We start from the raw sequence: 72,089 nt of genomic DNA on the forward strand, positions 1-72,089 counted from the left end.
AATTCAAAAAGAGTTCAGTGACTATAATGCAGAATTAATAAAAATAAAGCTAATCTATACCTACATATAGGCAATAATAACATTTTTATGCTAGTATTTTATTTAAATGTAATACATATGGAAATTATGACAGAAATTATTAGGAGGAGACAAATATCATGCATGAGTATAATAGTTCAGTCTAAATAAACTGGGAAAAGTTAGTGTACACTAATATCTATGTCAACCATTAGGAAAATAGTGCAAAAATGTATTGTTAATATGTCCACAAATTATTAGAAAATCATTCTAAGAAAGTTTAAAATAGTCACAAAGACATAGGAAAGGATAAACAAAGAAAAATCTGCAAGGAACAAAGAGAAGACCGAGAATAAAATACTATAACTAAATCCAATCACAGCTGTAAGTATTTTAAGTGTTACAACATGAGCTGGGGATGTGGTGAGTGGTAGAACACTTGCCTAAATATACAAAATAAATTGCAAAGATTGTCACATTTGTCAAAAAGTGCCTGACTTATTCCCATGCAGTTTCCAAAAAAAAATCCTACATCTTAAATATAAAAAGAAATATAATTTGAGAGAAAACAATGGAAAGGAGACTCAGTATGCAGAGTAAGCACCCGGAATAGCTATACTGAAATCTGGTACGACTTACACAGAAGTTAGCTGATGGAGATGTACGGGCATATTTCATAATGAAAAGGTTAACTCAAGTAGAAGACATAAAATCTTATTTTTAAATCACATGAAGTGAAAATGGATGGAATTCCGAATAGGACTAAATAATTCTGCAGTCATTTTTGAAGATTTTAACTTCCTCTTTTGTTATTAGTTGGAAGAACAAGTAGGCAAAATATCAGCAAAGTCATAGATAATATGAAAGAAGAAAAGAAAACATAAAATGTCCAAAAATACATTTTCCTTACTCAAATGTTACCTAATTCTTTACATAGAGAAACCTAAGTTATCTACTAAACACTTACTTGAATTAGTAACTGAATTTAACAATCAAAGGAAAAAAAGGTACATATTTTTAAAATATGCTTATATACTAGCAGCAAAAAAGTAAAACATAAAATGTAACAATTTTCACTCTCTCCAGCTTGGTAGCAACATCTGTATTTCCATCACTCAGGAAACAGGAGGGTCATAAGTTGCAGGCTACCCCCAGCTATGTAACTTTACTTTTGTCTCAAAATCAAAAACTAAAACAAAAATTTCAGTTTCACCATTTATAAATAACTCTTGTAGTTCATTATATAAATGAACACCCCACTTAAACAACAGGCAAAATTTTTAAACAGAGAGAACAAGAGCAAGATCAATCAATAGCAAAAAAAGAAAGCCTTTTCAGTTTTGTTATAATTCATGGAAATACAGATTAAAACCACAGTGCAATTTACTTTACATCCATTAGACCACTTGAAGTGAAAAGGCTGACAATACCAAAGGACAGTGAAAATTTAGAGGACCCAGAGCACTCAGATTCTGCTGGTTGTAGTAAAAAGTGTGAGAAAACAACAGCTCATACATCAGCAAAGATACAAAAAGTACACCGCAGACTGGCAGATTTTAATGAAGATGTTGTGCTATGTGAGCTTGCCTGAGGGTTATCAGGTCTGCCATTTGGTAGAGTAGTTTAGAAAACTGGAGCTTAATGTACACATCTTCTGTGACCTATTGGTTTTCATCATAGGTATAGGCACTCATTACTAGGAAAAGATCTGCACAAACTGCAGGTGCTAGTATATGATAGCAAAAACTGTAAATAACAAAATGTATCAACAAGAGAAAGGACAGCACTGAGAAAACTATACAGCAATGAAAATTAATAAATTATAAATATACACAAATTCATGGATGAATCCTTAAAACATAATACCGGGTAGAATATGTTAGAAAACAAAAGAATACATACAGTGTAATTCCACTTACAAAAGCTTAAAAAGAGAATAAACTCATGTAACTTGTTAGAGTTTGGAGGTAGTCACACTTGAGGGCTGGTCACACCTAAGAGCAGGTAAGTAGGCATAAGGGGAAACTTTGGAGAGTAAGTAATAGTCTTCTTTTTAAGCTTTACTGAGGCACAAGTAATTGGATATATTTAATATCTACATTTTGATGAGGTTGGATACATGCACAGTACCCATGAAACCATCACAATAAAGGATACTAGTCATATCCATTACCTCCAAAAATTTCCTTTTATTTATTTATAATTTTTTTGAAAAATGAAATAAGATCTACTTTCTTTCTTTTTTTTGAGGTTTCAGCAAGAATTTTATTTTCGTTTAACCAGATAAAGTAGGGAGAAGCAGGGTAAAGAAAGGGTGAAATATCTCCTGTTCCCCAGGAAATGGGAGTAAAGACTCTAAGATGTTTCTTAAAACATTTTATGGTGAAAAACATCATATTTTAAACCCTAGGTACTATGTTGCTGGGTCTGGAACCTAAGGGACAGATGAGTGAGTCAGTATCCCATCCCCCACAGGGAGCACTATGAGCCCTGCACCCTGAGAAGAAGATACATGGTCTCAAATCTGCCCCACGGGGGGCTGATCAATAGCATGCTCTCAAGGTTGTTTCCGCCCATAAGGGGTAAACAGACCAGCTCATCAAAGAGAGCCTACATGTGCAAATCCACGACCAGTGGAAAGAACCCACCTAACCCTTACCCTAACCCTGAGTTAAAGCGTCCATAAAAAGCCCAGCCTTCATCTCACCTGGGAGCCATGGTTTCTGGGCTCCGCTGCTCCAGCTATGGCCTTTTCTTTCTCTAATAAATCTACCCGTGTGTGCACTATCTGTGTCTTGTGAGCTTATTCCTAAGCCCAGAGAAGACCAGAACCCCTGGAGCAGCCCCTCTGTACCCCACAAAATGTTATTAAACAGATCTCTCCTTTCATCTTTTATATTTTTGGCAGAACTAGGATTTCGAACTCAGGCCCTCTTATTAAGCAAGTGCTCTATCACTTGAGTCACACTCCAAACTATTTCTGCTTTAGATTTCTTTTTTTTTTTTTGTATGGGGACTCATGCATTTGACTGGGGCTGGCCTCAGACCACAGTGCCTGCCCAGTAGCTGCAATTACAGATATGCCATAATGCCTGGCCCTCGACTTCTTTCATGATCTGATTACTTGTTAAGCAGGTGTTCTCAGTGGAAAATCCAGCTCATACTCATGTTTTGTGTACTTTTCTGAAGGTATGCTTTGCCTCAATAAAAATATACTTTAAAACAGAACAATTAGTAGTAATTTCAAGAAAACTGTGGAATAGGCAGCCTTCGTGTCTCCTCCAGGAGAAGAAGAAATAAACAAACAGAAACTCAGAACCAATTTTGTCAGAATTCTGGGAAATAGTCAAATGTTTTCAGAAAGCAAGAAAATGGTAAGTCAAGGAAAAGGAAACCTGAACATGGTGGGAAAGCCTTGTAACCCACAGTGGTTAAACTTGCCCTTGCCTCATCCCCTCCCCAGTGTGGCAGATCTTGAAGCAAAAGTGGCCTGCTCCCTGGATCCAGAGGCAAACAGAGAATACCTAATTCTCAAATTATCACATTTGTCTGTTCTGACCCATCTGGAGGCTGCCTGGAAGTCTAATATAAAATGCCCACCTTTTTTTCACCTAATCTGGAATTCAGTTTGAAAAAAGTAAACATTGCTCAAAAACATTGCAAGGTGAGCTAACAACTTGGTAATGCTTAGGGCAAACAATTAGGGGTAGAGGGGGAGGGGAGACATCCTTGAGCAACTAGCATTTGAAAGAATCTATGCATATGATGGGTTTTACCAAGTCCTATGCACACCCGGGCAAGACACACACTCACAATAGATCTGGAAAAACTGAGACTTTCACCTCAGGGTGGTCCCTAGCTTCAGGTCTAGCCTGGTTGAGTGCTGGAGTACCACAGCACAGAGCCAATCTGCAAAGACCTTGCTGAATGCAAGTTAAAACAAGAGTTACTTTAGTAACCACACATGAAATGGTGCAAAATAATTTGTTGCAAAAATATCTGGACATATGTTAAACAGATGGAGAGCTATAGTTAATAAAATAGCAAAACCTAGGGCGAAGAAGAATTTGATCAACACTTACCATATAATATTCAAATTGTTAATTTTCAACTAAAAATTTCAGAAGATATAAAATAGATGACCCATTAAGCAGAACAAAGTAAACTGACAGAAACTATCCTTGAAGAAGCCCAGACATTGAACTTATTAGACAAAGACTTTAAATAAATCGTCTTAATATGCCCAAAGAGCTAAAAAAAAAAAAAAAAACTAGAGAAATTCAGGAAAAATTGTCTAAACAAAATGAAAATAAATGCAACTATTTTAAGTATAAATTAATTCTGAAACTGAAAAGTATGAAAAACTGTACTGGAAAACTTACTAGAAAATCTCAACCACAGACTGGAGTAGACATAAGACAAGGAAATTGGAAGATAGGACAGTAGAAACTATTGAGTCTGAGTAGCAGAAAGAAAAGAGAGTGAAAAAAGTGAACTGAGCTTAAGTGGCACACTGTGAAGTGGACCAACGTATGATATGGAATATTAGAGAAAGAAGTAGAATATTTGAAGAAATAATGGCTGAAAACATCATGAAAAATATGTATATATAAATCCAAGAAACTCCAAATAGGATAGCGTAAAACACACTCATGTCAAGACACATGGTCTTCGTCTGTTTTCTGGTGTTCTTACAGAGTACCATAGACTGAGTAACTTGTGCAGGATAGGCTCTTGCTCAGTTCACAGTTCAGGAGATTGGGAGGGCTAAGATCCAGGGATTTCTCTCATGAATGCCTTCTTGCTGCTTAATAACAAGATGAATGACATCATACAACCAGAGAGCACTGCATGAGCAGAGGGAATGAAGAAGAGAACACAAATGTGAGAGAGCTGACTTTTCCAAAAAGGCCACTCCTGTGATAACTAACCCAATTCCAGGACAATGGCATTGATCCATTCACAAGGATGAAGCCCTCATGATTGAGTCGTCTCTCTCTTTTTTTAAATGGTACTGAATTTTGAGCTCTTGCTAATCTAATATTGACCACTAGGCTCAAGTGGTCAATATTCACACTAAATGATGCTGAGCATCAGTGTTCATTAGACACTCATTCAAGTTTTTCACTTTCAGCAGTTAATAAATTCCATGAGATATTCAACTCTTGATTATAAAATGATAAAGAAATTTTACCCAACTCAGAAGTGTTCTGAGCATGTTTAAAGTGGGCTAACCTAAGCCATGATGCTCTGTAGGTTGGGAATATTAAATACTATGCTTTGTTTGTCGTGGTGCTGGGCGTTGAGCCCAAGCCCTAGCACATCTGTAGCATGTGCTCTATCACTGAGCTGAACAGCAAGCTCCCTAAATACATTTTTGGCTTATGATGTGTTTAACTTCCAATGAGTTTATGAGGAAGTAATTTCATCGTAAATGAGGAGCCTCTGTACTCCAAAATACTGAGAGACAAAAGAGGGTTTAATAAATACAAAACTTTATCATAATCTTATATAGATTGTTCAGCATTGTAGAGGTGGAAGTTTTCTGTTAATCCAAACTCTCAGTACGTTCCAAATTTTCTATAAATGAATGACAGATTAGTAAATATACAAATATACACTCACAAGAGTATAACTGTACATACCAACAATACTTTGCATATTGATCCCTATATATAACATTAAAAATAAATGATATATGATATATTACAATTGATAAATGGTGTCATATATATTAAACACAATACACATATACACAAAATAACATATCACTCATAATCATTACATGTAATACAAATATATGTTATTTTGTACATATTACATATTATATTTTGCTTAATGTAATACAAAAGGGATATATTGTGTTATTTGCATATGTTATATGTAGTATGTTTAATATTATATATGATATTATTTATATAATATCATATTTTTGCTTTTATAAAACAAGACAATCTAATCTTAAAGTCAGTGCCATAAAATGAAAAATAAACTGGGCACAGTGGTGCACACCTGAAATCACAGCTACTTAGAAGGCAGAAACAGAAGGATTGAGAGTTCCAGGCTAGCCAGGGCAAAGTTAGGGCAACAGTATCTTAGAAACAAAAACACAAATAAAAGGAGGGCTGGGACATGACTCAAAATGTGGGCTCTTGCCCAGCATACAGACCCCAAATTCAATCCACAGTACTAAACAAAACAAAACCGTGAAAGAGAGAGAAAAAAAAAGGAAAAGAAAACCTGAAAAATCAAGAATAATTGTGACAATCCCCAAACTAATGCCGTTAGTAAAACCAACCCTATCAGACACAAATAAAGAAAGGCACTTTGTCAGGAGCACATGAATAGAGGATAAGGAAAAAAATGCATAGAAACTCACTAGGGATTTTAGTGCATAATACAAGCTGCATTTCAAATCAGGAAGGAAAACATATTTGATGCATTTTGTTGGTAAAACTAGGTAGCCACCTGGAAAAGAAATGAATTGGATCATATCTCTCATACCTTGTAGGAAAGTAGATTTCAGTTAGAGGAAATATGTAAATGTAAAGAATATAGCCATAAGAAATAAAACAATGGGGGCTTAAAATATCTTTGAATGGAAAAGTCTTTCAAAGTATGCTAAAAAATTAAAATTTTTGTCTACATAGTACGCATAACCTAAATGTTCAAATAATATTGATGAAAACACGGTAAATGATTTTAGAACTACACAGCACCATAAAATATCAATAACCTGATAACAATTAGATTTAAATCATCTGTAGGAAAAGAAACATAATACACAAAGCTAAAATGGAAATGAAATATGTGCAAAATGTCTACAATGAAAGTCACAGTTCTAATTGTTTTTATATATGTAAAGAACCCCAGCAATTAATAAAATGAATTAAAGATATGAATAGAAAAAGAAATACCAATAAAAATAGTGTTTAGTTTCACTAATAGTATGAGAAATACACATTTTAAAAATTTCCTAAGATATCACTTTCTGATTCTCAGATTATCAGAGAATAAATCATCTGATAGACCACAACATTGTAGATTTTATCAGAAATGTACATTTCTACAAATATGAAACATTTAAAATCTAATTAGCCTAACTAAATCTAAACATATATCACTAAGTTCCTTATTTAATGCCTACATATACTAAAACCTAAAACTGAGAAAGTTATTTGATATAAAAAATCTTCAAGGTACATTTATTTTTTTAAATACAGAACAGTATGCATGAATGTAGAATCTTGGAGAGAGCCACGTAGATACACCACGTGGCATGTACGCACGAAGATTTACTTACATATCCACACCGTATCCCAGGTAGTTTGGTTTAGACAGTGTTGGCCTTTGAGAGTCTGCCCTTTCATATCATCCAGTAGCCATTCAAAGGTAGACTGTATATAGATGCTTAATCATGTATGACAGGTTTAAGTTCCACTAAAATCATTAGTCAAACTGTCACAAGGGATCATCTATACTGACTAGATTGTGGGAACAATTTGGTCGGTCCTTTGTCAGTATTCAGACTCTCTATAGTCTTAATAGCTTCTTTACTCTCTATAGATCATTCAGAAGGTCAATACCTTAAAATAATTTCATCATTGTTTGGCAACCATCTGTTCCCTCAACCGGAAAACCCTCTTTACCTTTTCCAGGGTGTCATCACCTACCTTGGAATGGGATATATGGTCTTAGATATCCAGAGACAAACATGGAATGAATATACCCCATCCCTGATTAAATTGATAATGTACAGATTAGGTCTCTTATTCTCACAAGCAAGAAGAATGCTGGAAAAGCCACCAATGCTGGTCATGCTCACAGCCTCCAATGAGAAAGTGTCAGCTGCCATCTTGGTGAAAACTTTCTATCACAAAGGGACTATAAAGTTGACCCTAAAGAACATACACTTTAAGTAACACAGTTAAGGGATAGTAAATCTGGACAACATCTCATTGGAGTCTGTTTTTTGTTTTAGATTTTTGTGGTGGTGGGGTTTGAACTCAGGGCCTCATACTTTCTAGGCAGCCAGTCATCTAGACCTCCTCATTGGGTTCTGAATTTCTTTTTGGCTGCAGTTTGACTGGTATAAGAGGCAGTAGCAAAAATAGTTTGGTTCATGACCATTTTATGACAGTGTTCTGAGATCATCACACTCTGGAAGTCATTTCTGCTTAATTCTCTGAATAATCTAATATGTAAAAGTAATATACTTTCTTTTTCTTTTATTGACAAGATTCTCTTTCTTATTAAGTTTGGCAAATCTACAAAAAAAGAAAGTCTCACGCAAGGGATAGAATGAGAAATGGTCAGTTAATAAATGTTAGTTGTAAATTATTACAGACAATGAAACCTGGGTTGTAAAGGGATTATAAAAACCCAAGGTTCTACTATCTCATGAGTCCTTTCCCTCTCCATTGCAAAGATCAATTGAAGCTATTATCATCTGGGGCCTGGAATACTGCCAACATCCTTCTGTTCTTTCTACTGCCTGGTTCACCTTTCTTCATTCAGTTCTTAACACTGTATCAGAAAGCATCTCTCTGAAAACCAAATTTGATCATTTTACTACCTGCTCCATACCCCCAGCTTTTAGGATGACAGAAAACACTTTAGGTGACCCAAAATATCTACAGAGTTGGTACTCAGTAAATAAAGACTCAATGAATAATCAGTGGTTTGTAGCGAAGGAAAAGAAAAGAAAAAGTAAGTACAGTGGTGGGAAATAAATTCCTTTTTATTTGCATGTGTTTTCTGAACATAATCTCTATAAGAGATTTAGAGAGGGAAAGGAGACTGTCAAACCCTGAATCCATGCTTTTCTACCATTTTTCTTGCTCCAACCTTAAAAGGACGTGAGAATCGAGCAGGAATTCTTCCACAGAAACTTCCATGTGGTTAGGACTTGATAAATGTGTTAAGAGTTTTCACTGAGAGGAGACTGCTTTCACCTTGGAGACTCAGAAAAGATTATAGATGTTTCATGTGGATCTTGATTAAGTAGTAGGGTGGGTGGGAAGAGTCAAATCTACAGAGTCCTCCAGTGTGGGAATTTCAGAAAGGGGCACGTGCTCTTTTGTTATTCGGCTATAATGTACTAACATTGATTAGTAAGGTTGGAACCCTAGGCTTTGGAAGACCTGATTTGTGAGTAAAAGAAGCTGTAAGTTGAGGCTTCTCTACAAAGACTTTAGGCTCCAGTAAATTCTCTACAAAGCTTGAGCCTTGGTTTGCTTTGTCTCCCAGCCACCCTCCCTACCTGTAATTCATTCAGGCTCACTTTCTGCTCTTTCTCCATGCTCCTGTCTCCAACCATATGACTTTAGACTGCTGCCAGCTTCTTGCTCTCAGAGGACATAGATTTCCCAAACCCTTCCTCATCTTCCTCCATACTTTCTGAAGCCTACTTTGCTGCCTCTCCAGAAGGTTAGCAAACAGAAGAAAAAGCAGATTTTCAATGTTATTATGATTCTTCTACTTGTAGACATGGGACCTTGGGCAAAAGCCTTCACCTTCCCTCTGTAAAATGGAGATAATAATTCTTACCTTAGAGAGATGCCATGAGGGTAAAATGAAATGTTTAAGCATCTAGTTCTCTTAGTTGCTTTATGAAGGACTAGTTGCTTTTCTATATCAGACTCCAGGCCCAATCATAAACACTCCTTCTCCTCCCCACCTTCAATTAGAGTGGCTTAGTAAATTCTCCCCTGTGATCATTGTTGACTCTCCTGGTTTCTTGCTCAGAGGCCAAAAGACAGCATTTCACAGCAAGGCTTAAATGTTCCTTTTGAAACTTAAGCTAGACTCATCGGGGAGGTTAAAAGCTAAAGATTTGACCTGTTCTGGCATGTGAACTGATTGACATTAAAACTGCCTTGTGTAACAACTGGAGGGGAAAGAAGAATGTTATAATCAGTCTAAGCAGGGAGAAAAAGTAATTGCAAATTTATGGAGACGAAACAGGTGTGTGAAATGGTGTGCGACAGAGCTTCTACAGTCTTCCAGGACATAGCTCCTGGGTGGGAGCCCTCAATGCTGAAAAAGAATTAGGATTATCTTGGCAAGCATGTGTCATAGGAAGTGTAATATTTATTCAGCACACAGGTAGCCAATGGATGCACTGACAATTGTAATCCAGGCTTTCCGATTTGATTTTGACTGGAGTGTTACTTAGAAACTTAATCGCATAATGTCTAGTGGCATCAGGAACCCATGTGTGTCTGATTGAAGTCTGCACTCTGGCTAGTTTCAGGGTGTAGATAACTGAGGGTAGCAGCAGAAGAGCTGCTGAGAAGTCAAGAAGATTCCCAGGTCTTGGATTCTGAGATTCAAACTACAAGGCAGTTTTCTCTATATCCTGGAATAGAAAGGTTCCTGAACTCTGTATGTCTCATCATCCTTTGTTGCAACTGAGTGTGGATCTGTGCAAGCTAGGATGACACCATTCTCTGTTGCCAAAATTTGCTTAGTACCTTTGAATCTACACTATATCATGGCTTCACAGAATACAAGAAATGAAGAAATGGGTCCTATCATCTCATTTCAAAGGCAAAAAAAAAAAAAGGAGATCAAAGGGGGTGTAACTTATTAAAATCATAGAGAAAGCTCTAAGGAAAAATTTCATGAGCACAAAGGTCTCCTGATTCCCAAACTGTTACTTTTTAAATGATAGTTACTACAATATGGTAGACAGCAATGCTAACTTACTCATTTTTCTGCCATTGAAACAGTAGGACTATCTGTCTATTTTCTTTCCAAACATTAAGCTGAGTGTGTATTGTCATATTTTCATTTTCTAAATTTTGCCTACACTTTAAAGTTTTAGTCCTTTAACAGCTAGCTGGTACCAAGTTCTTTACAGTTTCACTTTAATAAAGTTAGCAAGAAATTAAGGACATGTGAGGGCTTTGATATTTATTGGAGAAATAAATGGGACTCTGTCATGGGCAGGCCTTCATTCAGAAAATGGTTAAGAACAGGTCCAAAATATGACTAAAGTCCCAGCACAATAAAATATTTATGAACAAATCAATTTTAATTATTTTTCAAGTAATTGGAATCCAAAGACTTTGGATAAATCCTTGATCTTTATTTCCAGGCTATATTCAAAGTTTCAAAAATGGAGGGGCTCTTCTGGGTCCATTCAAATGGGCAGACAATTGTTCCTAATTATTCTTAGGTCAGATAACTCCTTCATTTTACATTCATCAAGATTCTTCTTACTTGCCTGGGCTTATCTTTACTCAAATTACTTTTTAGAACGGCCAAAGAAAAATCATCAGATGTGAAAATGCTTAGGGATAAAGATTAAGATATTAAAATCCTCAGAGATAAGTAGAAAGCTTGGAGGCAGGGTGAGGAGAATAGGGACAGCGGCATTACATTGTTCTCCTTCACCCTTGAGTCCTGCACATTAACCTTACACCTGCCACTGTTTATCCATTTACTTATGATCTACTGACCTTGCTATTATATCTCTATCTAAGAAGAAACCATAAACAGACAAGGGGAAATGGCGAATTTCCCACACTCATGTCCATAAAGGTTCCCAAGGAAGAATATTTCCAAATAGCACACACCTGCCTTTGGTGTGAATTCAATATAGAAGCTATTTTAACACCATTGTTTGGCTACTGCTCTGCTCCTTGTTCAACTGATTTCACAAGTCAGCTTTTGAGACAGATATTCATACATATTTCAAGCCCATTGGAGATGAGATAAGAATCCCATTCTCTGAGCAGTCTGTATTATCATGCTCTCCAGCTACTTTATTGCCTTACCCAGTATTACCTGAGAAGTCAGGAATAGAGAGAACAGCCAAGTTTCCTAGGCAGGCTAGTTTCAATTGGCATGATAATCAAGTTTCTTTAGTTTTAATCCTCACAAAAAAGTAACCTGATGTTAGCCAATCTATTATTTTTATGTTGTTCTCTGTCCCTATGCCTGATTTAGAAGGAAAGGAATATTGAAATGAACTTTGTCTTTTGTTTCTGCTTTTTTATTTTTAGCTCTTTTCTGCCATAAAATCAGTCTCATTCTGCTCAGCTCATTAGAACATTTATTCTATTTTATAGAATGAAGTGTTGCCTAATTCTAGAAAAATAAAGCCAATTAAAAAATTTTAAACTCAATTGTTGTAATTCTGTTCTTTGATAGAATAAATATGCCTTGTGTCTTTTTTGCTGTTCACCAAGTGGTAAGTGATCACTTCCTGAATGAACACTTGATATGTGTCACAATTCCCCATTTGCTTAATTGAGGCTACTGTAACAGAACTCAATAATTTTCTGTTATATCATTGATAACTTCTGATTATAATATCACTTTCTGTTTGATTCTTTTTCCTGAGGTTTTCCATATCTTTGGCCAACTCCTCTTTTATATTTTTTGTTTTCATCTTTAATTCATTTATCTCTCTTTTTATAGTGTCCTTTGTTTCACTTTGATGTTTTAGTCATCTCTGAGTTTATTTATTTGTTTCTGTGTCTTCTCATGTTCTTTATTTTTGGTGTCTTGAAATTTCTTGAGTGCATCTTGTACATTTTGGTTAACCATATCTTGTATTCTCTCTATAAATTTCTCAGTGATTTCTTGCAAGATTTCTTCTTTTGGGGTGTTTTTTTTTGGGTATTGCTGGGTTCCTTAGTGACATTTATCATTGTTTTGTTGGGGTCAGGAACTGGGTATCCATTTTCTTCATTTCCCACTGAATCCTGTATTGAATTATTTATTTTTATTTGAGAAGAGTGGTTTCCATCCCTTCTTCTTTGACTGAACTACTCTATATGCTCTTCCTGTACATTCCCATCCATGGCATGACTTTTGCTCTCATGACATGATTCTAAGTCATTACCTCCAGCCAAAACCTTGGTCTTCATCTCCATGTATATGTATCAAGTTTCCTACGGTAGATCTCTGCCTAAAGGAACCAAAGCTACCTCAGAACTAACATGTGGAAAGCTGAACCCACAACCTCTTACCATCTTCTTACTCCTCTCCAACACACACACACAAACACACACACACACACACACACACACACACACACACAACTGTGGTGTGTCTTTTGTGGTGTGTGTCACCATATCCATCAAAGTTTAAAAGCGAGAAATCAGAAAACTTGCTTAGCCTCCTTCTCTCTTTCAAAATCCCTTGAAACCCTTTCTCTCAGAGACCCCAAATTTGCCAAATTCCACCCAAAGCAGAGCTTGAAATTGTAAAGTTTTACTTCTCCTTAAGTTGAATGCTTTTTTTAGACATATGCTCCCACAAATGAATTCCATTTCCTTAACCAAAGAACTTCCCTTCATTTCTGTTTGCTTTCCACTCCCCAAGAGTTCTCCAGGGAACTTATCCTGTTAAGATTGAACCCAAATGTCATTTTCTCAATGACATTTCCCATGTTTCTTGCTCATATTTCTCCTGCAGCACTCCACCCATTGTGCTGTGATCACTCATTTTATTTTCCTCATTTTGCATGCATTGTAGGAGGTAGAACATACTTTTTCTTTCTTTTCTATTTCATTTCCAGCACTTCACATGTTTGTTGTAGGTGTTCAGTAAATATTTATTGTTAGGCAAATGAATAAATTATGTAAGGTGAGAACAAAGCCCTGGAAAAGACAAGTCTAGTGAGCACCAGTAGGGCAGAGAGTAGGGGAACCATCTTCCTGGATGGCAGCTCTCAAAGACTAAGGGTCAGAATTAGGAGGGCAGTAATAAACCTCAAGGGATGAATCAGTTCCTCAGTCCTCAAAGATAAAGTAGGGCAGCCCTGCTTGAGTAAAAAGTGCCTCTGTGATTCCAGCAAAATATGGACTAAAATACTATAACCAATAGGCAATAATTAATACTTTGCATCAAATATGTATTGAATCTACCATGAATGGATGGCTTGAAGACAAGCAAGCCTTTTCTTGAGGGCATATGGATGAAAAGTTAAGTGACAGATTCCTAGTGGCCTCATTCCCCTTAATATACCATCATACTAACATATATGAATTCATATAAATCTCTATTTTTAATTTTGTTGCTTAATTATCCTCAAGTACAATAGGTAATTCTTTCAAGTTTCAAAGCTGTGGTTTGCAAAGGGTGCTTACTAATTCTATTATTTTGAGATTCAGTGAATTGGGTGTACTGGTCACTATTCACCTCATCTATATAATTATGATTTTTGTGTGGCCCTTCCAATTAAATATTGGGCCCAATAGTTTCTCAATTTCATACCTAAATACCTTCCTAATTCTTGAATGGTTACAGGCTTCCTTTCCCCAAGTAATTTTTCTTTATTAGTTAGAACCAGATCTGTAATACTAGCATCAGGTTAGTTAGTATTACTTTAAAACAAAATTAGAGTAAAAAAATCTTACATATAAAAGATAGAGGTCATTCATTTAGTTCCTACTTATTCATTAATTATCTTTGCAAAATTTTTTTGTTTTCTGCTTTTGCTTAAGTTAAGGGTGCATGTGTTCTTATTTTTTTATTTTTATACTTTAAGAAATAGTTAAAGGTGCTGCAATTTTGGGAGGAAAATATGAGTAGAAAGGAAAAGGACGTTTCTAAAGGATTTAAAAGTAGGGTTCTTGACTTTATTATTTAACTCATTTGTACTTTCTGCAAAGAACAGTGCAAAAGTTGCAGAATCAGACATGGGCCCTTCCCTCATAAAAACACATTAATAAACATACACATAATTGTATAACTACTGATTATTTAAAAAATAATAAAAGAATAAAGCACTAAGTCAAAGATTTACGTGTGTGTCCTGACCTACTTGAAATAGGGTAGTCCAGGAAAACCACAGGAAAAGACACTGGGCTGGGAAAAAAAATCCTGTCACTTTGGGGGCTATCGCCCACCAGGGGGTCTATCCAAGTGATAGGAAGAGTTTGAATGCAGTTGACACATCATGACTAAAGAAGGAAGAGGCATGAGATTATATAAAATTACAAAGGTTTGCCAAAGGGCACAAATGCCTCCTAGTCATGGAAAGGAGTTTAACTTTGATTCTAAGTGCAATGAAAATGTAATGAGGGATTTAAACATGAGAATGGCATGACTAAGTTTATGTTTTAAAACATCTGTCCAGATGCTTCATATACTCATGTGTAAATAAGATAAAAAGAGAAAAGAGCAGTGAAAAGTCTACCTACCCCAAAAAGTAAAAAAAAAAGAAATTATGTCTTTAAAGCATTAAGAACAACAAATGGAAAGCATATGAATATTTATTGTTGTGATTATTATTATGATTATTATTACTCTTATTTGGAGCTACTTTTAGGAATGATGCTTGGAAGACAGTGAGAGAGATTAATTTGTTTAGTGTATTATAATTGGTCTTGAAAGTTTGATAGAAGTGTATTATGGGGTATTGCTGTAGGAAGCACTACTGAGTATGACAGCAGGTGATGTTTATTGAGTGTTGACAGAAAATGAAGCCATTGATTTTTTTTTAAAAAATCCAGTGATTAACTGGGCTAGGGACCAATGGTGAGTGCCTTATTGTCTTTTCCCTCCTCTCTCTTTTTTCAAGAAACTTCTTTAGTGTTTTTAAGCCACAAGGCCTGATTCTCTAAAAATAATGCAAAGATTACAAGTATGGTGCTACTTTTCTAGTGGTGTTAGAATCATCCTTTTCAAGAACATTTGTAACCTAATTTTCTTAGCTACAAATATACAGGCTGAGAGGAGAAAAAGAAGCACTATGACTCCTCAGAGTTATGAGATAGTGTGTTGAAAATGCCCTGGGCTGAGCATGGGAGTGAAATACTGTCCAGTTCAACAGCTATCATTTACTCACCATGAAATGCTGGGCAAATTGCTTAACCTTCCGAGGCCCTATTTCCTCATAGTAAAAGGAGAATAGGAATCTCTACCCTGCCTGGCTAGAGAAATGAAGAATAAATAAAATAATGTGTTTAAAAGCATGTGGTGAACTATAAAATGTACTTGCTATCATTCTTTTGCCATGTTTACAATCATTACAAAACAACAGATGGGACTCTTGATTCAGTTGCTTACATAGAAGGAGTTGTGCGGCTCATAGTTATGGGGCTGCAAGATTCCTGAGGTAAATTTATCAGGAGGCCATGTTCTGAGTACATGTGTAACTGATGTTGCCAGGCTGAAGATCTTCAAACACGTATTTCATGACTTATTAAGCTCTTTACACCTCAATCCAGCTTTGGGATATGATATTATTGTTTGTATTTTATTATAATATGTCCAGTTTAACTAACCAGAGTAATTAAAAAAAACAAAAACAGTACAAGGTCACACAGCCACTATACAGCAGAACCTGATTTAAAAGCTTGATCTGCTGTGTTCAAAAAGCAATAAAATTCTGTTAACAGGGAGTCTATGACACAGTTTCTGGGAAAAAAAAAAAAAAAAAAGAATCCTTAAATTGACCAAACTTGATTAGGAAACCAAAGGCACATTTTTGTTCTCTGGGATGTGTCAAAAGGCATCTGATGCAATTTTGCAGTTTTGAACAATTGGGTGTAAAAATCACTGGTAAAAACCACACTGCAGATGGCAATTAATTACCACACAGGCCCTGCTCCATTACACAGTGAAGATTGAAAAAGGTACTGCGACAAGACTGTACCAGGGAATGACAACATCCAGGGGAACCTGCCCTCTGCTGGTCAACTCAGTGTCCTGTCCTTGTTAAACAGGGACATTTTTCAAAGATGTAAATGAGGTATTTTGAGCACTTTTATATTTATGATTTTATTACTCTGAGATGGTTGGGAGTTTTAATTTTGTGGTTAGCACACCTGCTGTTTCTTTATTTAAATCTTAGTTCTGATTAATCAAAAATGTACTTTGCAGTCAGGTCACATAGATTCTATAAAACAGGATGCACTAGTTCACCCTGGATTTGGTGTGAGATTTATCTTTTAACGATGTGAACTGATTTATATGTGTGCTGACAAGTGTGGCAGTGAATTAAAATATGATAGCGAGTGGGAAAGTTCACGGCTTTCAGAATGTGATCATAAATAAGGGATTTCATAACCAAGTTGCTCTGTTTAATATCCACGTTACTCCTCATCTGTGGGCATATTGGGGTCACTCCAATGGTGGCAACCCTGGTAAACTACTGTTGAGTTTGCATAGCCTCATAAAATTGGCATTGCAAATTCACAATTCAGTAGGCTGCCACAGTATTTTATACACACTGCACTGGAGAATGTGCATCCTTTGAAGCAATTGAAATGATGATTATTCTTCCATCAATATCTGGATTTTAGTACACCACCAATGGCAAAGAGAACTGACTTTGGATTCTCTCCTATAGCTCTTTCAAGCAGGGACAGAACCTCAATATAAAATCTGGAAATCTGAAATTATATATTAATTATATATAATTATATAATAATTATATAATATATATTACATGTATACATCATATACATATACATACATAATATGTTGATTCTAGTTTACCATAAAACATTTTTAAAACCATGTGGAAAGTATATCCTCTTAGAGATATGACACACCAATTCAATACCCAAGCATTTTGGGGCAACTTCTATTATTCCATTTCCCCCCAACAGAAACCAATAATATTATTTCAGGCATACAGATATGAAATATAATTTAATAGCTAGAACTATGAAACAGATGAGACAGCCCAAATCATAAGAGTTATGCTATTTGAATGTAAGAATTTCCTTGGGAGATAACCTTCATTACCAAGGTATAAGGAGGCTTTCTTCTTAGGGAAGGGACTTCCATAATTACAGAAAAAAATCAAGGCAGAGGAGATGAAGGCAAAGGAGACAAGCATTGCTCTGGAACTACATTTCTGTCTGTCAGGATCATTGGGAGAGCTTCTCGCCTTTGAGCAAATGGCTTGGCATTCTGGAAAAGTCAAAACTATAGACAGGGTAAAAAGAGTGGTTGACAGGAGTTGAGTGGGGGTCTGGAAATGAAAGAAGGCAGCACAAGGGACTTTTAAGGCAGTGAAACTACCCTGTATGATGCTATTATTAGGGCATACATGGCATTACATATTTGGCCAAATATACAAAATTGTACAGCACAAAAACTGACCCCAAATGTAAATGGATTATGGTTAATAATAATGTATCATTATTGGTTCAACAATTGCAACAAATGTTATCAGTCATGTTCAATTTTAATAATATGGGGAACTTGCAGTGGCATTAGGAAAGGGAGTGTGAGGGAGGACTTATATGGGAACTCAGACTTTTTTACTCAATTTTTGTATCAACCTAAACCTGCTCTAATAATAAAGTATTTAAAACAGAAATTATATTATCACAGGTGATCTTCTGAATATCTCTGGTAAATAAGTTTTATTCATATTATTATACTTGACAACACTGAAATGAAGCTCAAATATTAGACAGTAATAGAAGAAAGCAGTGAACTGCTGACATACTAAAGTACCCATTTGAGCTATTACATCTCAGACAGGGTTATCCAGTAATTGATAAAAGCCTAGTGGTAAATGGACAAGCATGTACCCAGACGTGAGAGTGGTTCTGTCTAATGCAGTAGCTGCTGGCCACATCTTTATGGCCTGCCAAATATGGTATCAGCATGCAGAGGTTAGAGAGGTCTCTTAGGGACATAGTTGGGAGGAAGAAACTAAGAGACAAGAGCCTAGATAAAAGACACTAGCTACAAAGTTTTGAAGATTAAGGGTATTTGTATTTTTCCTATTATGATATTTCTGTTGCCCTACTAATTGCAGTGTTTCTCAGGTCTGAAAATAACGTGAATTACAATATTGTACAGGATTTGTTAAAGATACACATTCCTGGATCCCAAATGAAGACTGATGGAGTCTTATTCTCTGTAGGCAGAGTCCAGTAATCCACATTCTTATTAAGTTCCTTGGGTGATTATTACATACAAGGTCTTAATTTTCACCATTTGCCTGGGGGAAAACAGTATTAAATATCAAGTGTATATTTATCTGTTTTCAAAGTCATTTTGGTGAGGGGAAGGGTGACCAGGCCACTAATTATAGTAGATTATGGAGGAGTTAATCAAAAGAGAAAATTTTAGGTCTTTAGGATCTGCTATAATAAGAGAACATTCCATTGTGTGGTTGTGGGGATGTGTGGAGATACATAAAACAAAGATGTGAAACTGGGGGTAAGAGCTTTTTGGAGCAATATAATGATACACAGTACAATAATGAATCTAATCATGGATGGAATATCCATTAACATAGTAATAAACATGGAATATATTCTACCAAATTACCCAAGAGCATTTCTTTGTGTATTTTTTCATGCTGACTTCTAAGATCATCATAATATAGAACAAAAAAAAAAAAAGGAAGAGGTTGTGTTTTAATTACTACTGTACCTCTTCAAGTTAAGTAACATGGTCCAATCATTTGACATCACTTCCTCAAATGTCAGCTTCCTCAAATGTAAAATGGACGTGGGATGAACTTCCCTTCCTCATGGGTTAGACTGTTGTCATGCTTACCATAGGTAACCAGTGAAATATGATATGAGAAACGTAAGTGATGCCTGAATATAACCTCTCATGATATTATCAGTGTGAAAATGATGACTAGGGTTGGGAAATGGCAGACAGCAGCAAAATTTGAAAAAGGGTAGAGAGTAATTTCCAGCATTTTCTCCATCTTTCCATACTAGCATCCTGAGTGTTGTTGATGACTTCTTACTTAATAGCCATATTAGAGGGAATCAAATTATGTCTCTAATTGCATCAGACGTAATAACAAAATCAAATCATCTGCCTCCATTCCTAATTACCATTTGTTTCTAAAGCATCACAATGCCTTTGGTACAGTGGGATAAATGAAGCCTAGCTTTTCAACCACTCTGCCTATGCGTCTGGAGCTTTCTAAGAAGACTTAAATAGAAAGCATCCATTCAGCACTTCTCGGTGACAAAAATGTGGATTTCATCTAAATGGTCCGTGAAGCTGTTTCCACATAAAAGGCTCTCTTGTGTAGAATCTTTATTAGAGGAAACATTACGGAACCATTTACACAGCAATTATTTATAGTCAGGTATAAATGATAACCTGCTGTCTATCTTAGAGAACTAGTATAAATTTCATTTTATTCTCCAAACAACCCTCTAATGTCATCCCACTTCTTCAACATGAATTTTGCCTAGAAGAAAACAATGTCTCAAAACCTTGTGTAGAAAAACATGGAGACCACAGCTTTTTTGAAGAAGAAAACAAAACTTCCCAGAGAGAAGTGTGTTAGAATTTCCATGTAGGACCTTGTTGATTGTGGATCAGATCGCATTGTAAAATACTTCACACATGCTCTGGCATTCATCCTTCCTGACGTTTATGTCAGATGCTGGGGATTTTCCATAGTTCCCATTTCTCCGGGATGGAGCATGTCCTCAGAATCATCCTTAAAACTGTACTCTACACAGAGTTGTTAAAAATCCACCAGAGTCAGCATAAGGGTGAACTTTTATTTTTTACCATTTCAGGTTGTGGAAATTTTACAAACTACAAAATCAGGCAAATCTCTTAAAACTGTGACTTTAAACAACTATGTATAACTCATTTCTAACATGTGATAACAATACCAACAATGTAAGACTTTTTGAAGAATTGATGAGTGAGTGCATACACAGACCCAAATACACAGAAGTATCTCCACAGTCAGATTCACAGACATTCAACCAAGAGTAATAGGAGAACTCAGATACTATTAATGCTAGTCCCAATAGATGGTCTCAACAGAATCATCTGCTGCCAGAGTCAGTGGCCTAACATGTCCTGTAAAAGTTCTCAACATACACAATAAAATCAGCCCCTGGTATCAGTAACTGACAGTTGCCAAAAACACTCAAAGATTTTAAGATATTACTCATTCTACTTAAAGATAAATAGACAATATCATTTTTAATGAATGTTTCCTTGGCAAATGACTAAACTGCTAGAGCTAAAATAAAAGCAAAAAATAACATAATAAATAAAAAAAAACCCTAAGATTTGCAGAAGATTCAATTATACAACACTGGGAGAAAATGAAACAAATCTAGAATGTGGGAGATTCAACAAGAAAACTGGTTGAAAGCTTCAAATAGTCAATGTTGTGAGACAAGAAAAAAGGTGTAGAAATTGTTCTGAATCAAAAGAGATTAAGGACATACAGCTCTAAAGTATGTGTAAACTTTGAATCTCAATTCAAAACTATTCTATAAAAATATATTTTGGGAGTCATTGGCAAAATTTGAATATGAACTTGTAACTAATTCTTAATTTTCTTGGGTAGAAATTGGCATCATCTATTTTGTGAAGCTGAATATGCTACATATAGAGGTGAAATGTCAATTTGCCTGAAGTATCTTCTCAAATTATTCATCAGAAATCCATATAAACAACTCATAGAATAACAAAGCAATGGAACACACAAAAGTACTACATTTTTATTAATAGGATAGCAAACAAATGAAAAGGTTAATAATGGTTGACTGCAAGTGGTAGTTACATGGATGTTTTTGTTCATTATTCTTTAAACTCTATATGTTTGAAATTTCCCATAATAATGAATTGAAAAAAAAAAACCCAGTTGTAATCTTGCTTTATTTCTTATGTACATGGTGTGGGCTGGTGATGTCACCATTTTGTACCTGAAATTCATTATGTGTTAATGGAAATAATAATAATGTCTTGCTCAGACAACTACTATCACTGCCAGTGATCTAATACATGCATAATTTTTAGAAGAACTCCATGCAGTGAGTGCTCCAGAAGGATTGGCACTTAGTACAACAGAGATCAGTAGTTGGATGTGCTGATTCAAAGATGAAAAGTCAAGAGCTTCATGAACACCTCGTTCCCCTTCCTCTCTAGCCTGTATACCCTAAACCTGAGGTAGTTATGACCTCCACCACAAGCCAGTTAAAACCTTCATAATTCTCAGTATTATCCCAGTTAGACTCAATTCCAGCCATGCTATACGAAGCATTTTCTCCTATGCTTACAGGGTGTGATCATTCAGTAGATAGGCAACCATTCACCCAGCCCAGAATATTCCATCCACCTCTTTATGTATCCTGCTTGCTTTTGATCACTGGAGTTTTTCATTTTATTGAAAATTCAACTGAGTTTAAAAATGTTGTTATAGTTTTTACAGTTTTTTTTTACCATGTTTGTAAAGGAAAGCATTTTCCAGATATCTTGTCTGCCATATTATCAGAAATGAAAACTAGTGAAAATGAAATGGCAGGAAACTTTTTCTATATCTCATTACTTAGGTCTGAAAGATAAAAACTGAGATTCATTTTGTATGTAACCAAATACATATCAGGTCCCCAAATGAGATAAACCAAAGAGCTTTTGCTCCCAATAGAATATGAACATTTAAGAAAAATGTCACAGGCACTGGGAAAATATCTATTAATTTAAAAGAAGTCTTGAGATAAAGATTGAAGGATTATCAGATTATAAAGCACAGACAGGGTCTTGAGAATGAATAAAATTATCATGGAAAAATCATCCTGAGTAGACAGGGAAGAAAATGTGATAAGGTCAGAAAATTCTGCTTAAGTGGCAAGAAAAGCAGCTACTGCAGAGGCAATGAAGGAATTATATACAGTAATCCCTCAGTATCCATGGGGAATTTGTTCGAGAATCCCCTGTAGATGCCAAAATCTGGGGATGTTCAAGTCCCTTATATAACCTACACACATCATACTGTATACTTGAAATCACCTCTAAATTACTTATGATACCTAATATGACTGGGTATTATACAAATAGTTGTTATATTATATTATTTAGGAAATAAAAAGAAGGAAAGAAGTCTTTATGTGTTCGGTACATTTGCAATTAAAAAATTTTTTTGATCTACAGTTAAGTCTATGGATATGTAACACATGGTTAAGGAGGGCTGACTGTATGACTGTATGTATATATGCGCACATAGTAGATACACATACAAATAGACACATATACATCTATGCATACACATGGATACACTCATGTATGTGCATGTGTTCACAAAAGTAAATATTTATATGAAACAGTAATTTGAATTTTTAAAGCTAAAAGAGAAATGTGTTTTGTGGAGGAGGGAGACTTCAAAATTTGCAGACAATAAGGACTGTATAACTAAGATAAAAGTTGGAAAGCAGTCATTGAATTTAATCAATAAGGATTAATAAGATAATTGATAAGAGGAACTTTAGCAGAGTGACAGGCAGAATGGAGAATGTAATGTACTGATGTAAGTATAAATACGTTATAGGAATTGTGGAGTTTACCTATTCTTTCCTATAGTCCAGAAATATGTATACAATCTTGCTGTATTTCACCTTTGGATTTCACATAAAGCATCTCAAAAATCATTGTATCCCAGTACTAGTAGAGTGGCTCAAGTGGTAAGAGTATCAACCTAGAAAGCCTAAGGCCTGAGTTTAAACCCCAGTACTGCCAAAAAACAATCAGTATATCCCAAGCTGAATTTACTCTGTATCTGTTTCTCTCCTACTCTCCCTCCAAATTGCCCTCCTCTAATAATGCAGATATGTTAATAATATCACTACTGTGCATTCTGTTTTCATATCAAACTGCTCAATTGAAGATGAGAGTATATGTGAGACTTTGACAGCCTCTAAAGCTGTCAATGGATGGTTGTTCCATTTTCTAGTTAGAACAAGCCCTCAGTTTCTGAGGATGAAACAACTAGTGGAGGCAGAAAGAAGAGATAAAATCATTTTTGCCATATTTTTCAAGCCACATACAGCTTGTGGAAGGCATTGGTTACAATCTCAGTCTCATAGCTTGTAAGAAGCAATACTCATCCCCAGATTCAGGGTAATGTTTGGACCGTACATTTGGGGGTTGTTTTATTTTTACCTTTGATGCTTCATAAATTTTGAAGAAGAGTAAATATCTGGAAACAATTAGCCAAATGTCATTTTACACCAGAAGCCATCTCTCTGATTTATTTCTTTTCCCCAAATTGTGTGTGTGTGTGTGTGTGTGTGTATGTGTGTGTGTGTGTGTGTGCACGCGTGTATTCACATGAATGAATTAGGATATTGACTGGGATCATACGTACCATAATTTAATATTAGAATATGTGGCTATTGACATGGACTGATGATGTCATTGAAGATAGTATCAATAGTTTAGGTATGATGTGATTTTTAAAAATGGTAAAAGTCAGGAATCTTTTGCACAAAGGGGAACCAAGTACAGTGCAGTCTGAAAAGGTAAACAGCTTGTAAGGCCCACCATCCTCTAGGGAACGAACAGCTGTGATGGACACCCCTCCTGTAGAGTGTGAATTCGTCCACCGTTTCCCTGCTGTCCATGGAACTTCCTGACTGTCCCAGCACTTGGCATTTGAGTTCCTGCCTCTCTGCTCAGCTTGTGTGAGAAAGAGGCTTGCAGTAATCCCACTCATCTGTTCCCTGGGAGATGGATAGGAGGGCCAATTTTCTAGGGGCCCTCTCACCAATGCAAGCCCCAATTCTTGAGAAACCCTTTCCTAGTCAAATACTGTCTAATTTAAAATATGCCATCTTCCTCTTCAGAACAGATCTTCACATTTTTTCATGTCTTCTTTCAATTATCTCCTTAAGGTAAAGGTTTGTTTCTGCCTCCTCAAGGCTCTCTGTGTATTTCTCACTACAGTTATAACTAGAAATTTATGACTTTGCAGCAAATTCAAAGAAGTATTTTGTTTTCTATATATCTTGAAATGGATACTAATTTTGTTTATAAATGCTTATCAAATAAAAACAACCCCTTTCCTCTCATTATGATACTGTGAAACTAATTAACAACTTGCTGTTCTCCTCAAAGACCTTCACCATAACTGCTTTCGCTGTATCTCTCCCCAGAATTGGAAGTAAGGCAAAAAATGGAATAAGCAGGAAAAATTGTACTGTTTGTTTTCCAAAATTAAACTGTTTCCAGTTTTAAAGGGAATTCAGATGATTTAATAATTTGGTGGGAAAGGCGTTGAGGAATATAAGAACAAAAGAATTTAGAAAGGCAAAAGCTGGGGTGGTATTAGAAACATTTATATGTGTGTTTCTTTTCTCAGAAACTAAATTGTCTCTAATATATTTTTAATGTTGAGGCACATTGATTTTTTATAAGGGATATCCAAATATTTGGAAGAATTTTAAATGCTATGCACTTCTTTTTACAGTAATCGCACCTTTTCAACTCTACACAAAAGTTTGATTCTAGGAATACTTTGGAAGTATACCTAAGCCCAAGATAAAAACCTTATTGAAATGAAAAATTTGTGAAATCTAAAGTGTACTTTACAAAGTCATCTTATAACTTTAGATAGATGATGATGATGATATAGATAAATAATATTTATATACATGCAGTGGTCCCTGATTAAGAGTAAAGAGTTGTTCTAAGACACCCACAGAGAACAAAATTAGTACAGTTCAAGTCCATTTTTGCATAATTTTTGCATAGGTTTGCATAGATTTCCACACATCCTCCTACATACTTTAAATAATTTCTAGATACTTACAATACTTAACACAATATAAATGATATGTTAGTAGCTGCTATATTGGATTGTTTAGGAAAGAAACACACACATACACACATATATATACACACATTTTATATGTATATGTATATATATATATTCAGTATAGACACAGCCATCATAAGCCTAACCATATAGCATATGTCAGAAACTACCTAACTTAAAAAAAAATTCATCCATGGTTTGTTGATTCCACAGATGTGGAACCTCATGTACGTAGAGATCCAACTGTTTTATTATATATAATTCAGATGGAGTCATTAATGTAAATCCAAATATTCTACCTTTTGCTGAAAAGTTGTGCACTCTGGAGTCAAGAAAAGCTAGGTTACTAGTTAACTATTGCTATGTGGATTTGGAATCATTTCTGAGTCTCAGTCACCATACATTCCATAGGTTGGTAAACTCGAAGTAACACAGCTGGAGGGCTTAATCTAGTACTTGGTGCAAAGGAGGATACATTACAGGTTACTGTTCCCCCGGAGTATTTCCATCATAAATTCATATTAGAAGTACTATAGTTTGTCATCAATTTTCCTGAGGGCAAATCACAGCTCCACTACTTTGTGTATATGCAAAAATGTGCAACTTGCTTAATCTCCTTATTCCTCTGTTTCTACATTTGTAAGTTAGAGATACAGATTATACTTTTCACACCATAAGACTGTTTTGAGAAGTTTTTAACTGATACTCAAGAAACTTAGAGAATTTTGTAGGTTATAAATATTCAATAAATGTTAATTATTACTGTGCCAATAGTACATATGAAGTGAATATAATTTTTCCCCTATCTTCCTAAAAGCAAGCCATAGAAAAAATGCTGTTCTGTACAAACTAGATGAATACATCCATAAGAGGAATAGTTTCTAATTTTGAACCTGCTACTTAAAAACTATGAGCTGCTCAAATTACTTCTCAGCCTTGGAACACTTTTCTTAGCTGTAAATGAAGGGTTTGGGTCTATAGGGTCCCTAACACATTTAATTATCAATGATGTTAGAAAATTCCATAGCACAGGTACTCAATAAATGTTCTATTATATTGTAAGATAGCGAATGAAATGGGAGAAAAATACATGGGAAGGTATTAGATTTTTTTAAATTGCCCACTTTGCAGCAGGCAGTATTACAGATATTTCCCATATATTATCAAACTATAACCCACAAGTTTAAAATCTTATTAGAGATTACCATTTCTTATTTTCAGAATTAAACCCCATGACATTAGAATTTTTCCCAAATAGTTAATAAATAATGAACTTAATATTTGTTCTGTCAAAATCTAAAGATTACCTTTTCATGATGTCTTCTAGGTTGAGCACACAATATTATGTTCTAAGGAAAGTTGTAATGATTTAAGAAGCATATATGCTTTCATTTGCTGCTGTCGCAGATTACCACAAATTCTGTGGATCCAAAGAACACAGAGTTTTTATCGTATAGTTATATAACTCGTCCCTTCTGAGTTCTGTAATTTTCTGATGTGAATGTCACTGGGCATTGGCAAGGCTTTAGTTCTTTCTAAGGCAGGAGCAATCTGTGTCCTTGCCTCTTGCAGAACCTTTATGCCTGTACTCAGGACACTTTCCACTTCTGCATAACCAGCTACATTGCTTCTCTCTGACCATCTTTCCATAGTCACAGGTGCTTCTGAGCACCACATCTAGTAAAGGGTATTTGACTTTTTAGGTACCCTAATAACTAGATCAGACTCTCCTGGATATAACAAGATGATCTCCCATCTCAAGACTCTTACCTGAGTCGCATCTGCAGAGTTGCTTTCACCATGTCAAGTTAACAGGTTCCTGAACAGGGACATCTTTGGGCATCATTATTCTTCCCCCCCTCAAAGAACTAAAGGTGACATAAAAAGAACAATCCATGACAGGCAATCGTTGATATAAAATGAAATATTTTGTCCTGTGAAAGACATTAGAAAGAAGATAAAATATAAGTTATGGTCCAACAGAAAATGTGGACAAATGACATGTCATATAAAGGACTTATACAAAGGATATTTAAAGAACTGTCAAAATTCAATGAGAAGAAAATAAGCAAATAAAAATATGAAAAAATATTTGGACAAATACATTACAAAAGAATGTATGGCTGGCACATAGCATATAAAAAGACTGTATAATCATTTAGGTAAATGCAAATTTGATGTGCAATAATATGCCATTGTACAAATGTGTGAGAATGGCTACCTCCAGAACAGTAACAGTCCTAATAATGTCACCTTATTATGTAATAAGCGCTACCTCTTGACCCACAGCCCAGACCTTTGTGCTTACTTATTTGCGGACAGTATCTTGCATTTCTACCTGGGCTGACCTAAACCATGATCCTCTTACCTGTGACTCTTGCATAGCTGGAATCACAGGTGTGCACCACCATGCCTGGCTTTTTGTTGTTCGTTTTGCCCTGGCTGGTCTCACACTGCAATTATCCTGATCTCTGCCTCCTTAGCAACTGGGATTATAGATGTGAACCACTACACCCAGATATTATAAAAGAATTTTTATTGTGAAAACAGACAATATCAACTGCTAGGGAAGATGCAGAGACCCTTGCTTTCTCATTTATTACCCAAGAGAATGAATATTGGTACAACCAATGTAGAAAACAGATTGGCAACTTCTTACAAAACTACACATACAATTACTATATGATCCACAACTCTTACTCAATGATTATTTACTGTAGAAAAATGGAAACTTTTTTCACAAATTCTGTGTGAAAATTTTTATAACAGCATTCTTCATAATCACCCAAAACTGCGAACTGCCCAAACATCCCTCAGTGAAAATGCAGGTAAACTGGAATATATTCATCCAATGAAACACTATTCATAAAGAAAAGGAATAATCTGTTGACTCATAAAAACCATAAATGAAGCTGGGCATGGGATGACTTATACCTTTAATTATAGTTACCTAAGAGGCTGAAATTGGGAGCATCATGGGTCTAGGTCAGCCCAAGCAAAAAAGTTTGTGAAGCCCCATCTCAATGGAGAAAAGCTGGGAATAGGGGCTCTCCTATATCCCAGGAATAGCAGGAAGCATGAAATAGGAAGATCATGTTTCAGATCAGCTTGAGCAAAACACAGGACCCTTTCTCCATAATAATCAGAGCAAAATGGCAGGAGGCCTGACTCAAATGGGACAGCCAAGCAAGCATGAAGCCTTGAGTTCAAACCCCAGTACCACAAAAACATGCACGAATCTCAAATAGATTAAGTGAATGATCTAGGCTCAAATGCTGCATAGTATTTATGGCACAACTTAAACAAAATTTTAGAAAAGGCAATACTCCAGGGGAGGAGAAGCTACCAGCGGTTGCCAGGTGGTGGGGTCGGGGGAAAGGACCTGAATATAAAGAGGAAGAAAAGGGATGTTCTGTGAGTGCATTCTGTTCTATATTTTGATTGTAGTAGTACTTACATGCATTTGTCAACATTTGCTGAAGTTTACACTAAAAACAAAGTGACTTTATTATATGCAAATTTAAAGAATTTTTAAGTGAAAAAGAGTAGATTAAAATGTGGAATTTGTACATACACTAACATCTCATCACATGACAGAAAAGCCATAAAAAAGCAAATTAATGACTCCCATAAACAGAGCATAAACCAATTAGATCACTATGGAAAATCTTTAATATTATGTACTTAAAATAAATATATACATACCAAATAACCTGAGTGTGTATCTGAGAGAAATGCACACATTGTGCTCATGAAGATGAGGGCAGAAACTTTACAGCAGCATTATTAATAAAAGCTCCTAACATGCCTCAGTCTAAATATACATCAATGGTACAGCAGTTAAAATAATTGTGGAATTCCATGCAACAAATGCTATACAGCGATGAAAATGAACAAGCTACTTGTTGCATATGACCAACTTGCAAATTACCACAAACAATATTTACTGAAAGAAATACATTGCTGAAAGTTTGTTTTCTAGAGATGACTACATTGATATCCTGCCTTCTACCAACTAACAACTCCATTTGGGCAACTCTTCAATAAGTGAATTACCATTTCATAATAACTACTTTATGAAATAGGAGCTTTTGTTTTGTCCCTATAATATAATGTTTTATCATTTATTTATAACACTTCATTGCATTATAGAATAAAAATATATTTGATATTTTTTGTTGCATTTGTACATACAAAAGTGCACATTAGTGAGATTGTCAGATAATTAGGCAATCACTTTAGAAATATTTAAAATTGTATATTATATATATGTTTCATAAAAATTAAAGGATCATATAAAGATGTTTTAGATGGCATTTGGATTTTCCTTTTGGTGGTACTGAGGTTTAAACTCAGAGCCTTGAACTTATTAGGTAAGGATTCTACCAGTTGAACCACACTGCTAGCTGTTTTTACATTAGGTATTTTTCAGATAGGGTAGGGTCAGCCTCAGATTATGATCCTCCTACCTATGGCTTCCCTCATGGCTGGGATGATAGCTGTGTGCCACCATACCCAGCTTGTTAGTTGAGATGGCGGTCTTAACATTCTGATGGGACTAGTCTCTAACTGCTCTCATCCCAATCTGCTTCCTACATAGCTGGAATCACAGGCATGACTTACCACACCTGGCTGGATTTTTTTTGATGGTGCTGAAAAGCAGTATTATTTTTCTCACTAAAAGCAATAAAATACAGCATTACTACCTTCAAAGGAATTACCATGTAACCTAAGATAGTGATGAATTCAGTTTGGATAATGGTGGGGGCATGTGAATAAAAAACTCCAAATGAGACTGTTAAACCTATAGAAAAATGGGAACTTTACATATTCTTGGGCATGCAATTCATAAAATATAATACATATTGGTAAATAGTGTTATAAATAAAATAATGGGTCCCCCAAAATGCCCATGGTCTAAATTCCAGAAAGTAAATATTACCTTATATGGCAAAAAATTTTGCAGATGTGATTAAATTAAAATGAGATTATCTTGGATTATCTGGGTGGGCCCAGCTTAACCACAGATGCTCTTGTAAGAGTGAGACAAGACAAAACAAAAACAAACAAAAGAGTGGGGCAAGATAGAATGTGAAAGAAGACAGCAAGCAGAGAATCAGAGGTTAGAGTGACTCAGCTCCCCATGGCTGGTTTTGAAGATGGAGAAGAGAACCATGAATCTAGAAACGTGGTGACCTTCCCAGGCTGGGAAAGGCAAGGAAGTGAGAGTCCCGTAAAACCTCCAGAAGGAACATAGACCTCCCTGTAGCTCTGTGGTAGAGCACTTGACTCCCAGCCCTAAATAAATAAATAAAGAAACAAACAAATAAATCCCTCCCCAAAGTAAGATAATTAGTCTCACTAATAATTATAGAAATGCAAGTACAAAAAGTAAAATAATTGGATATCAGCAATGTTAAAGAATTTACTACATTCATTATTGTCAAAGAGGGTATAATTTGGGCCCTCTCAAATGCCCTGTGTATATGTATAAATTGTTTAGATAATTTTAGAAGGCAATTTAGCAGAATGCATCAATTAAAAAAATTCAGACAATGAATTAATAGCCTTTTGCCAAGTAATCCTATTTCTAGAAACCTATTTTAAGGCACCCAGAGATTCATGCACAAAGACGCTCAGCAGCACATTTTTGTGAGAATGAATCAATTAAAGCACTCTAAATAAGCTTCTACAGGTTAAAAAAAAAGTGAAATAAGTTTTGTGATCACCAACAAGTATAAGGTATTAGTAAAATTCCCTATCAGAATAATTCTTCAATGAATATTTACAATAATCAAAATTACACTAAGAATATACATACAATAAAATAGTTAAAATGTATTATTATGCACATATATACATGTAGACACATGATAAAACAGTTTAAAGAATAATAATCAATATTAATTATCGATAGGGATAAAACTGAAGTAGAATAGGTAATTATGTTTTTGTACATGTATGTATTATTTTTATTTGTTTTTCAATACAAATTTGTTCATGTTTAACTTATCTAATAAAAAGAAGATAGTTTATAAATAAAACTAAACTGCTACAAATATTTAACACTTAAGTTGTGGCAAACATGCAGAGGGGCAAAAAGAGAATTTCAGATAGACTCTAACTAGTGAGCTTGCAACTCTGAATTGCACATGTAATATGCGGATGAAACATTCAGCCTGACTCACAAGTAGAAAGCTGCTGTGCTGTCTGTAGTCATACACCACACACATCGCACTTCTCTCTGTATTGCTGCCAGGAATACAAAAATACAATGCTACAATACCTTATGCTGACATGCTTCATGGGGCCAGAAAAGCACTGTAGCATCATTACCATTATATATACTGAGGATTGAACTCTGGGCCTTGAGCTTGCTGCACAAGTGCTCTGTTACTTAAGCCACAACCCCAATCCTTTTGCTTTTAATTTGTTTCTCCTGCTAACTTTGCTCTAGATCTTGATCCTCCTACCTCCACCTCCTGAGTAGCTGACACCAGAGGCATGTGCCACCTAGCTTGGCTTGTTTTTGAGATAGTCTTGCTAGCTTCTGTCTGGACTAGTCTGAAACCATGATCCTCCTGTTTCTACCACATTCATAACTGGGATAATAGGCATATGTTACCATGCACAGCACCTAATATTTTTTATAGCACCATGAAGCATGCCAGTATATTTTTTAACATTTTCTAATACGGAGGTAAAGGCACATTAAGGGAAGAAGAATCAAGTTTTTCAGAAAATTCACCAGTCCAAGAATAAAAGGAAAGACATCTCAAGTGATCTTAAAAAAAAACCTACCTATTTTTTCAATAATCAAGCTGAATCAGTGACTCTAATATGTATTTAAAAATTTAGTATCAGCATGAAGGATTTTGCTAGAATTTCAACTATAATTCTTTTTTGAATTACAAGAAATGTTTACTTGGTTGAGCTAGAAGTCAGGGTGTTGATATCACATGGTCAAAAGATTTTAAAATCATAAGTGATTGAGCAGAACATTGCATTGAACTGCAGAATTAGCATGGGATTCAGAGAGTCTCATTAGGATGTGAAGTTAGTACAGGTGGGACTAACACAGCATATGTGATGGAATGCATCCAGAGGAAGTTAGGAGTGAGGAGAGTATGCTCTGTAACAATGAATGTATACCATAGCACCATTACTATCCTTCACATTGCCCCCTGTCCAGGGCCATGGACTTATACCTCTGTCTTAGGGGAAAAATTTGCAATACACTGTTACAGGAAATGAAATTACTCCTTAATTTCAAAATACAACAAAACATAAGGCACCACGGTGAGTACAACTCTGGTGTGAGGGTTACTGTACATAGAGAAGAGTGGTAGTTGTTATGAGAGGACAGGACCCTGTCATTTAGAGTAGCAGGAGTGCATAGGACCTCTGACTACATAGGGGCCTCATAAGCTGAACAGAAGAAACTCTAGGCCATGCCTGGGTGTCTTAGGCATTCTTTAGCACCCTGTATGAGAAAAGTGTCAGCCTTGATCTATGATGACCAAGAGACCTGCATTCATGGATACATGTGACACTGCCCAGAATCCAGCTGGGAAAAAAATGTACAGAGGAAGTTCATTTGGAGTGATTGAGTAGCAAGTAGAATAGGAGGAAAGAGATGGCTTAGAAGCATTGCTTCCAAGAATGAGACTATCTGAAGTTCAATTTTAACTTTCTATTTCAGGAGTATTCAGTTCTTTCTTCCCCTAAATATTCATCAAACCTCTTAAACATATGAAAGTTGGTGTGGTGGACGGTATAATGTACTTCCCAGTCACCTCTTCAGTAATAAATGATTTCTTCCACCTATAGAAGTGCTATAGAACAAACTTTCAGATGATAATCCTTTCAGGATAATACTTTTAGATGATAGTGATAATTATCTTTAATGATAATTAGATGATAATCTTTTCATCTATGGAAAACTGCCTTGCTCCAGGTCATTTAAGACCACTCACTGCAAAGTTATAATATCCCGATTGACTTGCCTTAACTCAAGGCAACTCAGAAAGACCATCACAGTTACAGCTTCTGTGTTTTGGGCTGAGGCATTTGTTAGGAGTACAGCATAACTCAACTTTTACCTCTGTTCCAGCCTGCATCCTCTCTCTCCATTCCATAGGTATTGTACTCAGAGACACGCCTGAATCTATATCCTGAATGTTAATCTGTATCCCAGGATCTTCTTTCTGGAAAGCCAAATCTACAACAGCTTATGCATAAATATGTGTGTAGGAAAGGAGCTAAGTGAGAACCACATCTATAGTGAAGACAGAGGGGCTCAGCAGACACTGAGAGTCTGGAAGACTCAGCAACAATAAACTTGGAGTGAACCTGAGATTTTAAGAACATAAAGGAATGTTATCAGTGAAAATGATGAGTAAGTAACTCTAACACTTAAACAAAATCCTCAAAAATTATAAGAATCAACTTTTTTCAGAACTCTAGGAATTAATTAAAATGTTTCATCTATCTGGGGATCATTTATTTAAGAAAAACAAATGAACCTCAGTGAGAATAGTGAGCTTTGTACCACTTTAACTTGATCTGGTCACATGGTGCACTCCTTAGCTCCACAGTAGTCTTGAGAACTGGCAAGACTGTAAGATCTTATTCTTGCTAAGCTTGGGGCTCTGCACAAACAGAAAATCAGCGTGAAGAGGAGATGTCCAGCTGAATGCTGAAGGCATATCCCAACATATACACAGAACTTCTCAGCCAAGACAAAACATTATAGTTCCAGAGGTATAAAGAAATGTCTCTTCAATCACCAACTGATCACTGAACTAACCAAATACAGTCTTCAGTAGCCATACCTGACAAATAGAGACTCAGCAGAACTAGTTAATAAGAGTTAAATTTAGAATATCAACTACAACAAATAGCACAATAATAAATCATGGGGAGGGGGACTGTCCAATTCCTAGAGTCATAATTGCATTATTTAAAAATGTGTGTTTTCAGCAACAATAACAGCAACAACATACAATGACACACACAGAGAAATAAGAAACTAGGGTCCACAAACTAAGCAAAAGACATTCAACAGAAACTTATCCCTTAGGGAAGCTCAAACATTGCACTTACTTGACAAAGATTTAATCAGGTATTTTAATACACTCAAAGACTTTAAGAAATGATATCTAAAGAATTAAAGGAAACGAATGCACAAAATCAACTGCCAGTGTTGCCGGTAGGAAGCCACATTAAGTAACTAAAAAATGAAAGTAAAAGTTACTTTAAAAAGAGAATTAAAAGAAAGATGAGAATGAAGTCTCTCCAAGTAGAAAATGGCAGTGAAGCAATAGAATTTTTAAAAGAAAAAAGGGAAAAGAAAAATAAACAACAAAAAGCCCCAAAAAACCAAAACTAAAATTGAAGTTCTGGAGCCTAGTACCCCAGTGTGACATTATTGGGCAATAGGGTCAAATAATTGCAATAGATGCACTTAGGTAAGTTAAGTTAATGTCATATTGCAGCAAAATGGGACTAATTCAATATAATAGTGGCATTGCAAGAAGATGGACATAAACACAAAGAGAAATACAGGTGAAACACCATGTAGTCATTAAGGTGGAGTCTGGAGATATGCAACTGAAAAACCAAGAATAGCACAGATGGCTATCAAAACCCCTTAAACCAGATAAAGTAAAAAAAAAATAAAAGTTCCCCTATGGTTTCCAGTGGAATATAACTGCACGGACACTTTGATCTCATACTTCTAGACCTCTAAACTGTGAGGGAGCATGTTCTGATGTTTCAAATCACCCAATTTGTGGTACTCTGCTAGAAATGCCTTCAGGAGCTAAAATAAGACTCAATGTCAGATTTTCCAATGAAAATCAGAATGAATGAATTGGAAACTGGAGAGTAACTCACCTGAAACTACCAATCTGAGAAAAAGAAGAAAAAGTGAATACAGCCCAAGAAACCAGTGGGATTTTGTAAACAGACACAATAAGAGTCTTAGAACAGAGAAGAGAAAAAGGCAAGAAAGAGTATATAAAAGAATAATAGCCCAAACTTCTCCAATTTGATTTAAAAACACATTATGTACACATGCAAGAATTTCAAAGAATTCCAAATGAAATAAACTCAGAGATCCACAGCTATATATGTGGTAATCAAACTGTCAAAAGAGAAGACAAAGAATCTTGAAAACAGTATTTTAAAGAGAGAAGCAACAGATTTTGTATGTACAGAGATACACAATATACATACAATCTATGAAACTTGTGTAAGAAGAAATATAAAATCAAATTCATATAATCAAAGAAAGTGAGACAAAGAAAAACACTTTACAATGAAAAAATCTAGTCCAAATGGCTCTCCTGATGAAATCTACCAAGTGTGTAAAAAATAATCAACACCAATTTTCATACATACTCACAAAAAGTAGAGAAGACACTTCCCAACTCATTCTTTGAAACTAGTTTTATAGCTGTTATCCATTGTCCTACTTTCCATGGTTTCAGTTACTCACAGTCAATCATGGTTCAAAAACATTTGATGGAAATCTTCAGAAATAAACAATTCAATATACTATAGTATATTGTTCTATTTTATTAGCAGCTATTATCATTAATTTCTTAATGTGCTGAATATGTAAGCCAAACCTTGTAATAGATATGAATGTATAGTCAAATAAATGTGACACATTTGTATATATGAAATTCAGTAATATCCACAGTTTTAGGCATATCCTGGGATTTTGGAACACAGTCCCTGCAGATTTGAGGGAAAATTACTGTACTCTAATACAAAAAACAAAAGGAACTAGCTTTCTCTCACAGATCCAAAAGTCTTCAACAAAAACATATGCAACATCATATAAAAAAGAATTATATAGTATGAACATAAACGACTTAATTCAGGAAAATAAAATTGGTTCAATATACTGAAGCCAAGCAATAGAAACTGGGTATGGTAGTTCACATCTGTAATTTGAGCTACTCAAGAATATGATGCAGAATGGTAAGTTGAGAAATTTGAGTCTACCTTGTGCAAAATACTGAGACCCTATCTCATAAGTAAATAAATACATGTTGAAATGATTTCAGGAATGGGAGGAAGGGAGGATAAAGGAGAGGAATAGAGGAAGTGAAGTCAACTATGATATATTGTAAGAACCTTTGTAAATGTTCCAATGTACCACTGATACAACAATAATATGATAATAAAAAATAGCCAAAAAGAAAACAAAAATGTAGTAATCAAAACAGACTTCTGTTGACAAAAAACAAAACAAAAAAACCAAAGACATAGGTGAATGCAATACAATGGAAAGCCTAGACGTAAACCCACGAATCCAGAGCAAACTAATTTTCAACAATGGTGCTAAGGATATGCACTGAAGAAAGAGTACTTTTCAATAAATGGTACTAAATGACACTAGGGAAATTGTGTATCCACATGCAGAAGAATGAAACTAGACCATTTCTTACTAGTTAGAAAAATCAACTCGAAATCATTTAAAGGCAAAAATGTAAGACCTAAACCTGTGAAAGTACTAGAAGAAAACAGAAGAAGAACATTTCAGGACATTGGAATATGCAAAGATTTTTTGTACAAGACCCAAAGAGCACATGAAACAAAGCAAAAATAAACAAATAGGATTACATATAACCAAAAATGTCATGCATAGCAAATGAATCAATCATCAGAGAAACGAGACAATGAGCAATAGAAGATATTTTCAGACTGTGTATTTGACAAAGTTTTAATATCAAAATTATATAAGGAACTCTGAAGTAAGTTTCAAAACAACAACAAAAAATCCAACCAAACAACAAAAAAAACTAAAAATGGTCAATGGACTTAAACAGTGCTCAAAAGAAGACATAAAAATGGCCAAGAGCTATATGAGAAAATGCTCACCATCATGAATACTCAGGGAAATGTAAATGAAAACAATAACTTACTTCATTCTAGCAAAAATGACTCCTATCTAAAAGACAGAAGATATTAAATGCTGATGAAGTTATGGGGAAAAATACATGGAAGCAGCTTATGTGTTTATCAACTAATAAACTTATAAGGAAACTATAGTATATACACAGAATGGAATACTATTCAGCCATAGAAAAGAATGATTTTTCCTTTTTACAATTTATTTTTTATTAGACAAAATATATATCCAAAAAAAAGATTAACAAAAATAAAGTTAATCCATTTAATATATGATAATAAAAATTATTATCTCAGTAGAAGTAGAGCAATTATTGACAAAAATCTAATATCATTTAATGATTTAAAAAACAAAATTAAAAGAGAACTAGGAATAGAAAAGAATGTTCTCAAACTAAAAATGAGCATTGACAAAAAGCTCACAGGTAGGGATGGGTGAAGAGGATTGAAGTAGATGTTAGACAGATAGATAGATAGATAGATAGATAGATGACAGATAGATGGCATAAGGAAATCCACAAAATATTGTTTGAGAATGGGGGAGGAGGAAGAGGAGTGGAGAATATAATACAGCAGGTGAACTTCTTCAATGTACACTGCACACATCTATGCAACTATCACAATGAAAACAAGTGTATGCTAACAAAAAATGATCAAAAAACCCTCATAGGTCCTATTTAGCAGTGAAAATTTTAAATATTATCCAAGATCATGTGCAGCGAAGGATGTATGCTTTCATCATTTTTATTCAACATCGAACTGGACATTCTAGCAAAGGCAGTTACACAAGAAAAGTATATAATCACCGAAATTTACAAGAAAAAATAAAATTATATCTATTCACAGATGACACGACCTTACACATAGAAAGCCATAAGGAATCCGCAAAAAAAATTTCTTTAAAGCTAACAACTGAGTTCAGCAAATTGCAGTAAAAAAGATCAGCTTAACAAAATCTGATGTATTTCTAGACGCTATCAATGAACCATCTGAAAATGAAAAATTATATTTACAATAACATCAAGCTGGGTGTGAGGAAGCATGCTTATAATCCTAGCACTTGGGAAGCTGATGCAGAAGAATGGGGATTCTGAGGACAGCCATGGCTACATAGCGAGACCCTGCCTCAAAAACAAACACACAAAAAACCCAACTACAATAGCATCAAAAGGTAATAGCATATGTAATTATAAACTGCTATAAAAAGGAAGTTAAAAACCTGTACACTGGAACTATAAAATATTGCTTTTAAATAAAGAAAACCCAAATAAGAGGAAATACATTTCTTGTTTATAATCAAAATATTTAATATTGAAACAATAGCTCCACAATTGACCTACAGCTCAGTGTAATATATCTATTACAGTATTACATTGAGAAGTTGACAATTTCAATCCTAAAACTTTTAAGAGGAATTGACAATTTGGTCCTAAAACTCTTTTAAGATGAATTTACAATTCAGTCCTAAAACTTATGAAGTACAAGAAACAGAATAGCCCAAAGAATCTTGAAATAGAAGGAAAAAGTGAGAGATCGTACACTTGTCAATTTTAAAACATATTATAAATTTATAGTTATCAATCAAGCATGGTAGTGGAATTAAAGTAAACATAGAGTACTAGACTAGAAATAAAAGAGTCACAAAATCAGTCTATACAACTATGACAATTAATTTTTAACAAGGATGCCAAGACCCTTGAAGAGAAAAAAGACAGTCCTTTCAAAAATGGTGCTGAGTAAACTGGATATTTACATGTAAAATAATAAAGTTCATACCTCATTCCCTATACAAAATTACCTTAAAATGGATCAAAAATTAATATGTAACAGATAAATAATTAAACTCTTAAACACATAATTAAATACTCATTTACTTGGATTAGACACTGGTTCCTTAAACCACAAGTAACAAAAGAAAAACTTAGATGAATTAGAATTAATGAAAATTAGAAACTTTTGTTCCTCAAAGTACATATAAAGAAACTGGAATGATAATCCACAAAATTAGAGAAAACTTGGAAATCTTATATTTAATTAGAGACTAGATTCTAGCAAAAATAAAGAACTCTTACAACTCAACAAAAATTACAATCTAAACAAAAATTGGGCAAATAATTTGAATAGAAATTTCTCCAAAGAAAATATACAAATGGGAACTATACATGAAAAGTTGTTCAACATTATTAGTCATAAACAGAAAGGTAAATCAAAACCACAATGAACAGATTTTTTAGCAGTACTGGGCACTGAAGTAGACAAAAATTTCACACCCTTTACAATGGCTATACTTTTTGTTACATGAGGACTACACATTGGAGAAGATGCGGAGAAACTGAGCCCTTCAAAATTGATAGTATCAATCTAAAAGGCTAAGACATTGTGGAAAATACATTGCTAGTTTCCCAAAAAAACTAAGCATAAATTTACTGTAAGCAGAAATTCTAATCCAAAGCATATACGCAAGAGAACTGAAAAAATATATTTATCCAAAAACTTATACATGATTTTTGACAATAGTTTCATCCATAATAGCCAAAACTCAAATGTCTACCAACTAAAGAACAAGTAAACAAAAGTGGTAGAGTTGTATAATAGGATATTTTTTCATCCATAAAAAGAAGCTATGTACTGATACATTCTACAACATAGATTAACTTTGAAAACATGCTGAGTCTAGTTTCAAAAGACCACATGCATAATTCCATTTATGTGAAGTATCCAGAACAGGCAAATCAAGAGAGAAAAGAAGTGGAGCAACCGGGAATAACTGCTAATGGGCACAGGGAGTATTTCTGGGTGATGAAAGTGTTGGAGAATTAGATAGATGTGATGCTTGCATAATTTTGTGTGTACTAAAACATCACTGAGCTATATTCTTTGAAATGGTGAATTTCATAGTATATGAATTATATATCTATTGAAAACAGAACATGGGCAATGTTTACAAATTAAAGAAATGGTGGGTTATAAACCTCAGGTGACGTGAATTTCTTTGAAATTATGATGTTGATTTTGGAGGAATTTCAGATTTCCCTATTCTAGTCATAGATGAATGAATTATTGGTTTGTGGTCCACATCAAAATGACTTAAATAAAAATAGAGTGGAAATAAGAGTCAGTCAAACTTACCTGTTTTGTTTGCTCTGTAACTTGGAATCAGCTCAAGAAGCTGATTAGCATCTACTACCTGGAAATCAGTAAAGGGAAATATATTTAAATTGTAAGAAGAAACTAAACTATCTTAATTTTATAGATAAGGAAATTTGGATTGTGTAGATTATCTATATACTCAAAGTGAAAGACATGGCAGAGGGCAAAGCTAGGATTTCTTACAGCATTTACAACTTAATCCACCTGAATTAAGGCCTGGTTATGGCTATAGTACATGGTCTAGACCATGCTATTAGTATCAATGTATATAGGCAAATGAGACAGTTTGGACATTTGTAAGATGTACAGATAAGTACACATCGTAAGATGTACACCAAACATATTACAATATGATAAACACAGCAGGATTCCTCAATTTATATTTAATGAACCACAAAGTGTGGACAACAGCACTACTGAAGAAAAGCCAATCACAAAAGGAATTTCTCTACCTGGAGGAACTTCATAGCTCCCTCTCAGGGAATGCAGCTTGCTGTTCTGTTCTCCTTTGGCTTAAAGGTGGAGATTTTGGCGTAGGTCGCTTCGTTTAATAGACGTTTATAAGCCAGTGTTCTATGGCATTTGATTCTTTCCTCAAAGAAACACATGTGCATATTAATAAAGCATTAAATTCAGGCAACTTGAGAATTCATGGTTTTGTTAAACAATTCTAGAATAAATATAATTTTGGAAGTCTGACTCCAGTCAGTTTTCATTTACTGTTCTGCTTCAAAGCCCACAGAGATGTACAAAGCAGTTTATGAGAACTTTGCTCCACTTTCACTATGTTAAATGAGGCTTACTCTCAGTAATTATTACCCACTACAATTCATTATTATTTATCTGCTCTTAGGAAGTTTTACGGGTATTTTAATGGGAATTATAGGAGAAGGGTTTTCTAGACATTGTCAAACAGATTCTTAGCTGTGCAAGGGTATGCAGAGAATTTCACCTGTGGTGGCTTTGCCTTGCAGAGTGTTTTGTCATCTCCACTCTAGCATTCTTCCTGCCCTCAGTAAAACACTCCCCATCCTCCAACACACACAACAGGCACAATGCAGAGGAATGCTTTGGTGGCCTGGGTTCTTTGGAAAGTTTTTGTTTTCTATACAACTCAATTTGGTGGTTGTTTTCCTTGCTTGGCTTTATTTGCTTGATTTCCTTCCTCCTCCTCAAATTCTATTTGCCTTTTTTGCTACTGTAATTCTGAATTCCAGAAAATATACAGAATGGTAGCTTTCTTGTATGATTGATAAGGATAACTCAAGTAGGTTTTGTAAAAGAAAACTATGTCTCTCTGATTGTCAAAAGTAACCAGAGACATTAATAAAAGAATGAAGGAAAGTAACTTTGTAAACTAATATACTTGAATTCTTAAAAGCTTTCCACATAAGTTGCCACATAGGGAACCTCACAGAAAGTAAATAGCTGTGGGCTAAGAGAGAGTTGGACTGAATGAAAAGCTAGAGAAACAACAGGTTCAGGAGAGAGAGCTTCTCTGAGGCACAGAAGAGGATAGTCAGCATTCCAGAAAGTTAATATTGGAAGTGCCAATAACTTATCCCAAAAGGAAAGGGAAGACCAAATCCCTTCACATTAATATGTCACAAGTCACTGTTTGAAAGAGCAGAATACTTCAAACACCTATGCTGGGGCCTTAATGCAATATAATTTATTTTCAATTGTTATTTGTGCTACAGATATCATACAACAGGGTAATATAGTTCAGGTACTCAGTAACATTTGAAACAGAAACTGTCTAGAGCCAAGTGCTGCTTGGTGTTCACTATAAGACTGTTCTAAACGTAAGTTCCAAATGCAACATGAATGCATTGGACAATCAGAGGCTTCCAAGTAATAAAAGAAAAAACAAAAGTAGAAAATGGCAACACATGAAGACACTGAGATTTAGTTGACCATAAAGATAAAAATGCTGGTTTTCCAAGTCTGTTAAATTTAGAAATATAGGTATATCACCTAACTGTTGAAACTGAGAAATGTCACATTAAAAAATTCCAGAATCAATGGGCAGACTTATCTGCCTGTGATCATTCTTGGAAATCATGATCAACACACATGAGACCCTGGAGTTAACTATTCACTTTGTCTTTGCATTCTACAAATATGGGCTTTAAGACATTTGCTGTGGGATTAGCTTATACTGTAAGTGATCTGTTTAATCATTCTTAGTTTGTCATTATGTCCTAATAATTGGGGCCTTAATAGAAGGTTGAATCTTATCAAGAGCATGTTAAACTCCCTTCAACATTTAAAACAAACACTTGGCAATTATGTATAGTATTAATGGCAATTATGTATAGTATTAATGAAACCAGGGGAGATACACAGAATAGACTTCAAATTTTAAATGGTTTCTGGCTGAAACAGCTAGGGCTATGTCATTCATCCTTTCTTTAAATCACCTAAGAAGTTGAAGAAGGTGATGAAAGCTCAGAGAAAATTTAGAAATACTAAATCTATTGATGTCAGATTCTGGGAGGAGTTTTTACTAAATTTAGAAGTGGATATGTATTCAGGAAAAAGTATTCACTTCACCTCCTAGTGTACTAAGAAATGTCACAGTGTACCACCAGCACAACAATGAGAAAAGGGATTAAATGAAATGACAATCAGGGTCTTGAAAACAACAAAAACAAATGACATAAAAATAATTACAAGGGATATATGTTACCAATTTGGGGCTATATTAAAAGAAAATAGTTCATAACCTCATCATAATCTTACTGGATACAAATGTGCTTTCTTACTTGACAAGCTTCTTCCTGGCAAAAATCATCCTTAGTGTTGGCTCTGTGGTTGAGCCCAGAGTTGTTTTAAGAGTAATATATCATTTTTCCATACTTAACAATAGACCCAAATTTTTGTTGAAACTTTGTGAAAATTATTTATTTTGTTTCCCCACACTATGTAGAACATACTTTGCATACAGAAATTATTAGATAAATGTTATTTGAGTTAACTGAATTGCAGAAGGATTAAGGAAAAGGGACATACCTAGCTTTTCTTACCTATTTCTCTTAATTTCATTATCCAAAGCTCTATGTAAAATATTTATTCCAATAATTAAAAAATTAGTAAGAGCTTGATTTGTGAGGAATATTGACCATTCTAGACACTATGACTTTCTTTCTCTTTATTTGTCATTCTTTGAATACTGTACTCATAGAGTGAGCTGCTGGACTCAGTTTGAATGTTTACCTGAATATGAGCCCCTCAAGGAACTTTGTACCTTCTATTTCTTTTTTTTTTTTTTTGGCAGTACTGGGTTTGAACTCAGGGCCCCATGCTTCCTAGATAGGTACTCAACCACTTGAGCCACTCCGTCAGCCTACTTTGTACCTTTTTGATGAAAGATTCTTAGTTTGGGCTCTATGAGGGTGCCTGGGTGAACTTTGAGAACAATATTAATTGTTCTGACTCATGATGAATACATGATAGCTTTCCATTTATTTGTGTCTTCTTCAATTTCTTTCACCAAAGAAAGAAGTATGTAATAGTACTGTAAATGTGATGGTTTCCTTGATTTATTATTCAAATAATTGGTTATTAGCATATGTAAATATTATTATTATGCTAGTTTTTTTGCCTATGATCTTACCAAATTTATTTATCAGTTGTTTTTGGTACATTCTCTAAAATTTTCTATACATAAGATCAGGTCATCAGGAAACAATTTCACTTCTTCCTTTCCTATTTGGATGCCTCTTGTTTCTGTATCTTGATTAACTTCTCTGTTTAGGACTTCCAGTACTACACTAAATAACAGCAAAAAGTGTGAACATCCTTCTCTTGTTCCTGTATTGGAGGACAAATTTTATTTATTTATTTATTTATGGCAGTATTGGGATTTGAACTCAGGGCCTTATATTGTTGGGCAGGCACTCTATCTCTTGAAGCACTCCACTAGCCCTTTTGTGTGTTGGGTATTTTCAAGATAAGGTATTAAGAACTATTTGCCTGGGCTTGCCTCAAACACAATCCTCCTGATCTCTGCATCGTGAATAACAAGGATTATAGGTATGAGCCACTGATGCCCAGTAAAAGGACAAATTTTAAACATTTCACCATTGAGTATGATGTCAGCTATGGGTTATTCAGGTATTGACTTTCTTGTGGTGAAGTATATTATTTCTATACTTTTATTATTAGAAGGTTTAATCATAAATGGATGCTGAATTTTGTCAAAACCTTTTCTGCATCTATTAAGATAATCATGTGGGTTTTAATACTTTATATAGTTAATATGGCATATCACATTCATAAACTATACTTAATCATAGTTAATGATCTTTTAAAAATGTGTTGTTGAGTAGGGTTTATGAGCATTTTGTTGAGGATATTTGAATCTATGTTCATTATTTCTGTAGTTTCTTTATCTTGCTTTGACACCAAAGTTATATTAGCTTCTTAAAATGAGTTTGGAAGTATTTCCTCCTCTTCAATTTTTGTCATTTTTTTATTGGTAAGTATTAATTATACAAAGGAAATTCATTGTGATATTTCCATACATTCGTATAACGCACTGTGAACAAATTCACCCCCTCTGTTATTCTTATCACCCCCTCCCATTTTAAACAGTTTTAGGGAGTTTCACTATTATATTTTTATACATGCAGAGGAGATACTTAATCATGTGCAAACACCCTCTTTTCACACTCACCCCTCTCACTGGTTCCCATCCACAAACATTTCTCCTGTTTTACACATTTTTAGGTCGATGTTATACAAATGAGAAAGAACAGGCAATATTTGTCTTTCTCACTCTGACTTATTTTGCTTAATTGATGTATCCCAGTTTCATCCATTTTCCTACAAATGACATAATATCATTCTTCTTTATGACTGAACAATACTCTATGTGATATAGAAAATACCACATTATCCATTCACCAGTTGGTGAACCCCTAGGCTAATTCCACAGCTTGGCTATTGTGAATAATGTTGCTATAAACATGAGCATGCAGATATCTCTATTGTATGCTGGCTTACCTTCCTTACAGCCTTGGTTTGACCATCCAAGACCAAGACCTCTCCAGTATGAGAGGAGTTGATGACACATAATCCAGTCACCAAAAGTTAATGACACACAGGACTGACCCCAATAAAAGTGTAAGGTCTTGTGATTATTGAGCTTGGCCACCCTCCTACCTGAAGAATGCACTTTTATTCTGATTTTGTTTTGCTTTGCATTAATAAACCTGTTTCTGTTTAGGTCTCCTCTATGTCTGTCCTTAACTTTGTTTTCTGACAAAGACCAAGAACATTCTCACCCTTAAGACCTGGTGACTTGGATCTGGTAACATATTTTGATGAGACAAGCCAGGAGACTAGAGGAGACTCATAGGCAGAAGCAAGTGATTTTATTTTTCTCTGATTCTGATAAGCCTACCTGATTCCTTATCAATATGTGGGGAACACCTTTTTAGGTTTACTCTCTCATTACAGACTATTATCTTACAAAACTTGCACAACAGTGAAGATTTTTATCTTCCTCTGTCCTATTTCTAGAAAGACCACATAACTATTCATCAGTTTGTCTTTTACAACCTAAAGTGTAAGTGCTTTGTGAATATTCTCACATTCTTCCTTCTTCTTGCTTATACTAAAATAATTTTTGCTGTTCAAGGTCATTTGCAAATTGTGTTGTCTTACTTAGCCAGCCCTACCTGTATGGAACTCTTAAAATCATGTATAAGTATGTGTGTGTGGGAGGGGGAGATGTGTAAAGCCACCCATTTAAAAATCCAAGTAATAGAAAAGTTTGTAGTATCTGCATCTGTGTGTGGGCAGGTGATCTTTATTTGTTTCATTTTGTCATAAATATACTTTGGGTTAGAAAAAATTAAGTCAAAAAGGAACTAGTAAGTAAAGATAAAGAGGTACAAAAAAGTTTATAAAAATGAAAGTGTTTCTTGGATAAAAAGGGATTTTAAATATAAATAAGATTTTTTTTTTCCTGAAAAGCAAGGAATTGTTCTAAAATGGAAACAGAGAAACAAGGACAAAATGAGAAGGCCAATAGCATGTCACAAAAGGATTGTGTTAGGATTTGTGCTGAGATGCAATCAATGGAATATGGCAAGGCATGAGGAGGTAAGAAAGTTATAAGTAAGAAGACATTTTCTAGATAAAATAGTATTTACATGGTGAAAAGCAAGTTTGTCTTAAAAATAAAAGCTTGTTCCAAAATGGAAATGGCCAGGTAAAGACAAAACCAAGATGGTAAAGCCTGTTGCAGAAGGATGTGGTAGAATTGATAGGAAATCCAGTACTGTCTTGATAGGTTATGAAAAGCTCTAAAGCTAGAACAGCACTTTACCAAGGCAAAAGGAGATTATGAAATGCATGTCACATGTGTGATACCTCCTCACTACTCAACAGAAGCAGAGGATTTCATGGCATGGGATGGGAGCCACTCTCTAGACCTTACCTATAAGGTTTTAAAAAATGGAAAAAAAAAACCCACATACAAAATGAATTTTAAAATCTGATGCAGTCCAACTGTCAATCTAGAGCTAAGAAGTGGTGGTTGGGCAGTATTCTCTAGAAACATCCCTCTAAACCCCAGCAAAGCAGGGATATCATAAAAGTACATCATTGATCTCCTCTCTGAGATGACCTTCTCTCCTCTCTAGGAGTATGTTTATGCTTTTCTTAATAAACTTTGCTCTGCCTTTCACTATGAGTCACATCTTGCTTGAACTCTCTCACTGAAACACAAGAAACAAAGACCCCCAACTGGAACTTCTGGTAACAATCTCTCATGGCCATCTCCTATCCATACACTGTGGCAGGTTGTGCCAATACTATCTGAGCCATGATTGATCTTTGTTTTCAAGCCCTGAGAGTAACTCAGTATCAAATAGGCCTTCTTTCAAGACAGCATCTTGGTGTAGATCTCACAGGTGAGGGAAGTGGCAGAGTTTCTTTCTTTACTGAGGATAGTCTTCCACACAAGAGCAGTCACTCTGCTCTGGTTTAAGGCTTGCTGGAGGTATGGATTTGTCCTACAGGTAGAATGACCAGTCATCACCATGTCTGGCTTACCTTGTGATAGGTCTTCAGCTTCTGCTCTCCCTCCTACAGAGACTGAATGGGCATAAAACTGTTTGTTGCTTTTCTCTGTTGCCTCAGTTTCTCTTGGCTTTTGTGCTGTTGTGCCACCTCTTTTGTAGTTCCCAATACTCTTTATCTCCTTCTCTTTTCAGAATATCTCTCTCCATTGTTAGCCTGACTGTCCTCATTCACAGAGTCCAAATGTTATATACTTCTAACACGCTGTCTTGCCTTGCCTCCTCCTTTTCAATTTTTTAGAAGAATTTGAAGAGGGTCAGTAGTAGTTCTTCTGCAAATGTTTCATGGACTTCAGTAGTGAAGTCATCCAGTCCTGGGCTATTTTTTGATGGAAGACTTTTTATTATTGATTCAATTTCTTTATCCATTACTGATATGTCTAGATTTTTCTATTTTTTTCATGATACAATCTTGGTAGTTTGCAAGTTTCTAGGAATTCATCCATTTCTTCAGGGTTATCTAATTTGTTGGCATATAATTCTTCATCGTAATCTCCTATGATTCTTTGTATTTCTGAATATCAGTTATAATGTCTGCTCTTTCATTTCTGATATCTTTTAAGAGTTTTTTCATTTAATACTGGGGTTTAAACTTAGGCCTAACCCTTGCTAGGCAAGTGCTCTATCACTTGAGCCAAGCTCTTGGTATTGGTCTTTCTTTTTTGTTTTTTTTGTTAGTTTTACTAAAGGCTTATCAATTTTGCTTATCTTGAAAAAACAGCTTTGGTTTAATTGATTTTCCTAGTCTTTATTTTAATTATTTTATTTCAGGTCTGAACTTTATTTCCTTCATTATGTTAAGTTTGTGCTTACTTTGCTCTTTTTCTAGCTTCTTGAGTTGCAATACTAATTTGTTTATTTGAGCCTTACTTCTTATTCTCCTTCTCTTCTTTCTTCTTTTAGCTGAGATGTCTAGTGTTACAAACTTCCCCCTCAGGACTGCTTTTGCTATAAGTTAACTGTAATTACATTTTTATTTGTCCCAACACATTTTAATTTTCCTTTTAATTTCTTCATGGACCCTAGATTATTCAAAGTATATTGATTAACTTTCAAATATTTGAATTTTTCTCAGTTCATCTTATTATTAGTTTCCAGTTGCATGACATTCTGATTTTAAAAGATTCTTAATATGACTTTAATCTTTTTAAATTTCTTGCATATTTTGTGGTCTAAAATGCATTCTACCCTGGAGAATATTTGGAATGCACTTGAGAAAAAAGTGTGTTCTTTTCTTGTTGAATGGAATGTTCTGTAAATGACTATTACATCCATTTCTTATAAAATGTAGTTCAGGTCCAATGTTTTCATATTGATTTTCTGTCTGATGATTTGTCCAAAGTTGAGGATGCAATATTAAAGTCTCTTACTATTACGGTATTACAGTCTATCTCTTCCTTCACATTTTTTAATGAACTATAGAAATGATCCCTGAAGATATAGTCTTTCCCTTCACATTTTAAAATATTTGATTTATATATTTAATTATTCCAGTACAGGGTTCATGTATATTTATAATTGTTCTATGCTTATGATGAATTGAATCCTTTGTCATTGCATAATGATTTTATCTCTTTTTACAGTTTTTGACCAAACTGTATTTTGTCTGATATAACTTTCTCTCTTTGTGTTTTCATATTTCAAAAAAGATATTTGTGAAATATCTTTTCTCATATCTTCATTTTCAGTACATTTGTGTCCTTAAAGGTGAAATAAGTCTCTTGTAGGTAGCATATAATTGGGTTTCATTTCTTTTTTTTACATCCATCCATTAAGTCTTTTGATTACAGAACTTAATGCATCACTTTCAAAGTAGTTATTGATGGGTGGGTCTCACTACTGCTGTTTTGTTAACTGTTTTCTAGTCAATTTGTAGATAGCCTGTTGATCTCTTTTTTCCTTCTTTTGTGGTTTGATGATATTCTATAGTGATATGCTTTAACTCCTTTCTCTTTAGCTTTTATGTATCTGCTAAAAAGTAGTACCCTCTACTACCTATGAAGCTTACATAAATTATCTTGTACTAATAACAGATGATTTCAATATATTGTAGTGTATTACTGTTAATACCTTCTGTCTCTCCCTCCTTTATTATTAGCTTATTCAGGTGTGTATATTATGTGTATTCAGATATATATATATATATATATATATATATATATATATATATAAAATCATCCTAAAATGTTATATACATTTAAATGATAGTAGTATGTAGCTCAGTGGCACAGCACTTAGATACCATGTCTTGGGTTCAACACCCAGTACTCTAAAAACAAAAGAAATAGAAGTAGATGTCTCTGGAAGGTATGTAACACAAGATATTTCTTTTTTTCATTTAATTATATTTTTCTCCCTTTCTAAAATATATTGTTCATGAACTTATGAAGATATATTCTACATAATTAAATGATAGTCCAAAAAGGTAGAATATTTGTTAACAAAGTTTATATTTATATAAAAAGAGCACATTGATCTTACTTATTTATTAACATTTATCATTTTACATTTCTGATAAATTAAATGGATATATATGTAGATTTACAAAAATATACTTGACATAATAAACAATGGTATTGCATTTATGTATAGAAAAAAGAATATTCATTCCTCAAAATTTATTGTTAGGTTATGATTCCAATCTCCCAAAAGGTCTATTTATAACACTATACAAGGACTGGAGGTGGTGACTCAAGTGGGTAGAGTGCCTGCTTTGCAGGAGTGAAGGCCTGAGTTCAAAACCCAGTCCCACCAAAAAAACAGAGAAAGATACAAAATTAGATACAATTATGATAAAAGCTATGTGATAAAAAATAATGTTTTAGCTTGGCCATGAGAAAAATTAAAACATATACAAGTAGAGAATTATTTTCATATAAAAGGTCAAAACTCATTCAAGATGGCAGCTTGAGGGAGGAATCAGAAAGCATGCTTCCTAAAGTAAACTCTTGGAGAGATGCTGGAGATACACCTGGCAGGAAAAACCACCAAGAAGAGGCAAAACTCCAACAACTCCACACCCCCAGCCCACACATAGCATCCCCCTGCAACCTTAAATGGAGAAACAAGGAGGGCTCCCGCACTGCCAGATGCCAGCTCCTGACCTGCTTGGGAGACCACCAGGTGAGCAAACAAGTGGCACATGGTACTCCCTGATATAAATCAGCATAGCACCCTGGACAGGCTGACTCCCACCCAGGGGGGAAAAAAATGAATAATAAACAAGCAGCTGAAAAAAATAAAAAAGACATGTACCAAAGAGGGCAGGGTGCCCTAAACTCCGTAGAGTGGGGGAGGAGAACTCCCTCACACAAACTGTAAACAAGCCAGCCAGAGAAGGCAGGAGTGGTGGCCTCAGCCCAGCAATCTTGGAGTGGAGAAAGCTTGTAACAGTGGCTGTTGTGTGGAAAGTTCCACTGGAGAGGAGGGGAGGGGCACTCCCCAACATGAACTGTAAATAAATAAGCCAGCCAGAGAAGGCAAGTATGGCGCCACCTCTCCCAATGTGCTTGGAGAGGAGAAGGCTTCCAATGGAGGCTAAAGTGTGGTACACTCCACTGGAGAGGGGAAGGAAGAGCACCTCCCCAAGTGAACTCTAAATAAAAAAGGACTGCAATTGCAGCAGGTGGGTAGGACTGTATACTGGAGAAAACAAAAAGGGCATGCATCCAGGAGAACTTTAAATAAACAAAGCCAGCAGGGCTAGGTGAGTCTAAAACTCATTCCTGAGATCTTCAATAAATAAAGCCTGCAGCAGCGCTGGCTGACAGTAGGTAGCAAGTGAGCTGTAGCCTCACATAGACATTCACAATGCTGCCTCCAGACTCCTTTTTTTTTCCCCCTTTGATGAGACAATGACAGAACTACTACTCAAATACCAACACCAGGACTGGATGCTGAAGGACTAACACCAAATCTATTAAGACTGAAACTTTATTGCATTTGAACTTTGGAAATTTTATTTTTCTTTCTTTCTTTCTTAATTTCTACCTTTATTTTTTATCCTCTGTCTCTCTAATGCTTGTTTAACTCACTGTTGATTAGTACACTATCTCTTCCTGTTTATTTCTTCGGCTCTGTTTTTTTGTTTTTTCTTTTTCCCTTTTTCTGTACCTTCTTTGATTTCCCTCTCCTCTCACCCTTCCATTCTAGATATCATCATTATTACTATTACAAGCTAGACAATACTGAATTACACACACTACAGGGACAGTAACAGTAGCAAGGGGAAGAATGGGAAAATGTAAAAAAGAGGGAAATTATTTTCTCCCCAATAATAAATTAGTACAGGAGCCAGAGGGAAATGAAGAAAACAGATATCCAGATCCAGACTCCAACAAAATGAAGGATAAACTATGCCAAAAACCCAATGAAACCCACAAGAACAATCTGAAAGAAAAAAAATCCTGCAAGTAATCAATGAGAATTGTATGGAGATGATACTGGATATGGTCAACCATAATGTACATGAGACACTCAAGATATTTTAAGACAACAAAAATAGAGAATTTGAGAAAACACAAGAACAAATAAAACAAGCTATAGAAGCACTGTATAAACACTAAAGTGAAACAAAGAACACAATAAATGAAGAGATAAATGAACTCAGGATGAAAATGGACAATATTAAAGAGGAAGTAACTCAGAATATGGAAAACCTCAGAAAAAAGAATGAAACAGAAATGCAAAACAAAATGGAGAGCCAATCCAGCAGACTAGAACAAGCAGAAGACAGAATCTCAGAACTCAAGGATGAAATGGTAATTAAATGAAAAACTGAAGAACTATTAGTTCAACAACTCAAGATGTGTGAAAAGAAAATGCAAGAACTCACCGACTCCATGAAAAGACCAAACCTGAGAAAAATGGGCACTGAAGAAGGAGAAGAAGTGCAAGGAAAAAGAATGTTTAATATATTCAACAAAATAATAACAGAAAATTTCCCAAATCTAGAGAAAACTATGCCCATACAGGTACAGGTAGCCTCCAGAACACCAAACAGACTTGACCAAAATAGAACTACCACATGACATTGTCTTTAAAACAAGTACAGAGACTGGAAATATTGAAGGCTGTAAGACAGAAAAAACAAATAACATACAAAGGTAAATCCATCAAAATCACAGCAGACTTTTCAACAGAAACATTAAAAGCAAGAAGAGCTTGGGGTGAGGTCTTCCAGGCACTGAATGAAAATAACTTCAACCCTAGGATACTCTACCCAGCAAAACTATCATTCAAAATAGAGCAAAAGAAGTCTTCCATGATAAGAAGAAACTAAAACAATGTATGACCACAAAGCCACCACTACAAAAGATTCTTCAAGGGATTCTGCACACAGAAAGTGAAACCCAACATACCCATGAAAGGGCAGGCAGCACGAAATTACAGGAAAAGAAAAAGCAAGAAAGTAGGGAGTAACATCAACTAAGCTACACACAATCAAACCCTCAAACAACTGAGACAACTAAATGACAGGAATCACCACAGACCTATCAGTACTAACACTTAATGTTAACAGATTAATTTCCCAGTGAAAAGCACCATTTGATGAACTGGATTAAAAAGGAAGATCTAACAATTTGTTGTTCACAGAGACCTATTTCATAGATAGAAATAAGCATATGCTTAGGATGAAAGGCTGGAAGAAGCTTTACCAAGCCAATGGCTCCTGAAAACAGGCAGGAGTAGCAATACTTATCTTGGACAAAGTAGACTTCAAACCTACATTGATAAAACGAGATAAAGAAGGACATTCTATGGTAATAAAAGGGGAAATAGACCAAAAGGAAATAACAATTATCAACCTATATGCACCCAATGTCAATGCACCCAATTTCATGAAACATACCCTGAAGGACATAAAAAAGCATACATTAACTCCAACACAGTGGTAGTGGGAGACTTTAACACCCCACTATCATCATAGATAGGTCATCCAAACAAAAAATCAATAAAGAAATCCTAGACTAAAATATACCATAGCTCAAATAGACCTAGCTGATGTCCACAGAACATTTCAACCAACTTCTAACCAATATACATTTTTCTCAGCAGCCTATGGAACCTTCTCCAAAATAGATCATATCCTAGGGCACAAAGCAAGCCTCAGCAAATATAAGAAAATAGAAATTATACCATGCATTCTATTTGACCACAATGCATTAAAACTAGAACTCAACAAAAAAATAAAAGCAAAAAACATGCAAACAAGTTGAAACTGAACAAATCATTATTTAATGAACAATGGGTCATTGATGAAATAAAGAGGGAATTAAAAGGTTCTGGGAAGCCCATGAAAATGAAAACACAACCTACCAGAACCTATGGGACACAGCAAAGGCAGTCCTGAGAGGAAAGTTTATAGTCATGAATGCATATACTAAAAAGACTGAAAAATCTCAAAACAATGATGTAATGATACATCTCAAACTCATAGAAAAACAATAACAAGCAAATCCCAAAACAAATAGGAGAGAAATAACAAAAATAAGAGCTGAAATCAATTAAATAGAAATAAAAAAACATACAAAGAATTAATGAAACAAAAAGTTGGTTCTTTGAAAAAATAAACAAGATCAATAGACACCTGACAAACCTGACTAAAATGAGGAGAGGAAAAACCTAAATCAGTAAAATCAGGAATGCTAAAAGGGAGATAACAACAAACACCAAGGAAATCATCAGAGACTACTTTGAGAACCTATATTCAAACAAATTTGAAAATCTTGAAGAAATGGACAGATTTCTAGATACTTTTGATCATCCAAAAAAGAACCAAGAGGAAATTAATCACCTGAATAGATCTATAACACCAAATGAAATTGAAGCAGCCATCAAGAGTTTCCCCAAAAAGAAAAGTCAAGGAACTGATGGATTCTCTGCTGAATTCTATCAGACCTTTAAAGAAGAACTGATACCAACTCCTTAAACTGTTCCATGAAATAGAAAGTGAAGGAGAACTGCCTAACATGTTTTATGAAGCCAGTATTGCACTTATCCCAAAACCAGGCAAAGACACCTCCAAAAAAGGAGAACTACAGGCCAATCTCCTTAATGACCATTGATGCAAAAATCCTCAATAAAATAATGGCAAACTGAATTCAACAACACATCAAAAAGTTCATTCACCACGATCAAGTAGTCTTCATCCCAGGAATGCAGGGGTGGTTCAACATATGAAAATCAATAAACATAATAAACCACATTAACAGAAGCAAAGACAAAAACCATGTGATCATCTCAATAGATGCAGAAAAAGCCTTTGATAAGATTCAACACCATTTCATGATAAAAGCCCCAAGAAAACTAGGAATAGAAGGAAAGTACCTCAACATTATAAAAGCTATATATGACAAACCTACAGCCAGTATTACACTTAATGGTGAAAAACTGAAACCATTCCCTCTAAAATCAGGAATGAGACAAGGATGCCCACTATCTCCACTCCTATTCAACATAGTACTGGAATTCCTAGCCAGAGCAATTAGGCAAGAAGAAGGAATAAAAAGAATACAAATAGGTAAAGAAACTGCCAAAATATCCCTATTTGCAGATGACATGATCCTATACTTTAAAGATCCAAAAAATTCTACTCAAAAGCTCCTAGATACCATCAATAGCTATAGCAAGGTAGCAGGATATAAAATCAGCATAGAAAAATCATTAGCATTTCTATACACTAATAATGAACAAACTGAGAAAGAATATATTTACAATAGCCTCAAAAAAAATCAAATACCTAGGTGTAAACTTAAAAAAGCATGCTAATGACCTCTACTAGGCAAATTATAAACTTCTGAAGAAAGAGATTGAGGAAGACTACAAAAGGTGGAGAGATCTCCCATGCTCATGGATTGGTAGAATTAACATAGTAAAAATAGCTATACTCCCAAATGCAATCCACATGTATAATGCAATTCTGATCAAAATCCCAATGACATTCATCAAAGACATTGAAAAATCTACCATTAAATTTATTTGGAAACACAAGAGACCATGAACAGCCAAGGAAATATTCAGCATAAACAACAATGCTGGATGTATCACAACACCTGACTTCAAACTATATTACAAAGCAATAGCAATAAAAACAGCATGGTACTGGCACAGAAACAGATATGGATACAAATGGAACAGAATAGAGGACCCAGATATGAAGCCACACAACCATAACCAACTTATCTTTGACAAAGGTGCTAACAATATACAATGGAGAAAAGACAGCCTCTTCAACAAAAACTGCTGGGAAAACTGGTTAGTAGTCTGCAAAAAACTGAAACTAGATCCATGTTTATCACCCTATACCAGTATTAACTAAAAATGGATCAAGGATCTTAATATCAGACCACAAACTCTAAAATTGGTACAGGAAAGAGTAGGAAATACTTTGGAACTTACAGGTACAGGCAAGGACTTTCTCAATGGAAACCCAGCAGCTCAGCAACTAAGAGATAGCATAGACAAATGGGACTTCATAAAACTGAAAAGCTTCTGCCCAACAAAAGAAATGGTCTCTAAACTGAAGAGACCACCCACAGTGTGGGAGAAAATATTTGCCAGCTACACATCAGACAAAGGACTGATAACCAGAATATATAGGGAACTTAAAAAACTAAATTCTCCCAAAATTAATGAACCAATAAAGAAATGAGCAAGTGAACTAAATAGAATGTTCTCAAAAGAAGAAATTCAAATGGCCAAAAAACACATGAAAAAATGCTCACCATCTCTAGCCATTAAGTAAATGTAAATCAAAACCACACTAAGATTTCACCTCACCCCTGTTAGAACAGCCATCATTAGCAACACTACTAACAACAGGTGCTGGCAAGGACAAGGATGTGGGGAAAAAGGAACCCTTATACACTACTGGCAAACTAGTACAACCACTCTGGAAAAAAATTTGGAGTCTTCTTAAAAATCTAAACATAGATCTGCCATATGATCCTGCAATCCCACTCCTGGGGATATACTCAAAGGAATGTGACACAGGTTACTCCAAAGGCACTTGCACACCCATGTTTATTGCAGCACTATTCACAATAGCCAAGTTATGGAAACAGCCAATATGCCCCACTATTGATGAATGGATTAAGAAAATGTGGTATTTATACACAGTGGAATACTACTTAGCCATGAAGAAGAATTAAGTCTTATCATTTGCAGGTAAATGGATGGAACAGAGAACATCACCCTGAGCGAGGTTAGCCTGGCCCAGAAGAACAAAAATCATATGTTTTCCCTCATATGTGGACTTTAGATCATGGGCAAACACAACAAAGGGATTGGACTTTGATCACATGAAGGGGCAAGAGCACACAAAGGAAATATGAGTATAGGCAAGAAACCCAAAAAAAAAAACCAAGATAGTATTTGATTTCTTCAATGCAAAGGAACTAATGCAGAAACTTCAAAGTGACAGAGGCCAATAGGAGATGTGGACCACGAACTAGAGAAAAGGTTAGCTCAAGAAGAATTAATTTAGAATGTAACACACATGTACAGGAAAGCAATGTGAGTGAACTCCCTGTATAGCAATCCTTATCTCAACTAGCAAAAACCCTTTGTCCTTCCTATTATTGCTTATACTCTCTCTTCAACAAAATTAGAGATAAGGGCAAAATAGTTTCTGCCTGGTAACAAGAGGGTAGTGGGGAAAGGGGGTGAAAGGAGGGTGTGGGGGGAAGGGGGGAGAAATGATCCAACATTTTATCCATAGCACCATAAAAGAAAACAAACAAACAAAAAGCCTTTATTACACAGCTTTAAAAATAATAATAATAATAATTCAATAGAACAGAATGGGAAATGGAAACTATTCGGGGGAAGTCAGTATGGAACATGGGAGGATTTTCAAAGGAGGTATGAAAATTTTGGTTAATAATTTCTTGGGAACAATTTGATAAGTCCTTTGAAACATTACTGTGATAAATTCACGAAATAAAGAAATAAATATTTGAAATAGTGAAATATCTGTGTAGAAAACCTGTTGTATTTTCTGTGAGTCAGAGAATACTGAATTGAGAAACAAATCCAAGAAGCCACGAAGGTAAAGATATAAATTAACTGTGTTAATATTTCAGAATTTTTCCAGGATTTCAGAATTTTTAACAAAATTAGTAAAATTAAGCAATTTGCTAGAGAAAATATGTGCAACATATTAAATCTATCTAGAGTTTGTAAATCAAAGAAAACAGAAAAAATACTGTAGAAAAGATAAAATTATACAAGTGTTCACTCAGGAAATAAATCAAATTGTTAATAAATATAATAAAAGATGCTCAACATAATCAAACTTATGAAAATCAAAATACATTATCAGCCTTTCAAAAACTAAAAATTGGTAATATTCATGTTGGGAGCAGTCATGACTATTTATATATCCGTAAAATGCTGTAAAAGTTCTCACAGTTAAAAGGAAACACTGAAATGACTTGCTAAAATACAGACCTTGTAACAGCAGGCCTGGAAAGAAGCTTCTAGAAAACTCCCACGTGGTATTAGTGCCACTAGCACACAAGCGTAATTTGGTAAAACTCTAGGAAATACTTCTGCAAATACATCCTGGAGGATAAATTTTGCTAAGATATCTATTATGGGAATATTTTTAATTCTGTAGAATTGAAAATCACTCCAAAGTTTATCAAAAAGAGAATGTCTCATATGTGGTTTGAAGGTAAATGGATGCAATGGGAGAGCATCATGTTGAGTGAAGTAAGCCAGGCTCCAAAAGGCAAAGCTGAATGTTTTCTCTCATATGTGGAAAATAGATCCAAAAGATAAACATGTACACACACAAACAAACATGATCATATACAAACTCATGTAGGGCATGTTTGTAATAGTGGAACTACTCTATGGAACTTGGAGAAAGTGGGAAAGGAAAAGAGAATGATAAAGCATTAATAATATTGTAAAACACAACATCTGTCAAGGTAGAGGAAGATAAAAGGTTATGTATTGAAATGTATGTGTTGAAAAATAGGGGGTGGGAGGTAAAGGGGTAAGGGAGAGCAATAGAAGGGACCAAAGTAAAGTATACTCACAGTAGGCATACATAGAGAAACCCCTTTGAACATCAACTTAAATAATAATAACCAAAGACAGGACAAATAGGTACAGTGTGTGTGTGGAGAGGGTTACTTGTGGTAGGGAGATTAAGGTGAGGGTGTATGGTTGATGGACATCATACACTTGTATGAAATAGAACAAAGAAACCTCTTGCAATTGCTTTAAGTGGGGCTCAGAGGGGTTGAGGGGGGGAGATAATAAAGGGTGATCTAACCAATGTATAATATAAGCCTATTTGGAATTGTCACAACAAATCCCCTTGCACAATAAATACATCCTAATAAAAATATTCTTTTTAACAGAGAATGTCTCTATAGCTATTCTATTGGAATTTCACACAGTACTGTGAAAGGATTAAAAAAAGATCCGATTACACTGATATGAAATAAAAGAACATCATTAAAATGCAAGAACAAATCAAAGTAGGTGCAACTTAATCTTATTTATGTATTTTCCTGGTGAAAAAAATATAAATGCAAAGATGTACATAGCAAGGAGCATGCCTGTGTCCTGTGTGGGTGTGGAAGAAAGAAGATAGTAAGGGATCAACCACCTTGGCCAAGTTTCAATTGTGTTTGAGAGCTGTAGTTGTCAATATATCAGGGAACCCCCTCAGTTTATATTGATTCAAAATAATTATCAATTTGATAAGCACTTTTTATTCCACCACCCCCTGAATTTACATCTTCTGTCTCCCTCATCTTATTTTTAGTGTTCTTAGGCCTTTTTTTTATTATTTTGTAAATAACCAAAAATGTTCACATATGTTGGCAATTTAAATTTTTCTTCCAGCAATTAATTACAGTATAATAAAATGCTGACTTCACTCAGACTACATTAGAACTTAATCATACTGACAAAAGCCCTGAATGGATCAAATTTCAAGGTCGAGAGTGGGAGAAATCATGGTGAGGAAAGTAACATGGACTAAACATTATCTTTCTTATTCTAAAAATGTAATCATGTATAAAAATCTCAAAAAATTAGTCTGTTGGGACTATTGGGGAGCTTGACAACTGCCCACACTAGCCTCTATATAAGTGTCAGGGAAGGAAATCAAGAGAAGTAGCATTGGTTTCTAGCACTTACTATAGCATTGAGACAGAAGGATCTTGAGTTTGAAACCAGTCTGGACTGCATAGCAAGACTCTGTTTTAAAAAATGAAATGGAGTTAAGAGGTATTGTTAAGCCAGGTTTCAGGCACAGCCATAGATGAGCTTGTGAACTGAGCTGTCTGCATGTACCCAACCTGGTACATGTTGACCTATAAGCTTGGCTGAACTTCAACTTCTAGATGAAGTTTTCTAGCCTTTGTATTATTTTGTGAAACCACTCACCCTAGCTTCTTGAGACTGTGCCTAATCCCTTTCTTACTAGACAGTTCAACCTTTGCTGTACCAATCACTATTCTTGAAATAAAAGAGATGTAATTAACACTCTCCCACACCTCTGGTTTTAGCTTTAAAACTAGTCACGATTTTGTAAAACTTCTCAGCATATTTTCAAGACTGTTTGAATTTTGTGTTTCCCAGATTGCAATTCTTATAAGCCTCAAATAAATGTAATTTTTCATTGTTCTCAACCAGGTTGATTTTATCTTAGTTGACATAAGGTCTGACTTCTTTCTAGAATACTCCAGTTGTTAAAAATATATTCTTCCTAAATTGTTAAATGAGGATTTTTAAGTCATCAAGACATTTGAATGCTTGATGGCTTATAATAACATTATGCAATCATCAGATTGCACATATATGAAATGTTTGCAAGGAAGGAATGATAAATATGGAAGCATATTAAGGATGCATATGGTAAAGATAAATTTGATTGCTTTTGAACTGTAATATTAAAAAGTCACTCTAACAGTCATATTAATACAAGCTAATGGCTTGAATTCATCCCACTAAACAAGCAAATGTAATGTTCTATTATTTAGTGCAAAATAGAATCTGCAATAATGCAGATACTTGAGTTAGGGCTCTCTGATGTTCTTCAGTGACCTGTTTACTATATTCTAATAGGAAAAACAACAAGTGAATGGGATGTGGGAGAGGCCATAATGTTGGCAAATATCTCTAAAGTACTAAGCTATATAAAGTACTTAAAAGTACTTTAAGGAATGGTAATCTAGTTTATATTCAATTTATTTCATTTCCCTACAAAGCCCTGAGGAACGTACACCATTTGTTGCACAAAAGCCGATTACAGTAATGGGCTGTTCTTAAGAGTTTCCAGCTTTCAGAATTAGTCCTTACTATTTCACAGTACATTTTCAGATGGCTGTGAGACTGATCATTTCTAATTCTTCAGTAACTATGTTTATAGGATCAGCATAGAAACTGCACCATTCTCTTAGTATTCAGAGTAGATCAACATGAACAAACTAACAGAAAAGGCAAATAAAAAGACCTTGGTTTATCATGGAAACAGAAGCAAAAAGAATAATTTCATGATAATGAGATGCCCTGATGATGATATAAATTGTTAGATGCTTTTATGAGATTCCCATTGGAAGAACAGTTCCACCTCAAAGCTAGTTCATGTGACCAAGAAAACTTTGTCCAATAAGTTCTTGACTCTGGAGCTCCCTTTTTACTTCTTTAAACAAAATTCCTTAGTATGTTAAGTGAGGCTGCTCTGAGTGTAAATGGATGGGAAGGCTCCTAGATGTCTGTTCCTAGCTAATGCCTTCTCAGAGTTTACTACTTGTTGGTCTGTGTCATTGAGCTAATTACTCTACTTCCTAACTTTAGTGTCCTTGTCTAGAAAGAGTATAATTTTGGAGGATCCAATATGGTGACTAGAGGGCAGAAGCAGACAACATGAGCTCCATGGATCAAAAATTTGTCTGAGATGCTGGAGCCACACTTGGCAGAAAAAAATCCACCAAGAAGAATCAAAACTCTGACACCCTGAACCCCCAGTCCATACAAAGTTTCTATATGCCATGTTACACTGAGAAAGCAGGAGGGCTCCCGCACCAACAGACAATGATTTCAAACCTGCTTGGGAGATGCAGACCAACAGGTGAGCAAATAAGAGGCTCGTAGAATTCCCATGGCCACCCCTGGGATAAACCAGCATAGCTCCCTGGACAGACTAACCCCCACCCCGTGTGAAAAAAAAAGAATTAATAAGGAGCAGAAAAGGAACACGCAGCAGATGGGGCAGGGTGGTCTGAGCACACTGGAGAATGGGGTGGGGCAAGATCATCTCCACATGAACTTTCAGTAAATAATGCCTGAAAAGGCAGAAGGGCTGACATCAGGCAGGTAATAAGCTGTTGCCTGAAACAAGCCCTCGATAGAATTTAAAAACATATATAGACTCCAACACAGTGGTAATGGGAGACTTTAATGCACCCCTATCACTAATAGATAGGTCATCCAAACAAAACATCAATAAAGAAATTCTAGAACTAAATCACACCATAGAGCAAATGACCTAACTAATGTCTACAGAATATTTCATCCAACTTCTGCACAATATACATTCTTCTCAGCAGCCCATAGAACCTTCTCCAAAATTGATTATATTGTAGGGCACAAATCAAGCCTTGGAAAATATAAGAAAACAGAAATAATCCCTTTCATTCTATCTGATCACAATGCATTAAAACTAGAACTCAGTAACAAAAACAGCAGTAAAAAACATGCAATCATTTGGAAGCTGAACAACACATTGCCCAATGACCAATGGGTCACTGATGAAATAAAAGAGGAAATTAAAAGTTCCTAGAAGTCAATGAAAATAAAAACACAACCTATGGTAAACCATGGGACACAGCAAAGGCAGTTCTAAGAGGAAAGTTTAATGCCATGAGTGTATATATTAAAAGGATAGAAAGATCTCAAATCAAATGACCTAATGCTATATCTCAAACTCTTAGAAAAACAAGAACAAGCAAATCCCAAAACAAGCAGAAGAAGAGAAACCATAAAAATAAGGGCTGAAATCAATGAAATGGAAACAAACAAAAAAATGATATAAAGAATCAATAAAACAAAAACCTGGTTCTTTGAAAAAATAAATAAGATTGACAGACCCCTGGCAACTTGACTTAAATGAGGAGAGAAAAAACCCAAATCAGTAAAATCAGAAGTGCAAAAGGGGAGATAACAACAAACACCACAGCAATCCAGGAAATCATCAGAGACTACTTTGAGAATCCATATTCAAAGAAATTTGAAAATTTTGAAGAAATAGACAGATTTCTAGATACTTATGACCATCCAAAATTGAACCAAGAGGACGTTAATCACCTGAATAATCTATAACACAAAATGAAATTGAAGCAGCAATAAAGACTCTCCCCAAAACAGAAACATCCAAGACCTGATGGATTCTCTGCTGAATTCTATCAGACCTTTATGAAGAACTTACACCAACACTCCTTAAATTGTTCCATGAAATAGAAAGGGAAGGAACACTGCCTAACTCATTTTAAGAAGCCCATATTACACTCATCCTAAAACCAAGCAAAGACACCTCCAAAAAGGAGAAATATGGGCCAATCTCCTTAATGAACATTGATGCAAAAATCCTCAATGAAATAATGGCAAACCAAATCCAACAACACATCAGAAAGATCATTCACACAACCAAGTCGGCTTCATCCCAGGGATGCAGAGGTGGTTCAACATATGCAAATTTATAAATGTAATACAGCACATTAATAGAAGCAAACACAAAAACCACTTGATCATTTCTATAGATGCAGAAAAAGCTTTCAACAAGATCCAACACCACTTCATGATAAAAGCTCAAAGAAAACTAGGAATAGAAGGAATGTACCTCAACATTGTAAAGGCTATATATGACAAACCTGCAGCCAACATCATACTTAATGGTGAAAAACTGAAACCATTTCTCCTAAAATCAGGAATGAGACAAGTATGCCCACTATCCTCACTCTTACTCAACATAGTACTGAAATTCTTAGCCAGAGCAATTAGGCAAGAAGAAGAAATAAAAGGAATACAAATAGGTAAAGAAGCTGTCAAAATATCCCTATTTGCAGGCAATGTGATCCTATACCTTAAAGTCCCAAAAACTCTACCCAAAAACTCCTAGACACCATAAACAGCTACAGCAAGGTGGCAGGACACAAAATCAACTTACAAAAACATTGGCTTTTCTATACACCAACAATGGACAAATTGAGAAAGAATATGTGGAAACAATTCCATTTACAATAGCCTCATAAAAACAATCAAATACCTAGGAGTAAACTTAACAGAGGATGTGAATGACCTCTATAAGGAGAGCTACAAACCCCTGAAGAAAGATATTGAGGAAGACTACAGAAGGTGGAAAGATCTCCCATGCTCATGGATTGGTAGAATCAACATAGTAAAAATGTCTATACTACCAATAGCAATCTACATGTTTAATGCAATTCCATCAAAATCCCAATGACAATCATCACAGAGATTGAAAGATGTATCCTTGTGTTCATTTGGAAGCACAAGAGACCACAAATAGCCAAGGCAATACTCAGCAAAAAGAACAATGCTGGAGGTATCACAATACCTGACTTCAAACTATATTACAAAGCAATAGCAATAAAAACAGCATAGTATTGGCACAAAAACAGACATGAAGACCAGTGGAACAGAATAGAGGACCCGGCTATGAATCAACACAGCTATGCCCACGTTATTTTTGACAAAGGCGCCAAAAATATACAATGGAGAAAAGACAGCCTCTTCAACAAATGTTGTTGGGAAAAGTGGTTATCATCCTGTACTAGTATCAACTCAAAATGGATCAAGGACCTTAATATCAGACCCGAAACTCTGAAGTTAGTACAGGAAAGAGCAGGGAATACTCTGGAAGTAATAGGTGTAGGCAAGGACTTCCTCAATAGAACCCCAGCAGCTCACCAACTCAGAGAAAGGATGGACAAATGCAACTTCATAAAATTAAAAAGCTTCTGCACAACTAAAGAAATGGTCTCTCAACTGAAAAGACCATCTACAGAGTGGGAAAAATATTTCCCAGCTCTACATCAGACAAACGGCTGATAACCAGAATATACAGGGAACTTAAAAAACTAAACTCTCCCAAAAATCAATGAACAAATAAAGAAATGGGCAAGTGAACTAAACAGAACTTTCTCAGAAGAAGAAATTCAAATAGCCAAAAAAAAAAAAAAAAAACACATGAAAAAATGCTCACCATCTCTCACCATAAAGGAAATACAAATCAAAACCACACTAAGATTCCACCTTACCCTTGTTAGAATAGCCATCATCAAAAACACCACCACCAACAGGCATTGGTGAGGATGTCAGGGAAAAGGAACCCTTGTACACTGCTGGTGGGAACACAAGGTTGTGCAACCACTCTGGAAAGCAATATGGGGGCTTCTTAAAAATCTAAACATAGATCTGCCATATGATCCAGCAATCCCATTCCTGGGGATAAAACCAAAGGAATGTGACATAGGATACTCCAGAGGTACCTGCACACCCATGTTTATTGCGGCACTATTCACAATAGCGAAGTTATGGAAACAGCCAGATGCCCCATTGCAGACGAATGGATTAAGAAAATGTGGTACTTATATACAATGGAGTTTTACTCAGCCATGAAGAAAAATGAAATCTTATCATTTGCAAGTGAATGGATGGAACTGGAGAACATCATTCTGAGTGAGGTTAGCCAGGCTCAGAAGACTAAAATTCATATGTTCTCTCTCATATGCTAAATTTAGATCTAGGGAAAATGCATCAGTTTTGTTGGACTTTGGTCACATGCTTGGGGAGAGCATATATGGGAGGTGTGGGGATAGGTATGAAACCCAAAACATGAAAGTGTTTGATGTTCTCACTCCAGAGGAACTAATACAGAAACCTTAAAGTAACAGAGGTCAATATGGGAAGGGAACCATGAACTAGTGAAAAGGTTAAGTAGAGATGAATCAACTTGGGTTGTAACACATTTGTACATGGAAGCAATGCTAGGAATCTCTCTATATAGCTGTCCTTATCTCAACTAGCAAAAATGCTTTGTCTTTCTTATTATTTCTCATGTCTTCTCTTCAACAAAATTAGAGACATGGGCAGAACAGTTTCTGCCTGGAAGTGAGGTGGGTGGCGGAGAGAAGGAGGGTGTGGGGGGCAAGGAGGAGAAATGGCCCAAACAATGTATGCACATGAATAAAAAATTTTTTTAAAAGATTTGCATAAATGGGAAGGTGGCTGGGGGATGGGGGAGAAGTAGCCCAAATGATATATACACATGTGAGTAAATGTAAAAACAAAATTAAAAAAATCATTCTCCTTTCTACTTCACTCCAATTTTATCATGAATCAGTGCTAATACGAGTAATTGTCCAAATTATTTAGAACTCAGAACAATAAAACATTTAATCATTAAAAAAAGAGTATAATTTCATTTTTTCATTATATTGTTGAATAGATGAAACCATGCAATGTAGAATATACAATATATACACTGGGCCAATATATCTGTGGTGTATACTCATTAGATGATCTTATTTTTTCTCTTCATGACTACAGCCTAAATGATACTTTATTGTCTTGACATAGCATTTCCTATCCTGATGTTTGGGCCATAGTCTATTATGATATGAAAAAAAGGAACATTTCAGGTACATTTTTTGGCCTCTGAAGTTTTCTTAAATCCTCCAGCATTTTCAATAGTGACACTATTGGCAACAAGGCAGGAAAACAAATTGTATAGAACAATTAGAATGTTTACTCTCTAAATGTTGCTCACTAAATGCCGGTAACAAATCATTGATTGTAACAACCCAAAACAATCAGCAAAATACCCCTACAGCTTTCTAGTCACCCATTTCTCCTATAAAGAACTTTTAGACTTGAAAATCCTACAAGAGCCCTTTCCCTTTTATCTGTAATCTCACAGAGTTGAAAAAAAAACATATTTATTAGCTAGTTTTTACAGGCTAGATTCAACCTAAGGTTCATTTTGGTTAAATCTCTATTCAAATGTTTTTATAAACAGGATTTGGTCTGCTACTAGAAGGTATAGGAATGTGTAAGCACCATTAACCCTTGCAGGTATTGATACTTAATTAGCTTTGAGACTATAAATAAAATATAATCAACCATTTTAAAAATCATTCTACCTAAACCTAGGAGATAGCTATAACTCCCATTATCTCTTATAATATGTGATTCACCTGTACCCTAGAAGCTGCAAAAACAGAATTTGAATTCCCACCAATCACAAACATCTTTGGTCAAAGTGCCAGAATTTACCCAACCAACTTTTCTGATGACTGTATAACTAGAATTCTTTCATAGTTATATAGAATCTTAATTTCACTCTTTCCCAAGCCCAAATAACTCTGCAAATTTTTTTGTTTAAGGAGTAACTACAACTTTTTGTAGTTTTGAAAAACTACTGAGTTTTTCAATTCTTGTAGCTAGAAGTTAGATAAATTCACTGTCTGGCTCTTCAGAGTGAGTTGTGATTTTCTTTTAACAGCTTCTATCTCTGCCCTAAAGCATAAAGCAACTCCTGTGTCTTTCTTTTTCAAAGTCTGTGTGACCTGTTTTACTATTGGCTAATTTTTTATTTCCTCTCTCAGCCACCTTTATTTCTCAGCTGACTTGCAAAGCAGATGACTGACGAGCTTATCTAAAGAAATAAACAAGCACAACTTCCTGACTCAGTTTATCACACCTGTCAACTCCCATTGTTAACTCTGAATACATATGGACCCTGTCGCTCATGCATTTGGCATTCATGAATTGAACGATTCACGTTAGAATATCCAGATACCTTCCTATAACCTCACAAGCACAACTGAAAATTTTCACCTAGTAGGTGTGGGTGGTTGGTGTGTGGAAACTTTATTGTGCCTGCACTTGACAAAGAAATCTGGCTCTCTCCCTAGTTACCCCCAATCAGAAGACTCTGCAGTCACACTTTGCAGAATGAGCACAGCTGAAATCCAACAGCCTGGGGCAACCACTAAGCAGCTGTCAGAGGGAATCACCAGTGCTTTCTGCTTGTCATTTCAGCCACACAGTGCTAGTGGCTGATCTCTGATATGACTCTTGGTAAGAAACAGAGCCTTGGAGAGTTTTTTCAAAGATCTCCAAACTTCTACAATGAATCCCTGCAAGCTTGTGTATGATGAGTTCCTATAGTCCCTATACTAGACAGACAAAAATAAGGATATGACTGCTTGTCTAATAATTAGACTGACCCTGAGAATGGCATCTTTTATTATTATTATTGTACTGGGGGTACATTGTGACATTTACCAAAGTTCTTACAGTTATATTATAGTTGAATTCACCCCCCCCATCATTCTCCTTTATCTCCCCTGCCCCCATTCCTTGAAGAGTTTCAACAGGTCTCATTTTTCCATCTATATATATATATGTACACAATACTTACATCATATTTACCCTCCTGCACCCTTTCCTTATATCCTCTCCACTCCCACTGTACCAACCCTCCAGTCAGGACATGTTTTGCCTTCCTGTTCCCCATTTTTGTAAAAAAGTTGACATTTTTGTTTAAGATATCTATACCAGGTGTTTCTTTGTGACATTCCCATGTGTAGATGTATTATGGCATCTTCATCCTTATCACTGTGCTCCCTGTATCCCAAGTGAAAAGATAAAGGAACGAGGACAGAAACACATGCACACACATCACACCCCAGTCATAAGCACATACAATAGTTCTTGTGGAACTTAAATCCTCTGATAAGGCAGCTGCATCTATATTGAAGACTGACCTTGGCTGACTAGAACATTGTGATTACGGAGAGATAGACTATTACAGGTCAAGAGCCAAAATTACTTTCAACTGTCTTAGGCCCTTTAGTAGATATTTACTTTCAACATCAACCTCTGTATCTGACCTAACATTCTGTGACTATCAGGTAAACCTCTAGAAAGGTATTGCTTCTCTTGGTAGACCTCTAGCTTCCACAATGCTAAAGCTAAGAATGCTATAAGGTAACATTTGAAGCCTACAGAAAATATTTCTCCATTTTGCTGTAGCCTACCTACCTAATGTCCCTACCAATGCCTGTGTTGAATATACTGATTAATGGCTTTCTATGTTCCTTGGCTATAAAAGTTTAAATAACATATTTCATAGCAGAACATTATATTTAGGAAAACTTGAGTCCATGTTTCTGAGCTATGGTCACTCATACTTGCCTCAAAATACACTATTTTCTTCCTTTAATGCTGAGCTGTTATTTTACACTGCATAGTAAATCACTAACATAGGCTATGACAGGATTGCATAAATTTCCCTCTATTTTTTTTTCTTTTATTATTCATATGTGCATACAAGGCTTGGGTCATTTCTCCCCCCTGCCCCCACCCCGTCCCTTACCACCCACTCCGCCCCCCCCAACCCCTCAATACCCAGCAGAAACTATTTTGCCCTTATTTCTAATTTTGTTGTAGAGAGAGTATAAACAATAATAGGAAGGAACAAGGGTTTTTGCTGGTTGAGATAAGGATAGCTATACAGGGCATTGACTCACATTGATTTCCTGTGCATGTGTGTTACCTTCTAGGTTAATTCTTTTTGATCTAACCTTTTCTCTAGTTCCTGGTCCCCTTTTCCTATTGGCCTCAGTTGCTTTTAAGGTATCTGTTTTAGTTTCTCTGCATTAAGGGCAACAAATGCTAGCTAGTTTTTTAAGTGTCTTACCTATCCTCACACCTCCCTTGTGTGCTCTCACTTTTATCATGTGCTCAAAGTCCAATTCCATTGTTGTGTTTGCCCTTGATCTAATGTCCACATATGAGGGAGAACATATGACTTTTGGTCTTTTGGGCCAGGCTAACCTCACTCAGAATGATGTTCTCCAATTCCATCCATTTACCAGAGAATGATAATATTTCGTTCTTTTTAATGGCTGCATAAAATTCCATTGTGTATAGATACCACATTTTCTTAATCCATTCATCAGTGGTGGGGCATCTTGGCTGTTTCCATAACTTGGCTATTGTGAATAGTGTCGCAATAAACATGGGTGTTCAGGTGCCTCTGGAGTAACCTGTGTCACAGTCTTTTGGGTATATCCCCAAGAGTGGTATTGGTGGATCTAGAGAAAGATATTCCCATACATATGCAAGAGGCCTCCAGGACACCAAACAGACCAGATCAAAGTAGAACTACTCCATGACATATCATCATTAAAACAACAAGTTCAGAAACTAAGGAAAGAATATTGAAGGCTGTAAGAGAGAAAAAACAAGTAACATACAAAGGTAAACCCATCAAAATCACAGTAGACTTCTCAACAGAAACATTAAAAGCAAGAAGAGTGTGGGGTGAGATCTTCCGGGCACTGAATGAAAATAACTTCAACCCCAGGATACTCTACCCAGCAAAACTATCATTCAAAATAGATGGAGCAATAAAAGTCTTCCATGATAAGCAGAAACTAAAACAATATGTGACCACAAAGCCACCACTACAAAAGATTCTGCAAGGGAATCTGCACACAGAAAGTGAAACCCAACTTAACCATGAAAAGACAGGCAGCACCAAACCACAGGAAAAGAAAAAGCAAGACAGTAGAGAGTAACCTCAACTTAGGTACACACAATCAAACCTTCAAACAACTAAGACAGCTAAATGACAGGAATCACCACATACCTATCAGTACTAACACTTAATGTTAACAGACTTAATTCACCCATCAAAAGGCACCGCTTGACGAAATGGATTAAAAATGAAGATCCAACAATTTGTTGCTTACGGGGAGACCCATCTCACCGACAGAAATAAGCATAGGCTTAGGAGGAAAGGCTGGAAGAAGATTTACCAAGCCAATGGCCCCTGAAAACAGGCAGGAATAGCAATACTTATCTCTGACAAAGTAGACTTCAAACCTACATTGATCAAACGAGACAAAGAAGGACATTCCATACTAATAAAAGGGGAAATAGACCAAAAGGAAATAATAATCATCAATCTGTATGCACCTAATGTCAACACACCCAATTTCATCAAACATACCCTGAACGACCTAAAAGCATATATAAATGCCAACACAATGGTTGTGGGAGACTTTAACACCCCATTATCATCAATAGATAGGTCATCCAAACAAAAAATTAATAAAGAAATCCAAGATTTAAAATATGCATAGATCAAATGGACCTAGTAGATGTCTACAGAACATTTCTTCCAACCTTTACACAATATACATTCTTCTCAGCAGCCCATGGAACCTTCTCCAAAATAGATCATATCCTAGGGCACAAAGCAAGTCTCAGCAAATATAAGAAAATAGAAATTATACCATGCATACTATCTGATCACAATGCAGTAAAAGTAGAACTCAGCAATGAAAGTATAGATAAAAAATATGCAAACAGCTGGAAACTAAATAACTCATTACTTAATGAAGAATGGATCATCGATGAAATAAAAGAGGAAATTAAAAAGTTCCTAAAGTCAATGAAAATGAAAACACAACCTACCAGAACCTATGGGACACAGCTAAGGCAGTCCTGAGAGGAAAGTTTATAGCCATAAGTGCATATATTAAAAAGACTGAAAGATCCCAAATCAATGACCTAATGATATATCTCAAACTCCTAGAAAAACAAGAACAAGCAAATCCCAAAACAAATAGAAGGAGAGAAATAATAAAAATAAGAGCTGAAATCAATGAAATAGAAACCAAAAAAACCATACAAAGAATTAATGAAACAAAAAGTTGGTTCTTTGAAAAAATAAACAAGATCGATAGACCCCTGGCAAACCTGACTAAAATGAGGAGAGAAAAAACCCAAATTAGTACAATCAGGAATGCTAAAGGGGAGATAACAACAAACACCATGGAAGTCCAGGAAATCATCAGAGACTACTTTGAGAACCTATATTCAAATAAATTTGAAAATCTTAAAGAAATGGACAGATTTCTAGATACAAATGATCATCCAAAACTGAACCAAGAGGAAATTAATCACATGAATAGACCTATAACACAAAATGAAATTGAAGCAGCAATCAAGAGTCTCCCCAAAAAGAAAAGTCCTAGACCTGATGGATTCTCTGCTGAATTCTATCAGACCTTTAAAGAAGAACTGATACCAACTGTTAAACTGTTCCACGAAATAGAAAGGGAAGGAAAACTGCCAAACACATTTTGTGAAGCCAGTATTACACTTATCCCAAAACCAGGCAAAGACACCTCCAAAAAGGAAAACTATAGGCCAATCTCCTTAATGAACATTGACGCAAAAATACTCAACAAAATAATGGCAAACCAAATTCAACAACACATCAAAAAGATTATTCACCACGACCAAGTAGGCTTCAT

The 72,089-nt window shown here is 35.3% G+C and overlaps 1 long non-coding RNA gene across 1 annotated transcript; it reads right to left on the minus strand.

Annotated features, from left to right (window-relative positions):
* Positions 1-26,724: 26,724 nt before the first annotated feature.
* On the minus strand, positions 26,725-41,322 carry LOC141424639 (uncharacterized). The gene is made up of 3 exons (XR_012449513.1): positions 41,065-41,322; positions 40,592-40,649; positions 26,725-27,471 (listed from the first exon to the last, which is right to left on the minus strand). It is a non-coding gene; the product is annotated as an uncharacterized lncRNA (long non-coding RNA).
* Between the last annotated feature and the right edge of the window lie 30,767 nt (positions 41,323-72,089).

Source organism: Castor canadensis, chromosome 7 (assembly GCF_047511655.1).
Source record: "Castor canadensis chromosome 7, mCasCan1.hap1v2, whole genome shotgun sequence".
NCBI lineage: Eukaryota > Metazoa > Chordata > Mammalia > Rodentia > Castoridae > Castor > Castor canadensis.